Raw genomic sequence first — 72089 nt, 5'->3', positions numbered from 1 at the left:
AGTAGTCCAAGAGAAAAACAGATCGTTAAAGCCCAGAAGCCACTGGCCAGGGGGAGACAAAACTCAAACATGAATTATACACACACACACACACACACACACACACACACACACACACACACACATACCACATTGCCATGCATACATAATACACGCAGACACACACACACACACATACACACACACACACACACACACACACACACCACACAAAAATGTAGGTCTTTTGTGTTATGTAAATAAATTAATAGCTCATGTGGGCCAGAGTACTATTTTACTCAATGTGTGATTCACAAAGGAAAACATTCTGAGTTACACAGACACATGGGTAAATGTGGTAAGGGTTTTAGTGAAGGCTGCATTTTGCATGGAAATTAAATATAGACACTGGGAAAGTCCTTACTGTGCACACATGGGCGGCCTCCATCGTGAGCATATGGAACTCATTCTGCCTTCTGTAAACTGCACAGAACTTGCTTTCTGCCTCATCTCTCATGCAGCTAGTCAGCACAAGGGGTGTGTGGATGTCACCCAGCCTTTCAGCATATTCTCCAGCTTTACACCTAAAACTGTCAAAGGCTAGCAACATGTCAATGGGCATGTAACAGCCAGAATGTCAGGAAATATAGAAGGCACAGTGTAGCAGGAAAGGGCTGCATGTGTAGAGAGTGCTGATTGGACCCACTTGAAGCCTTCCCCTGACTCCTTCACCATGAGTTTCTGAGACAGGCAATGTCACTCAGCTTCTACTCCTCATCAGTAGCCTGAGGAGAACGTTTCCCATTATAGCTGCTTCATGGCAATGCCAGTAAAGATACTTTAGGTTTCCATTTAAAATATTCTTGGCAATTTAGGGATAAAACATAACTGTATTGGGATTTATAAAGTTAGATAATCTGATTAAACAGAATTCTTGCTGAAATCATTAAGCAAAGATACTGAAAAAAATTATCCATTTGAAGAGAACTGAAATAAATGTTTTGGGTATTATTGCATCCAGTGGAGTTAACTACCTCATAAACATTAGTTTTTCTCCCTCTTTATAAAAAAACAAAGAAAAAGAACTTAAGTATCTTGGAAGGAATAATACAATATACAACTAAATCCTCAAATTAACATGAAACCAGTAATTACTAAAATGTGGTAAGTTCTCTGCTCAGCTTAACCCCACTTCCCACCAACAAATCAGTTTCCTTTTGATTAATTCAGTACAAGGGCCAAGAACTGCATGGGTCTATTCCCTCTGGGGCAGTGTGAAGGTACATCATTTCCAAATAGCAGTATGTGCTTATGCAATCCAATCCATTCTTATAACAACATTCTAACCACAAAAACATACTACTCCATAGATATGTCAATTCAGCATTCTTTCCCAAAAACACACAAGTAGTCAAAAGAAAAAGAAAGATGTCTACCTCTAGATTTATCAAAGACTTTACCAAAGCTTAACAAAGTGGAATAAAGCATGGAAGTAAGATACATGGTGCTTTGACTAAAGCCTTGGTCACAGGGGACTGAATTGAGTATCTGGGTTTAATATGGATATGCTAAGAGCATTGGCTGCTCTTCCAGAGGACCCAGGTTCAATTTCCAGCACCCACATGGCAGCTCACAACTATCTGTTATTCCTGTTCCAGGGGATCTGACACAGACACACATGCAGGCAAAACACCAGTGTGCAAAAAATATACATTTTATACAACTTTATACAACTTAATTAACCTATGTGCATCCCTTTCTTTATCTACCACATGGAATTAATAATCAAACCTGTATGATTATTTTGTGACAAATAAATATTCACATATTATGGATATTTGTGTGTGGCCATAAGACAGACTCTGTACTCTTGCACATTGAGTACTCTAAAGGAATGAAGACAGGGTCCAAATTTGCCCTTCTTCTCTGATAGAGAGTATATATAAAAATGATAGCACTTTTATGTACTGCATTTACAATCTTTTACAGTGATATGACTATTTTTGCTTAGTTCATTGTGTGTGCATGCATAAGACAAGTGAATGCTTAATATATGAATATAAAAGTGTTATAAATTTTGACTCTTTTTAAAAAGTGTTTCAAATTTGAGCTTGTAGCATGTGAAAGGGAAGAGTTACTGGTGTTTGGGGGAAGTCAGGAGCCAGCTGTGAAACATGCCAATATAAAGACCAGTGTAGATAGGTACAGATTTCTGTGGGCCTCTCTAGCACTTTGCTTCTTCCTATTCTCATGTGGTCTTTATTTACCATGGTCTCCTATTCCTTGTTCTCCCTCTCTGTTGTTGATCCAGCTGGGATCTCCCGCTCCCCCAAGCTCTCTTTCCCTCAACCCTCGCCTTTCATTACCCCCACTCATGTCCAGGCTGTTCATGTAGATCTCATTCCATTTCTCTGTCATTGGGTGATCCCTGTGTCTTTCTTGGGGTCCTGTTTTCCAGGTAGCCTCCCTGGTGATGTGAGTAGCAGACAAGTCATCCTTGTTTCATGTCTAGTATCCTGCTATGAGTGAGTACATACCATGTTTGTCTTTCTGAGTCTGGGTTACCTCACTCAGGATGATACCCACACAACAGACTGCTGGCAGTGGTCGAGAGACAGCCCGAACTGACCTACTCTGGTGATGGGATGGCCAAACACCCTAATTGTTGTGCTAGAAACCTCATCCAACTACTGAGGGATCTGGATGCAGAGATCCATGACTAGGCCCCGGGTGGAGCTCTGGGAGTCCAATTAGCAAGAATGAGGAGGGTTTATATGAGCGAGAATTGTTGAGACCAAGGTTGGATAAAGCACAGGGACAAATAGCCAAATGAATGGAAACACATGAACTATGAACCAATGGCTGAGGGGTCCCCACTGGATCAGGCCCTCTGAATGGATGAGACAGTTGATTGGCTTGATCTGTTTGGGAGGCATCCAGGCAGTGGGACCAGATCTTGTGCTCATTGCATGAGTTGGCTGTTTGAAACCTGGGGCCTATGCAGGATTGTTTGGCTCGGCCTGGGAGGAGGGGACTAGACCTACCTGGACTGAGTCTACCAGGTTGACCTCAGTCTGTGGGGAAGGCTTTGCCCTGGAGGAGATGGGAATGGGGGGGGGTTGGGGGGAAGGTGAGGGGGACGGGAGGGGGGAGAACAAGGGAATCCGTGGCTGATATGTAGAACTGAATTGTATTGCAAAATAAATTAATAAAAAAAAAAAGATAGGTGCAGATAGGCCAATATCACTATCTTAAAAGATTAAGGGTGAGGTTCAGTTAAGTTTCTACCTAACACATGGCCTACACTTGTATTCCAGTTCATCATTGTGAGCCTATTTCTAAGATGAATGTACTGATACTCTTACCTCTTGAGATTAAGAAATGTCAATGGGACCACAGCAGTGATAAGATATTAACAAAACCTCTTATGATACAGAAATCAGGAGAGTATCAGCAAAGATGGTTATGAAGAGATGGAAATCAGAGAAAAAATAAGGAGAAATATGGTTTCCCAGAGAATGTGGGATGCTAAAAATTAAACCCCAGTCCTTTAAGACATTAAAGCATAATTATTTAAATTCTACAGCTGGAGGCTTAAACTCCTGGCAACCTAAGTTTGAGGCCCCAAAACAATGGTAGAAAGAGAGGAACAATTCATCAAGTGATCCTCTGATCACCAGGATGGGACATACACCCACACACACACTCCTACACACAAACACACATACACACACACACACACACACACACACACACACACACACACACACACACTGAACAAATGTTAAAAGCAACAGATTTTAAACAAACAATTAAACTCAAACTAATAGAGGGCTTGAGAACTTCATCAGATCATGTGTTCCCTGGTACCTTTGGACTAGGAAATGCAGGATTATGGAAGCCAACATTTAATAATATTTAACACCAAAGATTAATGAAACTCTTTCAAATGACTGTCTGATGCTTAGGGAAGATGTAGATAGGAATAATTATGATTATTTATACAATTAGAATTAATTATGAGTGATTAAGATAAAAAAGCTGAAAGTCTAAGTGTTAGAGCTATGCCATAATGCTTCAGCTATGAGTTGTAGCGATACACAGACTTCTTCAGAAGTCAAGGGTTGTTTCCTTCAAACTCAGCTCTTCATGGCTCTTTAGAAATACACATTCATTCTTCAGGAGGCAAGGACATTTCCTGCAGTCTCATCTTTGCACAGCTCTCCTCTGTGTGTGTGTCCTCTATCTGTAATTATGATTCTTTTTCCTTCAGTTGTTGTTCTTTTCTCCTCAGTTTGGTCCCACAGAAGTTATCTCACTGAGCAGCAATGGTTACAATAAAATTGTTGATAATGGTCATGAATGTCGCCATCATTTCCACCATCATGGTCGGTGCGTTAGCCATAATCCTGAGTAAGAAAACCATAAAGACCTCTCTTAAGTACCAGAAACTGGAGAGCTCAAATACCTATGTAATATTGAGGTTGGCATTTCCAGTAGAAGATAGCAATACTAAACAGAGCTAGTGAGGGATATCAGATATGTTGTTATATGGTTGAACTTGGTAGTGCTTTTCCAGGTGACAATACCAGTGCAAATTCTAAGTGAAGTGAATAGTGTTGTGTGTCTCTCATAGGGAACAGGATACGGATGTGAGAAAATAACAGCCTTTGGTCTCACAGTCTAGTTGAGAGAAAGAAACATAAAATTAATTAGAAGCCCATTTAGAAAAGACAAAATAAAACAAAAACTAAGCATGCAAGGCTGATAGAAAGGCACAAGTGTTTATGGGGATTACTCTGCCAGTAAAGATGAACGAAGGTTATTCTGAGTATTAGCCCTTATCAATATTTATCTGGGAGATAAAATCTTCCTTGACCACAGAAAAGATTCCATGGCTCGTCTATTTGTGTTGGTAGGCGATTATTGTGCAGTTATCAATGTTCTTCTCTTTCTTCTTCACTCTGTCCTCTCTTCTCTCTTCTAAGCGTTCCTCCAGCACTGACATCTTCTGACTTCTCTCTAGAGGAAACAAGCAACCAACTGGCCAGGGGTACATTTGCACTTTGCGTGTGGAATGATCTTGAAATAGCGAAATTTGTGATCTAGGTGTAGCTTTTCATTGTGAAATTATAAAAGTAAAATCATAAGTGAAACTATTTGTCAATACAGAAGTGACGTGGACTTTCTAAACCAGTAGCACAAATATCATGGGGGAATTAGTGCCGAGAGTGTTATTAGAGCATAATCACAAAAGTGAGTCATTTTAAACCACACAGAGCTGCCTAAATTCTGCCCAGCTTAGGCCCATGAACTTCACAAATTTCTTAAATGTTAGTGGCTAATTTTCCATCACAATAAAATAATTATTTTCCAACAATATTTCTTTATACCTGTATGGAGGTTGTATTCATAAACATCATCAAGCTCACATTCACTTCATATAATATGCTGAATACAGTGTACTGCTGTTGTTCAAAGAATAAAATAGAAAAGGTAATTGTCCTCCTGAGTTTAAAGTCATCAAAACAATATTAAGTGTAATAAACTTGCTTAAAATATGGAAATACTCTAAGAATTCTAAGATATGGAATAAGGCAAAGCATTTCTTTATTCTTTTTGACTCCATCATTTTCTCTTACTATTTCACATGAATTCATTTAATCAGGTTCTTTACTTAATTAATTATAGGGTGTGTGTGTGTGTGTGTGTGTGTGTGTGTGTGTGTGTGTGTGTGTGTCTTTTCCATGTATGGACAAAATCATCCCTTCTCTAATATGTGTAATTTGTAAGAATGTAGTAAATGCCTCAAACAGACTGAACCATCACCACAAAATAAAAGCATTGTAGCTAACTATGCACAGAACCCACTAAACTAAAAGCAGCCCTTGCAAAACAAACCATTCTCTTAAGCAATCAGTGCAAATTGCAAAGGCAACAAACATTTAAACCCCAGAAGAAGAAGCCACAGACTGTCCACAAAAGCCTCATATGAAATCTGCCACATATTGCAGAATTAGACGAAACCATTTGGTGGTGTTAAAAGGTGACTCCTCCAAAATGTACTAAAAGATTCTGAGAACATTCAAATGTATAAACTGTAGACATCAGTCATCATTTTAGTGGCACTGTAATGCATTCACTACAGGGTGGAGCATTGAAAGCATCTTTATTTAATTATAAAATGCAATCATTAGGAAATTATGAATTTTATTTTAAAATGTATATTATGAAATAATAAAAATATTGACAAGGAATTTACTACAATTTGGAATTTAAGATGTGTTTATATAAGAATTATTTGAAAATATCTGCTCTAAGTCTAATGTAACAATGGGCCTAGAGGTCCCCAAACAATATTATCTATTTTTAAAACTAATACTATCTGTTAGAAAGACCATATCAGAATTCATGGGGTTTTTTGATAATATAGAAAGGATATCTATGCAAATCATTTGAGAATTTTGAATAAGGAGGCAGTGACATCAATATTTGGAGTTTAAGCAACTATTTTCTTCAAAGCATTAAATATTAAAAATAAAAATCCAAGGTTATTGTTCAAGTTATTATAGGTTAATAAATACACTATATTCATAAAATGTGAATATTTTAAAAAATAAGCAGAGCCTTTTAAAATTCTGAGTCTTCTCAATTTTTTAGCTTTTACTGAATATTCAATTTTATTTTAATGTGAAAAATATGGTCTTAGTTAGAGTTACTATTGCTATGATGGGATACAATGACCAAAAGCAACTTGGGTAGGAAAGGGTTTATTTGGCTTGTCCTTCCACATCATTGTTCATTATTGAAGGAAGTCAGGATAGTAATTCAAGCAGGGCAGGAACCTAGGGCAGGGGCTGATGCAAAGGTCATGTAGGAGAGCTGCTTACTGGCTTGCTCCTCATGGCTTAATCAGCCTACTTTCTTGTAGAACCCAGGAACCACCAGCCCAGGGATAGCACCACTCACAATGGACTTGGCCCTCCCCATCAATCACTAATTAAGAAAATACCCTACAGGCTTTCACATAGCCCCATGTTTTGGAAATCTTTTCTCATTTGAGGCTCCCCACACTCTGATGACTCTAACTTGTTTCAAGTTGACATTAAACTAGACAGCACAGCTCTTTTCTTTGGTTCTCATGTGATCTCTCTGTCTCTGTCTCTGTCTCTCTGTCTGTGTGTGTGTGTGTGTGTGTGTGTGTGTGTGTGTGTGTGTCTGTCTTGTGTGTCTGTCTGTCTGTCTGTGTTCATATGTATTTGAATATGTGCATATTTGTGTGTGAGCACACTTGTGCATGGAGCTACATGTCCTTATGCATGAGTTTGGATAGTACAAGTCAGTGTTACTTTCTTTCTTTATCACTCTCAATCTTATTTTTTAATACAAGTTCTCTGACTGAACTTGAAATTCACTGATTTGACCAGACTAGCTAGCCAGTGAGATGCAGGCCTTTTCCTGTCTTTGTCTCTTAACACTAAGATTAATAGCCTATGCAACCATGCAGGCTTTCACAAGTGTTATGGAGATCTGATCTTTGTCCTTGTGCAGAAAGCACTTTAATAACTAACCCATCTCCCTAGCTCCAAATTATCACCTCCATTAATTGATTTCTTTTGAAAATTTTCTTGGTACTTGCTTATGTAACTCATGCTATAGACTCTGGAAGAAAGACAGAGGTAGAGAAAAACAGATAACTAAAAGTATTAAAATCCTAAAATCCTAAGATAACTCACTCAAAAACCATTGACTATTGTATTACCTAGAAGCTTCTATTTATACAAGGTGGAGCACTATGCTTTAGAGCCTTGAAAATTGACTTGAACTTTGGACAAGGTATAGGCCAGATGGATGATATCATTTCAATGATTTATGAACACATAATCTGTTACTGTAAGCCTTGTAGCATAAAATAAGACAATGGTAGTTGAGCACTATGCAAAAGAGAACAGTCCTATAAACTCTCAGGCCCAGGGCTGAGCATCTTCTTAAGAATGTTGAATCTTCAGGATTTTCTCATTTAACTTAATCATTTCTCAAAGCATTTTTGTAGGTTGATTTGTTTCAGTCCCTTTAGAAATCAAAGAGGACTGTATGCATTAATAAACAGTCTAGAATGCTCTGCTATTGTGGTTCAGGTGCTTCATTTTCTAAGTTGTCAAGTATTAGAAATGTGGGGCTGTGGAGGTGCACTTAGTAAGCAAAAGCAAGCAGATCTCTGTGAGTTTGAGGCCATGATAGTCCATGGAGTGAGTTCCAAGAGAGCCAGGGCTACACAGACACTGTCTTGAAACCTTCCTCCTTGCCAATAATAATAATAATAATAATAATAATAATAATAATAATAGGTGCTGGAAAGATGGCTTTTAGAGGTTGAGAGCACTGGCTGCTTTTCCAGAGGATCAAGGTTCAATTCTCAGCACCCACATGGTGGCTCATAGCTGTCTGTAACTCCAGTTTCAAGATATCTGACACTTTCACATAGACATACATGTATATAAAACATGAATGCAAATGAAGTAAAAATAAATAAATTATAAAAAAGAAATATATACAGCTGGTATGTTGCATTTTGATGTTTTTCTGAATTCGGTCAGAACAACAACAACAAAAGGATGTGAAATCTTTTTCCTCCAAGATTCTCTTCTCAGTTTTTTTCTAGAATAAATATAGGAATAAAGTGACTCCATGGAAAAAGGATAAACAAACTCAAAACTCATGGAGGGAAGACTATACTTTAGGATGTTTAGTTACTTGTGTAAGATACAACATGAAAATCCAAAAAAAAAAAAAAAACATAAAAGGAATGATGGCAAGAACATGAAATTATGTACAAAAGCATAAAACAATGTCAGAGAAGATGGAAAAATACAAGATGAGAAAAATATGGAATGAAATTGCATGTAAATTTACCTGCTGTTACATATGACATACTAATATTATGAGCTCACTTTAATTGATATTTATGTTGAAGAGAGAGAAAGGAGAATAACGTAAATTTACACTAAAATGTAGTGGGAAGTTTAACTAAATAAGTGGAAGGAAAGTGGGAAAAATATGTAGAAATAGTACAAAAGAAACATAATAATGCATGGGAGACATTACAGAAATCTCTGAAAAATGATGGAAGAAGAATCCAGAAACTTTTTTCATTCTGAGTTGCATATGATCATGACAAAGGTTATCTCAACACACAGGAGCACTCACAAGCATGCACACACACACACACACACACACACACACAAACTATTGAATATATTTTAAATAACTCTGTCAGTAGATAAGAGTGAGGTTCATTAACTAAAAATAATATCTACCTCCTGTTACTTGCCCTGGTGTTATTTTCTTCAAAGCTCCTTTGGAGGATATGGGCATGTCCATATGAGTCCATAGCTACTGTCAAAGAAGAACAGCAGAAAGGAGTGGGAAGAGAAATCTATCCCACACACCATGTATAGAATGGCCAAGTTTGAGCCTACTGTCAATATATACATAAATATCCAATTTTTCATCTTAAATTACCCAAGGCAACTGTAAAATTATATGTTCCTCACAGCATTACGAGTATGATTTGCATAATATTTTAGATTATGATTGCATAAAAATTTTAGAATTTTAGCTCGGTAAAAGTTGAAAGGAGCAGGATGATCTTTCAGAAAAACCTAATTACAATGAGATGATTATCCAAGTACTTCTATCTGCTTATGGGACTTTATCATTAAAAAATAGGCAGTGGTTAAGTGCCTGTTCCTTAAATATGAAGGAGTGATGAAAAACTGAATATTTAGTAGCATTAGTAACACTCATAGACTATCAGACTGCTCTCCTAGAGAAAACACAAGTTAGTAGAAATGAATGTGGTTGGAAACTGAGACTAGGATAACAAGCACTTTCTTTAGATCCACCCAAGATTTATACAGTGGTCATTCCAATTAGCATAATAGTTCAGTGTTCGTGGGATCTGAGGCATTTTCTTTGGGATGTCTCCTAATTAAAAAAGCCTGTTTGAAGTGGGATTTAATTTTAACTTTGCAATGCCAACCTATGACTGGAAGAGTCTGCTTTCACTTCAGGAATTGTTGGTTTTGCATGTCCAAGTTGAGATAGTTGTCATCAGCTGTCTATAAGGCACGTACTTAGGACAAGAAAATGGAGTGGCAGGATACGAACTAACGGACGTAAACTGCTCTCTACTCAGGTTAATTTTATTGATCATTTATTATATCATTAGTCCTCATATTTACAAAGGAAGTACATGCACTTACAGGAACTCCAGACCTCAATATAAAAGTTACAGGGAAATCAAAAATGTACTACCAGTAAATTACTAAAATGTTACAAGGCATTTCTGAAGTCCTATTGAAAATGAAGCTCGTGGTTCTATTGTGGAAAAATTGCTAGTGTCAGGAAGAAATGTTGGTTTACTCAGGAAAGCATTTACAGTGCAAGTATGAGGTCCTGACATTGGGTTACCAGCACCCAGGTGAAAAGGCAGGCATGGTACCAAAGAATGTGATCCCAGTTCTGGGAAGGTGGAGGCAGGATAATCACTAGGCTTGCTGGTCAACTAGTCTTGCCAAACAGGTAATCTCCACAGCCAGTGAGAGACCTTGTCCCAAAGAGGTAGTCATAGCCATGAGCATGCACACACAAAGAAACACAAAGACATACATGCACCACACACACACACACACACACACACACACAATTACTGGTGTTAAAACCATTTACATGATTCCTAACCCTGTTTTTTGAAGTTGACTTCTAATTGTTATTCACCATGCCATTACTTGTTACTTATAGTAAGCTGCATTTTCAATGTAAATCAGAATGTAAAAAAAAAATAAGAAATGACTGAAAGATTGTAAAAGGATTTTACATTTTAAAAAGACACCAGAGAACAGAAAAAGACACCATTAGAAAAATGTGGTGAGGATTCATGTAAATATAAAAAGGTAAATATTTCTGTTAAATATGGAAAATACACATATTGTGAATTCTATCTTATTAATATGGTCTATTGAAATTTACAAAGAGAAATGAATGAAACAATACACTAAAATCTCTTCTGGGACTGCCATTTTCCACACCACCAGGTAGGCCAGCACCTTCCTCTTGCAAAGGCTTGCCGTGTTCCCTAGGGCCTTCTCAGACAGGCCCATTTTTTCCCTACAGGATAGTGTCCCAACCCTCCTGTTCTGCTATTAACCCTCCCACCCCCCATTAGGTAGGCTCTGCTCCTTCCCATCACTTTGGTACTGCATCATCACTGCTATTCAGCTTCTCTGACTCATTGGTTGGGCATCATCCCCCACCCCCCAATAGGCATCCTAATTCCTTGGAACTTACCTCTAACTGCTACAGATCACCCAGATCATCTAGGATATCCTGTCCTTCTGATACAAGCTTGTTCCACTCTTTCCTATTTTATAATCTACCCAGACCTCTAGGATCTCAACAACTAGTGCAACCCTAAAACTCCTAACCCCACAGTCCTTACAACTAAAATCTCAACTGTCCAAGATCTCCTGCCCCCAACCATCAGTCTACCAAGATTTTCACAAGGTATAAAAACTAGACAATATCTAGTTTATATGAGAACAATATCAGGAGGCAACAGACAAGAGGACCATCAAGAAGTGTGCTGACAGTTGGATGGTGTCTGTTTGTGGAAACAGAAGTGGATACTAGGAGACTAGTGATAGTCTCATTTTGATTACAAAAGGACCTATAGTTCTACTTGATGCAAATTCAACAAAAAAAAAATGAAACAACATTATATGTCTATTGCAATAAATCTTCTACTGAAGGCTGTACACACCCACACTGAAAGAAGAAAGATACAAATAACAAGCTACTTTAGATGCACCAGTCCCAGCAGAAAATTAAAAGTAACATGGGTGAAAAAAAACACAAAGATTCCCACTATAACTTACTAATCCTGTAGTAAGGAATCCCAATGAGAATGACCTGGAAGATATGCCAGACAAGGAATTCAAAAGAATGATTATAACTATGTTGAAGTAACTCAACAGGATATGGTTATTCTTTAAGATAACAAAAATAAATTGCTGACTTAAATGAGGAAGTCAGTTTAAGTTATGAAAACAAAAATCAATAAAGAGAATTTCTGAAGAAAAGCCAAACTAAAATGTAATAATCCATATAAAAAGCTCAGTGAAAAGCCTCACCAAGAGAACGGATCATGTGCAAAACAAGATCATAGCTGGAAGACAAAAAAGAAGTATTGGATAACTCAGTAAAAGTCAATTACAATTTTTAAAACTATATAAATGGAACATGGAGGAGCTTTCCCATTCCAGTAATTAAGAATGGGGTCACAATGGGGGTAAGATGTAGATCTAACCAAAAAAAAAAAAAAAAAAAAAAAAAAAAAAAAACAGATCCTATAATTCCATGTCCAGTGTCTGTAATTTTAATTTCAAAGGGTTTAGATAGCCATATCACACCAGCCTTGTATGCAGCAACATAATCTCTTAGTCAAAATATCACACAAATGTCTGACCCTTACCATTTGCATTATTCTCAGTACTATCCTTCCTGGTTTCTACTATAATGGCTCATTAAATTCAGTTAAAGCATCAGCCACTCTTCTAAACAAAATTTCCAAAGTTTCAAAATTTCTCTAAAGAATAAATTTTAAAAAAATCACACACTTAATATGGTCATCTTCTTCACAGCAATACTCCATTCCTTATTTAAAAATGACGGTACTAGTTACTTTTCTGCTGTGATAAAATTTTACACCAGAAGCAAGTTCAAGAAAAGGTTAAATTTTCCTTATAGTTGCAGAGGGAGAATCATAATGGAGCAGGAGGCTAGGAAGGGGCTAGCAGCAGGTGGCCAGAACAGGAAGGTAAGTGATCACATCTGTACCACAACACAGGAATCAAAGACAAGACAGGAAGCGATGGACTCTGAAAGACCACCCCCAGAGACATCGTTCTTCTGGTAATGCTATTAAACCTAAAGGACATACTCTTTCCAAACATGTCTCCAGTATAGGACCAAATATTGAGATACATGAGCCTATGGAGAATGCTTCTCATTCAAACTACAATAGATAGTAATAGATAATAAAAATCACACCTGATGTTAATGAAATAGAATACAACAAACCAGCAAAAGAAAAATACAAAAAAAAAGTTGACTCTTTTATATTATCAAGACTGACAGCCAAATTAATCAAATGACAGAGGAAAATGACACAAATTAATAAAATCAGAGATGAAAAAGAAGAAACTACAAAAACACGGAAGAAATTTGGAGAAACCAAAGATACACTTTTAAAAGATTTTCCACTGACTTGGAAAATCTAAAAAAAACAAAATCATGAATTTATACTTGTCAAACTTAAACCAAGATAAAGTAAATAACTTAAGCAACCATGACAACAAACCAGATACAAACAGTAATTGAAAGTATCAAAGCCCACAACAAGCGGGATGTGGCATAGGCTTCAATCATAACTTCCAAGAAAATCTAATGCCAATGCTTCTCAAATGCCATAGATTAGGAAAAGACAAATATCCAGATTCAAACCCAAATAATGATGAAACAGCAAAAAATGGAATTATAGGCCAATCTCTTTGATGAAAATAAACACACAATTCACAGTAAGATACCTCCCAACATAACTCAAGAACATATCAAAAATATTATCCACCACAGTGAAGCCAGCTTCATTCTACAGATGCCAAGATGACTCAACATATGGTATATCAATAAATAAGCCACAACATGGATAGACTTAAGGACTGAAAAACACTGCATGATCACCTCATTGGACAAAGAGAAGGCCTTTGAAAACACCAATCATACTTTCATTAATCTAGGGATTCTGGGGCCATATCTCAATTTGATCTCAATATAATAAGGGCAATATGTAGACGGATTTCTAAATGGTCTTATTAAAAAGAACACGGAGCCAAATATAGGGGTGAAAAACCTTAAGTCAGGAAATAGGAAAAGCCACAGCTAACTTTACCTCACCAACTCTCAGCTTCCAAATGCGAGTTACTTCTTGTCTATCCACGCCTTTATTGCCTTGCTGTTCTGCCCTCTCATTGGCTATCTTAGCCCAGCTACCTCACTTCCTCTTCCTACACAGCTCTGTCACTTTCTGTCTGTCTGTACAGACCTCCAGGCCTCTATGTTTGGTACCGGGATTAAAGGTGTGTGTCACCATGCTTGGCTCTGTTTCCTAGTGTGGTCTTGAACACACAGAGATCCTGCCTGCTAAGGGATTAAGGGCATGTGCTGCCTGACTTCTTGTTTACTTAAAATGACTGGCCTTTCTCCCCTGATCTCCAGGCAAGCTTTATTTATTAATATACAAATAAAATATCATCACATTTCAGCACAAATAAAATATCACCACAGCGACAAGCAACAAATATGCAACTAATGACATGCTAATACAGAAACACTAAAAGCATTTCTACTACAACTAGGAAAAATAAAAATTAAAAAAAAAATGTCCATGTTCTCCCCTCCTGTTCAATACAGTGCTTGGAGTCGTGAGAGAAGACAAATAAGAAATACAAACAAGAAGGAAAAAGTCAACATATCCTTATTTAGAGATGGTGTTATTCTATATTTAAATGACTTTATAGACTCCTACATCTGATAAGTACATTCAGCAAAGCAGCAGTAAACAAATTAACACACAAAAAAATACTCAGTATGTCAACGACAAAATAACAAAGTAGAAATCAGGGGAGCAATGCTGTTCATGATAGTCTCAAAAATAAATATATAAATAAGTATATCTTGGATTAAATCTAACCAAGGAGATGAAAATTTGTACAATGAAAATATGAATACCCTGAAGAAAAAAATAAGGAAGATATCAAAAGATGGGAAGACCTTTCATTGCTCATTTCTTTATAGGTTTAATATTGAAAAAAAAATAGCCATCTTACCAAAAGTCATCTACAGATCCAATGCAATCACCATCAAAAGTTTAATGAAGATGAGGAGAAAAGAATCTGGTTTTATTCTTCTTCTACATGTGGCTCTTCTGTTTGGCCAGCACAACATCTCACCCAACTGAGAACTTTACAAGCTACAATTATTACTTCCCTGGCAAGAGATGCTCAGTGATGTAAGCATGAAATGAATGTTATAAGAGTAGATAAGAGCTTTCTTTTTGGATTTAAGGCCAACTACATAAGATGGAACTGATGTTTAGTACTGTTAGCAGAAATAAACAAAATAAACCAAAATAAAAATGTGGCTGAATAGGTTATAGTCCCTATAGGAAAACCTTATACAGTTTGATATCCTACTAAATGGATATAGTGTAAACTCCACTTGTTACTTTCTTTATGTACATAGGGTAGTGCATCTCTCAGGCCTCACAAGACTACTCTTTTTTTTTCTACAGTAGATAGCAGATAACATAGAGACCCACAACTGATTAGTGTGCAATGAATAGGGGACTTCGAATTGCCCATCTATAAATGGGGTGGCTCTATCACTTTCCCTTCCTCCCCACCGCCGAAGGCTCAAGCATCATCGCAGAAGAGGGAACAGAGATATTTTAAAAGCCAGGCATTGTAGATGGCTGCAGGAAAACACTATTTGCTGCACAGGACAGCCTAATTGCAGACATAAAGTTATAGTGGTTGTAACTTCATGCTCAAAAGCTGAGTAAGATCAAGTGTGCCAAAATTCCATGATGGATGGAAAAGGGACTCATGATTCCCTATCCCTAGCTGATAATGACTACTAGGCAGTCATTTGGCAGTTAATGACTACTAGGGGAGGGAGAGCCAGTTTTCTTCAAGGATGTGGTCAGTTAGAGTCTCCCTTTGCTCCAGTAGATGGTGTTATACTCATTCCCTTGCAGGCAGCACCAAATGGACACGGGGTGGAGGGTGGGGGGTAAAAACAGCACATGAACAGTACAGAACACTGTAAAGGTGCTAGGGGATGACCCAGAGGGGAGGTAATAGAGGATGGATTGGGTCAAAATACGCATGCACATGTATGAAATTCTAAAACAGTTAAGTTTTTTAAATAACAACAAGACAAAATCGATAAGCTAGAATCATTGCTTTATATTTATAAATGAGACAGCTCTTTCAAAACCAAGCTTAAGTCAACAGTAAGTAGATGATGCAGCCTTGATGAAAACAAACAAGGTCTCATTTCCCTGATCACATCAGGAGTGATTTTCTTCAGACAACTTTTAAAATGCTAAATTTTGATCAAGTTTAAACACAATTATCACGAAAAAATGTCTTCCAGAAATTTAATCTCTTAAGAAGCATCATTGTACTTACCATGTTACAAAGAGTACAAGCATGTCTGCTGTGGTGGGCACCCTCAGGTAACCCCAATGACCTAGACGTATGGCATCCACTTCCTTTGTAATAATATCCTCAATCCTAGTGAAGACTAGACTTAATGACTTGTTTCAATTGCATCACCAATTTACTGAAATTCAGACATCATTTTCAATCTCTGAGTTGTAACTTTCAATATGTAATTTTTATCATCTCTCCTGTGGTATGAAACAGGAGTTGAAGATAAATTTTCCTCACATATCCTAAACAGATATTCACCTGGGACCTAATATAAATAAGACACTGTAAGAGATGCCTTGGTGTTGATATTGGCCTGGAGTGAGCTTGAAATGAAGTTTAAGTAAATAGTTGAAGGTTATTTTTAATTTGGTCAAGCTTATAAATTCTGAAAAGTTCTCTGGAGGAAAAAAAATGTAGAAATTCCTGAGAACTTGTAATGAAATTCTCTAGAGTTGAAGAATAGCAGCTCAGGAAGAGACACACTTGAATGACTAGATGATGTGAAAAGGGAATTAGACACATTGATTTTGGATGTCATGACCTCCTTGTGTCCAGAGGAAGGCACTTACCACTTCAAAAGCAAAGGCATCCAGAGTGAAACATGGCAACTCTACCATGAAGCTACCATGACATCAACCTTGGCCTGAATTCTTTAGAAGCAGTTTATTCCCATGGCTCATTTGGAAGTGCTCGTGGCAGTTACACTGGATAGGAAATAGGAAAAGCAGCATCTGAGGAAACAAGCAAGAGGTTGACCCTAGATAGATATGGTAAACTGATGTGAGGCCTCAATCAATTATAGAAACTGATGGCTCTTCAAAAACATCCCAATTCTAGGCAATTGATATCTGTATCCTACTGTCAGTCAATGAAGGTACATCCCCTGTGGACAATCCAATACTGCGCTGATGCAGTCTTGTCCAGAGTGAGAGGTAGCTCTCAGACATAAGAAATTTAGTGATCCAGCAACTGGTAAAAGGCAAAGTCAGTCCTTACGGAAGACATTTGGACAGATCATTATGTCCTCTACAATCTTTCCAAGAGCTAAGGAAAGTTTCTGATGAGAAGGGGGAAAAGAAGTGGGTTTTTTAAAAAAAGGTTGAAATAGAAGAAAAGGTGAGAAAGAATCCTGCTCAGTCACTTTGATACTCAATGCTGCAAACTGTCCTTGCTGAACTGTGTTGTCAGTACTATGGAACCACCATTGCCTAATGCACCATCCATTCTTTTTAACTGGACCACCATCACTGATAATTTATTTAATCAAAGAGACTACTGTTGGTCCTGTAAATATGGCTCACCAGTTAAGACCACTGGATACTCTTCCAGAGGACCCAGATTCAATTCCCAACACTCACATGGAGACTCACACAATCTAAGTCTAGTTCTGGACTCTGAGGGTGATATACATGCACTTGGTGTCTAGATATCTATGAAAAAACCCACACATAAAAAACATGATCCAATAATTTAAAAACATTAGAAACTACTAGTGTCACCTTGTTTCTCCTTCTCTACCTTAAATATTCATCATCATCCAAGCATTGTTTAACTTCAGGGAACTCACAAACAAAGCTTGATTTTCTACCTTACTCAATGCTTCATCTTCCCTTTTTACTTGTTGAAAACTTGTCTCATTTACCTGCAAATCAAAAAAAAGCATGATTATAGATTATGACCATCAAAGCTACAAGGAGTGATAGAACTTCATCCCACCTGATTTTATAGTCTACTGTTTTACATTAAAGATGGGACACAAGGCCATAAAAAAATTAAAGTGGCACAGCCATATCTGCCTGCATACTTGTCTAAAGGTTGTATTTGTCAAATTTTAAAATCTATTTTATGTACTATATATGAGTAATAAACATACATGCTTTGGGATAAGTGGTAAGAATAATCCTATGACTTCCACTGAATTCGATACAAAAAAAAAATCATGGAATTTCTCTAGACTGGGTACATTTTCTTTATAGGAATATGCCAGAAAAACATTACAAAGTTTTATTCTTTAGTTCCCATAGTGACATGAAAGGAACTATTTTCATTTAATCCTCTATCACAACATTTTAACTTCAAAACAACTATGTAATGAATTCTTAGTTTGTTGTGTCAAACTGAGGACAAATGAAATAAATTGTGTTCATCAGGTCATACAACAACATAGTGTAGACCATCTGCTTAATGAAAGTGCTTCATTTGGGGCAATTACTCTGCTTTAAAAGTTGGTTGCCTTACCAATATTGGAAGTTATAAATGCTTTTTCTGTATGAGAGCTTAACAGTTAATTTTAATGAGAACAGTAAACATTAAATATAAATATAGTTTGCTTAACTTACTCTTTTGAAAGATTCTGCATTAAAACTCATGGTAGGCCTTGAAATTACATTAAGTATAAATAGTTTGCTTAACTTACTTTTTTGAAAGATTCTGCATTAAAACTGATGGAACACTTAAAAATTAACTAAGAAGGAAAATATTTACTTACTATGTGTTGGGTTATGGGCTCAATCCCCAACACTGGGGGATAAAATATTGAAGAAAAATACAGTGAACACTTTCTTCTCACTCTATCCTTATTCTCTAATCTCATCTATTACAAATTTTTATAAAAGCATGATTTATTAATTTATAGGTGTTTGTATGTTTGCATAAGTGTATGTATAGCATACTGAGTGCACACAAGTATTCAAGGAGGTCAGCAGCAAGCACTGGAACTTCTGGAACTGCATTTACAGGCAGGTATAAACTGTCCAATGTGTGTTCTAGGAGTTGAACCTGGGTGCTCGGAACTGCACCCACATCTGGAAAAGTAGAATGTACTCTTAACTACTGAGCAGTCTCTCTGCCTCAGCAGTTCTCAACCCATGGACCAAGACCTCTTTGGGGCTTGAACGACCCTTTCACAGGGGTTGCACATCAGATATCCTTCATATCAGATATCTACATTATGATTCATAAAATAGCAAAACTAGAGTTATGAAGTAGCGATGAAAATAATTTTATGGCTGGGGGTCACCACAACATGAGGAACTATATTAAAGGGTCACAGCATTAGGAAAGTTGAGAACCACTGATCTTTCTCACAAAATAATCATTTTTATTGAACTTTTAGTGTGCCTTTATATTATATTTTATACTAATATTTATAAATCTCTTCTAAAGATATCCAAACAATATAAAGTCATGCTCATGGCTATTTTTATATAGCTTCCCAATGGACTTTGGCACATTACATATTCTGAGGAGGCTCTTTTGATTTTTTTAATTAATCATTTTTACTTAAAATACATATTTTTCATAGTCTTTACCCTCACCCAAATCCTCCCAGATCATTTCCACTTTAGCACTCACCAAAAATCGATAAGCCAAAAACTAACAAAACTGAAAAAGCAGATAAAAACCTTATAGTTCTTTTCTGTGTGGCCAACCACTCCTCTCCGTGGAGTGTGGTTGATATACCTAGAGGCGCTATATTTGATAAAACAGATTTTCCCTTTGCCAGAAAAGATATCAACTGCAAATACCTTGTTGGTTAGAGGTCAGACTCTGTGTGCACTTCACCTTCTCAGTGTTGGGATTTTTGTCTAGTTTGAACTAGTGAAGGTCTTTGGGCATGCATTCACAGTCTCCTTGAGTTCAGATGTGTATTGGTCCTGATGTATCTAGAAGATGATATTTTCTTGGAGTCATCCCCCGCCCCTGTCTCCTACAGTCTTCCTGTCTCTTCTTCTGCAGAGAACCTTAGTCTTGAGTGAAAAGATTTGGTAACCACCTCCCATTTAGGGTTGAGTGCTCCAGTCTCTCACTCTCTGCATATTGCCAATTTGTGCATCTCTGTGTTAATTACCATGCACTGAAAGAAGAAGCCTCTCTGATGAGGGTTGTATTATGTTGTGCTCTATGGTTAATATGTGTCTTAGTTAGGGTTTCTATTGCTGTGAAGAGACACCATGACCATAACAACTCTTATAAAAGAAAGACATTTAATTGGGGTGGCTTGCGATTTCAGAGGTTTAGTATATTGTCATCACGGCTGGGAGCATGGCGGTGTGCAGGCAGATGTAGTGCTGACTACATCTTGATACACAGGCACCAGGAAGTAGACTCAGTGTCACACTGAAGGAAGCATGAGCAAAAAAAGACAGCAAAGCCCACCTTCACAGTGACACACTTCCTCCAAGATGGCCACACCTCCTAATAGTGCCACTCCTTTTAAGGACCATTGTCTTTCGAACCACCACATTCCTCCACTCCCTGGCCCCCAAAGTCTTGTAACCATATCATAATGCAAAAATGCATGCAAACTTCAAAACACCCTATACTCTATCACAGTCTCAAAAATGTCTTAAAGTCCAAAGTTTGAAGTCTCTTCTGAGATTCATGTGATCTCTTAGCTGTAATTCACTATAAAATCAAAATACAAAAACAGTACACATACTTCCAACATATAATGGCACAATATTTACATTGCCATTCTAAGACACAGGGAAGGGAACATAACAAGGAAATACTGGACTAAAGCAAGACCAAACACCTGCTGGGCAAACTCCAAACTCTGCATCTCCATTTCTGATGTTAAAGTGCTCGTCAGATCTCCAACTCCTTTCAACTTTGTTGACTACAACTCATTTCTTTCTCCTTGGCTGATTCTACTCCCTGTTAACAGCTTTCCTAGGCAGGTATCCCATAACTCTGACATCTCCAACATCTTGGGGCCTCCAAGATAATCCAGACTTCAACTTCACAAATTCACACAATGACCTCTCTAGGCTTTCATTCAGGGACACCACTGACACATGCCTGGCCTCAGCAACTTTCCTTATTCACAAAGGCAAATTCCAGGGCCCCTTTCTTCTATACTTAACTCCCAAACCAGACAGCCAAAGCTGTCAAGTTCTGTTGCTTATTGGTGCTGGAACATGTCCCCCTTGTTCAATTACATCTTCACCAGCTTTCTGTCCTTCTCTGCATGAGCTTGGCTATTCTGCAACTGGATTTCTAGACCAGGCTGGCCTCAAACTTAGAGATCTACCAGCCTTGGCCTTCCTTCCTATTGTTGGAATTGAAGGCATGCACCACCACACCTGGCTCTAAGTTTTTCTTTAATTCCTTTTCACAAGTTGGAAACTTAGCTGGGTGGGATCTTGCCCTAAGATCACCACTACTTTTATTTTATTTCTTTTTTCTTTAAAAAAATTTCTTTCCTTTTGCATACCAACCCCTGTTCCACCTCCCACTCCTCCTCACATCCCCCCATCCCACTCCCATCCCCTCCTCATAAACGTTAAGGCCCCTTTCATTTCTTAATCTGTTTATCTCCTTGAACATAGGATTTAGCACTGCTCTACTTCCTGATGCACCTTTTCTCAATCTGTACATTTTATATTTTTATTTGCTAAGCTTTCTCCTTTTCACTATAAATCTTCATTAGAGTTACTACTAATAACCACACAATAAAGTCTATACTAGGCTGTTTTGAGATTTCCTCTGCCAACAGAATTCATCTAAAACTTTTCACCAATATTATCTTGAGAACTAGCTCTAGGTAGCATACTAGCATTCTTATACTCTGAAACATCTTGAGCCAGCCCCCAACAGTTAAAGTAACTCTTAGTACCACTGTCTTACATGCTCCTACTAGTACGGACCATTGAACAGTAATTAAAGCATTCCACTTCTTTCCAAACCCAAAGTATCAAAGTCCAAATTCCTCCAAATAAAAACGTGGTCAGTCTTATCACAACAATACCCCAGTCCTTGGTACCAAGTTCTGTATTAGTTAGGGATTCCATTGCTGTGATAAGAGAACATGACCATGACAACTCTTACAAAGGAAAAACATTTAATTGGGGTGGCTTACATTTTTATAGGTTTAATTCATGATCATCATGGCAGTGTGCAAGCAAATGTGGTGCTGGCTATATTTTGATATTCAGACAGCACAAATGAACTCAATGTCAAACTGAGGGAAACGTGAGCAAAAGAGACCACAAATAATAGGTCAAATAATAGTAGTAGAGCCCTACTACTATGTTTTTAACCACTTTAATAGGGCCAGTTTTGAGTTCCAGCTCATGAAGTAGGGACTAAATCTAACTCAACAGTGGTTGATTACTCACATAGTATTTTCGAACTATTGCACCAGTATGTCTTACAAGTAGGTTGCTGCTGTAGGATGCTGGATGATACTGATAATTATTTTTCTCCTCTCATAGCGTATTAAGTGCCTTTCAGAACCATGAACACTTGCCAATAGGGTAAACCTTCTAGTTAGGCACTAGCTTGATTTTCCATGTTTGATAACATAATTAAGGAGTGTCTTCAGCAATATGGTTAAACTGTCAGTTTGTGGAGGGCAACCAATAGCCTGCAATGTTTTAGAAGTCTATGAGATACTTTTGTCTGTTGATTCAATAAGATATAATCCATTCTTGGCATTGGAGGTTTTACTTGGTACCATAAGATGTATAGTTGGGGAATTGTATCCATTCACTATTATAAGGTGACTCCAATTAAATTCCTTTCATAAATGTATATATTTCAGGATGTTTTTACTGTAGTGGGTTTCCATGTGTAACTTGTCAAAAAGCCTTTAGTGTTAGATGAATATGAGAAGGACCAACCAACATCATTCTCCTGTTGTAACTTAGTATGTTCTGGAAATTTTTCCATTTTAGTATATATAAGTTATATTTAATGAATATATCATCACTTAATAATAATTTATTAATCAAATTTCTTATTATTTCCAACCTTTCCATGTGATCAATCTTGCCTCTGTGATTTTCATGTTACCTATACACAGGGGTAATTGGATCATGGGTTTACAGCTTTCTGGATTGATAAGCAAGTCACTAAAGTTAATTACCTATTTGGTGGATGCAAAAGGAAAAAAAAACTTAAAGTGGGGATTTTTCAGTTTCCCTTAGTTCTAAGCTGTTGACATTTATGTGTCTTGAGAATGAATTCCCTATAAAAATCTCATTTAATCCACACAGAAAATACTTTTGGAACTGAGAGCTGATAATTCAGATGGTGGTCACAGGCTTATCTTGCTGCCTATGGATATAATCTTTTGGATGGAAATACGGAATAAAGTCAGAATTTATGTAGTCCTATGTCCTGATCAAATGCCATCATTAAATATCACTTGAGGAGAGATCCTTTTAAATTGAAATGAACTTCTATTTAAAGATACATATGATAACTGGCCACATGTAGTTTTCATGGTTGTCACATGACCATTGTCATTCATGGATAATCTCAGCTACAATGATCTACAAGGAAGTGTGGCTGTAACATAAGAAATAATCTTCCCACTAATCCTCTAGTGCTGGACACCATGTCTGAAATTAGGAAATATTTGCTTATCTTAATTGAACCCAAACTGAAGTTTCTGTTGGAATAGGCTGCAGTGCTTCCTGCAGTATCCCTCCAGGTAAAGCAGCTAGCTGAGCAGAACAGGGTCTTCCCAAGTTCCCTAATCTATTGCTTTCACAACAGTGTGTGGGGAGTAAAATAGCGTTCACTGTGGCATTTACCAGGGGATAAGCATCACCCAGCTTCTTTGACATTAGTATTGAAATGTGTGTATTGAGACAGGGATTGCTGTACCAACATAATTAACAAGGAAAGTCGGGGTTCTATGTGAAAGTTAGAGATCAGAAAGCAATCCTCCAAAGCTTGGATAAATATGAATTACTTTTTTCCTGATGTATTTATCAAAGGAAAATATGACAGTTTAATATTTATATTTACACAGCCCATACACGACAGAGCAGCGTCAAGCATAAAACCCAGGTTTTCCCTTTGGAGACCAGCACTAGGAGTTAGTTGCCAACTTCTAACGTGACTGAAGAGTGTTGATCGACCAAGGGATAAGATCCAATCACAAAGAATTCTGTCTTATCTGGATTCAATTTTAGAAAAATTTGGCAATTGCCCTATATCAAGTCAGCCAGCCAAATAAACAGATCCACTGAAAAGAGCTTGTATAACATTTCTTGCAGCAGAGCGAGTGATCTGCATGTCATCTGTGTGTATGTGGCTGAGCAGAGCATGTCCTCCAGAGCTGCGCACATGTGGGTGTATAAATCTCTGTAGCATGCAGACCCAAGCCACAGGGCCCTGAAGATGCAAGGGACGCAATCTGTTGACAACTCCCAGCTGAAGGAAACTGGAATTAAGTAAGAACAAAACAAACAATGCCAGATAGACTTTTGTAGGGTTGAAAGGCATTTTAATGAATTTCCTGTTGCAAGGCAGAGGAAAGACCCTGCAGGAGCAGGACTAGAGAGAGCCAGAAAGTGTCCGCTAGACAGCCAGACAGATCCTAATACTGAGAAAGGCAATTTATGTACTATGAAAGGACAAAAATCCTGACTGAAATTCATTCGAGATCTGATGACAGTTAAGATATTCCTAGAGCCGCCTAGCATTGACTCCCTTCCTCTGCTCTTAGCTAAATTAAAAAATAAGGTGATATATGTTAGGCATTTTGTCCTTTGTGAGCAAGACTTTTTTTTTCCCCAAGGAGAGTTACAATTGCAGATTCCAAATATGATGGCAATTTAACAGAAGCCAGAGATTAACCACGAGGGTTAAGCTAAACCAAGAAAACCGAGACAGCCTTTTGCCAGTGAGGAAGGCCACGGATTAGGGACTGGAGGTGCTTGGCTAAAGCTTTGGGATAATATCATTTAAATCCTCAACAGAAAGCAAATTAAACTGCAAGAAATCTTGATTGCTAGATTTATGTGGACTAAAGGATACCAAGTGAATTCAAAACTTCTAAGAATTCCGTGTTGAGAATCAAAAAATGTCATCAGAGTAAATATTGAAATCTCTCAGAATAAGCAGTTTCAGAGACTTTGGGGTGACAGATACAAAACTAATTGACAGAATTCCAGAAAAGAGGATCAGGCCATCTTATGAGCCAGAGAGACTGGAGAAGCTGCCCAGGAGAGAGCTCTTAAAGGGGCCTCATTACATTTATCTCCCAAACCTATGCTGATTTTTGTTACAGTTTGTAGGCTATTTTACATTCAAATGAAAACAATTATCCATGTGCTCCCTGCTTCTGCATCTGGAATAAAGCAGGTCTGTCCAGTGTTCCATGTGATTTCACCTACAATTCTGGAAGAAGGAACTGCAGTAGCTCCATGTGTATCTTACTTGTTCTTATTTTCCCATAGAAGATGTCTGACGTTACGTCTCTGGCACCCAACCTTTTCTCAAGCTCCGTCCAAGTGGACTACAGAGCATCCTAAGTGTGGCAAATAATGGTCATTATTTTAAAGGCACAGAATTCGAGTGACAGAAGACTGGATGTTTTAAATGGGTGTCTCCTATGTAGAATCTAATCACCACCATCTGACGTCCGTAGATAGGATATATTTGGTGAGCAAAATTCTTGACAGATTTTCTTTTAAGTGTGAAATAAAAGCCTGGTGTTCAAAAGAGCCATGAGGACTAATGGAAATCTGACTGATTTTTTTTTTACACTGGAACAAAAGAGATCAGTAAGGCTGTCACCTTTACCAGCACTTCAAGGGACACAGGAAAAAAAAAAAAAACACGCTTAGGACAAGCTTTGGGACAAGCTAAACATATCATGCCAGTTATCAGAATTTCCGTCAATGTTAAGAAGTACCCTCTGAGGTTGGGTTGGATATGGTATGCCATTCTATGCAGAAGCTCAGAACACTTCATTCAACAGAGCTGAGCTAAGCATACATTTGTCTCCATTTATCAGGGTGTATTTACATATAATTTAACATTTACAGAAAAGACTTGGAGATAGTGATTTAAAACTACAAATGTTTGGATGTTATTCCTGGGTGGAAATACTAGAATGCACGAAAAAGAAGACAGGTAACGAGGGATGTGTGGATTGTTAGCTCAGGTGGCCTTATATAAATCGGATCTTTGAAACTGTGCAAGAGTCCATAACAAACTGAGGCAGTTATGAGTGCTTAACTGATCTTATATAGAACTCTTATGTGAAAAGAAATGTGTTTTTTGTGACACGTAAATGCCAACCAGAAGCTAATGGTGAGAGTCCAATTTATTCTGTCACATGGTTTGCAAAAATTACCCAATAGAACAAAATGTTGGAATATGTGTTGTTATGCAAACACATACTTTAACAACATGGTACAGATACTGAATATTTCAGACGACGTGACAGGCTTCAAAGCCAGCACTTCCTGTCACTCCATGGAAGAGAGTAGGAGAGTGGCAAGGAAAAAAACATGTCTGCAACACTCTGATGCCCACCCCTGCCCCACAAGGCTCCTAGAAAAAGGGAGAAACAAAGAGTCAGCAGCTCTTCTTCATATTCATCCTAAATCTAGAAAACAGCATGAGTAAAAGTCCAACCAAGGGTTAAACAGAAACCCCAGCTACTTGGCCAGAGAGCAGTAAATCCACTAAATCTCAGTCTAGCAGGGAGGGCTAACCCAGTAGCTGCAGGTTCGTAAAGTCTGAGCTCCCGAGACATGTTCTTCCAGAGCACACTAGACACTCTAACCCTAATGGGAGGGACATAGGGGATTTTGTTGAGACAATTAAAACTAAAATTACCCAGCGCTTTTCATTTCATTTGTCTTATACAAAATTTATCATGGATGAAATGTTTGTTTTATTTTCATTGTGTCCTCTGGGGTTGTCTCCTAACATCAGTTTCCCAAGCCCCCGGGGTATTTCGGTTGATTCCAGTGACACCTACTGGTAGAAGCGGAGATTCTCCCTAGCCGGCTCAGGAAAAAAAAAAAAATCATACTAAATAGGTTGCATTTGGACCTAAGGGAAACCTCCTATTTCATACCACACACATACCCTTTAGCTGATATAATGCATACTGCCACATTAGAGGAGTCATATAAGATTTCTTATAAATATCACAGAATTGGTTAATTTTGCACCATTTCTCCTTGTCATTATAATCTTTGCCAGAAGAATGGCTATATTCTGAGAAATGTTCTGTCCTCAGTGCAGTAGTCATTGTCATATGAATGAGCTATCATTCAATCCTAAAGCCTGCGATGTTTTATTCTTACTTCTGCGACGTTTGTATTACAGGGACAAAGGCTAAGGCAAGAAAGGAAAATGATACAAATTCCTTTCAGCCTTTATCATTGCAAATTCTCATTTTTGAGCTTCTTTCACACCGAGTACTAAAAAGTAGTTTTTCACATAGTGAAAAAAATTATAAAAGACTGAATGAAGAAAGGAAAAGAAATGGAAAAATAACGAGTTTATGAAACCAAACCTCTGCTGTGCCCTCTTTTAATGGCTTACCGTCACGTTTAACACAGGGTGCATTGCCACTGAAGACATCAGAGCAAGAAAGGGACCCAGAGCCATTTCTGCCCACTGATCTACAACAGAAGTGATGCTTTGTTAAAGCTGAGCTGTGATGCAGGGCATGAGTAGTACACCACTGCAGAGTGGATTACAGAGTATAACAGACCTCACATCCAACACAGTGTGAGAGGATCCACACACTCAGTGTAACTATCACTGACCCACATCTTCTCAGAAGTCTTCAACATTCAAGGAAATATATTAAATGATGAAAATGCTCAGATGTTCCACTACATTGTCTTTCTTCTCCTTTTTTTTTCCAAAAGTATTTTCATAGTTCCAGTAAGTTGGGGGTTAGTATAGAAGCAAGTAGCAAAGCCTGAAACAGCATTTTTTAAAAAAAGAAACTAAAACTTAAAACACTTTGTATATGTGGCACACTTCTGAGTTAATTTAAATGTATTGTATAGGTATTTTTAATAAAACTCTATATTTTCAATATAACTACCTAAATGTTTTATTTCTTAAGATTTGTTCCCATATACTTACATGACTGAAGTGTAGCTAATGTTCAGGATATATAGTGTCTCTGAAGCTTTCTAACACTTTCAAATAGAAACATATCTAATAGATAATATAGGAGAAAGCAATTGTTATTAAAATATAAAATCTAAATATAGGGCTGATACTTTAGGAAAACAGATAGCCTACAATGTTAGAAATATGTTACTATAGAATTGATCTGAAGAAAAGAAATGGACACAAAGGCATTAAGTATTGATCAATTCTTGACCTTCAGTTTTAGTATTTATCCTAAAAGAGAAATATTTAAGAATTAAAAATTCTATTTCACAACATTTCTAAAAAATGGAAACCTCAAATACATACATACATATGAGAGACAGATGAAAATTTTGCATCCTACTTGTATATTTATCAGAGAAAAGTATATTATTATATAACGTATTAGGAGACTGTCATTATTCTCAACCCCTGGAGAAAATGACAGACAGAATTTTTTAAGACTGAAGATATTTCTGTACCTAAAAGTTCTTTGCTCATTTCTTTCTTTTTTTTTTTTTTTTTTTTTTTTTTTTTCGAGACAGGGTTTCTCTGTGTAGCTTTGCGCCTTTCCTGGGACTCGCTTGGTAGCCCAGGCTGGTCTCGAACTCACAGAGATCCACCTGGCTCTGCCTCCCGAGTGCTGGGATTAAAGGCGTGCGCCACCACCGCCCGGCGCTCATTTCTTTCAAAGCTGTTAAGCTTTAATGTCAACAGATGATCACTGAGAGCAATATTCACAGGCCTGGAGTACTTTCATTGATCAAATGAAGAACATTGCTTAATTTAAAAATCCTATGTTGTAAAAATTGCATCTTTTTTTCTATACATTACACAATGTCTGTTATCCACCGCCTTTTCTTGGGGGATGTGTGCAGATGTGTAAGTGTGTGTGTGTGTGTGTGTGTGTGTGTGTGTGTGTGTGCATGTTAGTGTGTGTGTGTGTGTGTGTGTGTGTGTGTGTGTGTGTGTGTGTGTGTGTGTATGCTTTCTTAATGTCAGGACAGAATGCTTTCAGTCTCAGAAAAATACAACTAGACAAGTAGATAGAGATGCAGTTAGATTCAGCCATTGAAAGATACCAAAATGCTTTAAACTCTCACTGCAATCCCCTAAGAATTAATTTTGATTTTGCAAAATTAAAAAACAAATATCCATCCAGTTACTTATTTGTTTACCTAAATAACTGACTTTACAAAAATGCAAACAGAACTGTAACAATGTACATATAGTCCAATTTAGGTATGGTGCTTCTTAATACAATTTAGTTTAAAAAAAAGGAAGATCTGTCTCATTTATGCACTAGTACTCAAGCCAAAACTTTAAACTATATTCTGACCAAAGACTTAGAATTCTGTCCCCATGCTTTGTAATTGTTTGCTCAGCATTTTGGACATACAGCATTTTCAGTCTTGTCTATTGTGAATACATTATAGATCAGCAGTGGATCCCCAGAAAATATTCTGGTATCTATTTGGCTCATCACTCAAAACAAAATGCTTAACTCGATGACAAAGGTGGGATTAATGTGCTGCTCCAATTTGCAGAAGCCGTGCCGCCCCCCCTCCCGTTTGCAATAGTTTCTCAGGTAATTCTCCATCAGCAAGTGTAAAGTAGTATCACAGGTAGGAAGGAGCAAGATCAGCATCCACGTTCCCCCCATCCATCCTAAGACAGGCAGAGCACCCACTGAGAAAGAGAAAGCCTTCTGGTATGCACACAGCAAACATGTGGCTTGTGTTAAGATTTCTCTGAATCAAATGGACAAAACAGACCAAAAAAAGTGAATGAATTCCATCAAAGAACAGTCTGAAATCAGGGTCTGACTTTGTCACTAATGTAATTTTTATCTCTTAAGCAAAGAATTAATCTCCTTAAGATAGCTATTGAAGACAAACATCACATATAATTGTCACAAAGCCCCTGAATTTCTCAATAAGCAGAAAGAGTATTTGGGTGCATATATTGCATTTTATCAGCTAAAAGTAATACAGCAGAAATGTATGCTCTGTGTTTCAGCATTATATTTAAAATATAATGAGAATTATATTTTATATATTTATTGTATTTTCACTATGATTTACTGACTGGATGATACTAACATATAGCAAATAAATGGTAAAAAAAAAATCTGGACAGAAAAATGTAGAACACATCATTAAAGTCAATAAGGGAATTAAAAATTTTAAATTAGGGAAAGCTGAGAAATAAATCAAAGCTGTGAAAAAATATATATCCATAAGATTCAGTTTGACAAGACTATAGAATAAAAGAAACAAAGAAAGCAACATACATTTTAAGAAAAGAAATAAAAATTCAAATATGAAAAGACCCCGCTGAAGAAGCACATAAACTGAGAAGCAAATACTTAAGAATGAAAGAGACAGCAGGCATATTAAGCAGACTGCTGGGGGGTGGGGGGAGACAAGGAAGAGCACAGAGTGCCATGGGCCTGGGGGATGCTCAGAGAAAAAAGAGAACAAGAAAGTTAAAGAAACAAAAAGAAAGGAAGGAAGGAAAAACTGTGGAACTGTGGCAAGAGACAAAAAGAAAAGACACACGGGGAACAGGACACAGGAAGACAGTTAAGAACAAATGAGAAGTAGAAACAAAGAAGTTAAGTAAAAAAAAAAAAACACCCACAAACTGTTTATTTAGTCATTACAGAAAAGGACTCATTTGTATGTGTGTGGCTTTTATGCTATAGTAGCAATTGTTCTGGGTTCTGTAAAGCTATTTAGAAATATGCTCTCAGTTCATATGTGGGATATAAAAAATATGAGCCATCTAAGGATTGACTACATCAACTTTATGTCTTTCATTTTAATGGGTGTTTTTATGGAAATAGCAGGTTTTGTAAAGGTATTTGAAATGTCAAGATTAAGTTGAATAATTTCATGAACATTATACAGAGTTAAATGTAGGTGCTATTGTTTATCGTTATTGTGGCTTCTCTTGATTCCATTGTTGACAAGGAATGGGCTGATCTCAGATGCTAAAATAACATCAGACACTATAAATTTTAAGGAAATATCAACAAGTAAGTAATCCTATATTGACATTATATGGACAATTTTCTCCATATAAATGATTAAGAATATTTTGTGAATAATTTGCCATGTATTTTAAATAGAGATTTTCTTGGTATGTACTGATTAAATCCATAATATGCCTACATACGTGCATATGCATATATGTAAAATATAGATTCCTTAAACACAAATCATTACATTTTGGATAATGTGTATTATATTTTATTTGTGTCATCCTTCGCATCTACATTTTTATGATGGAAACTAGTCTTTTATTTTTCAAAATATCTTTAATTATATAGGCAAAACAGTCATAATTATACAGTTCTATTACATATTTGTAGAAAAGAAAGGAAGATATTGCCAGAGTAATAGTAATTGGATGGATGTTCAGTTGTAGCAAAGGGAGAGTTGATCACTCATACAGTAGTATTTTTGTCCAGTAGAAAGGTATTGCAGGGGAGTAGATAAATGAAATATTCTGATCACGTCTTCAAAATCCGTCATGAAATTGGTTACTATAGCTTTTCAAATAGTTTCTTACTTACTGTTTTCTTTTCTGACTTCATTCAGTATGTTCAGCTACATAAAACAGTCTAAATGCTGGAATCCAATGCGAGTTTCACAGGAACTTGACCATGACTTCATTATCTTACAACTTCTATCTTTAGAGGGTTGTCTAGACTGCATTTGGCACAGTAAGCATTCAATTCATGTAGTTAATTAAAAATGAACTATAATAGAAAGCATGTAAAGCATTCTTTCTTTCAGTAATTGTACAAATGAAATACGAGAAAGAACCATCTTAGAGAGATTCATATAAAAAATAATAAAGTCTGTCGTGGGCACAGAATTCAAAATGGGTCAGCAGAGTAGTTTAAATTTTCTTTAAAAAATGCCTCCCCTCCAAAGAGACCCACCCATACACCTAATGACCAGAATATACATGCGACCACCTGAGTTTTCTGAGCACAAATCAGAGATAGTTTTCAGTATGTGACATGCTCAAATTTCTGTCCCACACATGTGAGCCGTGTCTGGTGAAGAAATGTTTTACAGGTTTTTGAGGAAACTTCCCAGGACTTCAGGAAGTTTAGTCTGAAGAGGGGCTCTTATAAACATCAATAATTTATAGATAGATTATGGAATACATTTTTTCTCTGTCTGACATTGTGGAGCTGAGCTAAATAACAAAAAGCTGAGTGTCTGCTATAGTCAAGCCCTGCCAAGCAAATTAAAGAGAAAACCATAGCACTCCTTCAATACATGCCTGAAATTGTCACCTACTTGGTATCATTTAATCTTTATACTGCCCTGAAAACAAATTAGAATCATCTTCTGGGGAAAATAAGGTTTGATGAGAGTATCTTAAAAGTAAGTATTTATTGGGTGATATTATCTGCCATCAGGAATTTTGAATTGAAAGGAGTGGAGTATCTGGTATGAGAAAATGAACGGCAGCTTGACAAAAACAGAAAGAAAACACAGCTATTTTCTCATAAGATTAACTAACGTGCAAGGACAGTCACTCAGGTCTCTGTCATTTATTTCTAGAAATGTAAACTTTAAAGGTACAAAAAAAATTAATAAAATTGAAATCTAACACAATAGTTCCTAAAAAAAAGTTGAATACAAGACCCCAACACACACACACACACACACACACACACACACACACACACACACACACACACACCCACAAAGACAGAGACAGAGACAGACAGACAGAAACACACACACACACACAAACACACTGGAAAGAGATAAAAAAATATAAATTCTGCAAGTTGGCCTCATACTTTACTGTTATATAGTAAAGACCTACAATAGTTCTCACACATTTGATGTACTTAATCTATATTTGTTAAATTAATATTTTTAAAATATGTGATACTCTTTAAAATGATGATAATATAAAGAGCACAAGCTTGTAGAAAATCTAAAAATATCATGCAAGATCACAAAATTCTTCAGGTATTTGATAATTTTACTTAAAATCATATCTATTGAATATGATACATGGTAAAACATGAGCAATAAACAGTTTCAAGTTGTGTGTGTGACTGTGTGCATGTGTGAGTGTGTGTGTTTCCCACTGGCTATAGGGGTCTGTATCAGGAACTAAGCTGCCAAAATAGCACAATGATAGTGCATGGGCAAGAATCTTTGCATAACACTTTCATAAATACATTGTAGGAGAGAACTGGGTGGTAACTTTTAGAAAGCTTGTGTGAATTCGGCTACTTAATCCTTAGTCAATCATGTGTAGCAGACATACATTTTCCGTCTAATTCTTGGTTGTTTTCAAAATAGAAAAAAAGGACAAACAGCAGTGTGGATGTTCAAGATCTAAAGGGTTATAAATATTCTATATGACATTTCCATATCACAAAACATGAAGAAACATATTAAATTATATATATGCATATAATATTACTACTTATAAATTATTGCATTTCCAACAAATAATATTCTGATTAATTATTTTAGTTATCAAGGCACATAACTTCTCAATACATAAGAATGAGTATAAACACATTTCATAAACACACTTGCAAGTCATTAGAAATCAGAGTTGGCATAGAGTCCCTAAGCTGTATAGTGCATGAAGGGAATTTCAAACAGAGAGTCAAATGAAGACATACAAATAGAGGTTCCATGAGCATATAGCAAAGAAAGTCATTTCATGATCAGGCATCAGCTTCTGACTGTTTTGTAGAAACCTATTTTTTCTGTCTCTTTTTTTCCAGTACAAGGAATAGAAATTAGTAGCAGAAAGTGTTGAGGTACAGAAAGGATGCTATTACTGATATGTGGATGCAGCATGATGTGTATAAGCAAAGGAAAATGTTCTCTAAGGATAACATAATTTTAGGTTTGGTGAACTAAGAAAATTTGTCACAATTTGAATTGCAGCTTGGGTAGTTTCTCCTGTCACACTAGCAGAATCAGAACATGCTTAAGCATCACTGAGTTATTACAAATGAATGGACATGGTCCACGGCAGAAAGCAATATTGGAGCACTGTAATTATGCAGTGAAAAGATTTTATTTCTGAAACTATAGTCACTGTCTATTCAAACATTCACTAAACTTATTCTTAAACACTATTAAGAAAAGTCCTGAAGAAAATAACATGAAACTTTAATTTTCATGATTAACATCAAGATTATCAAAGCTACCACTATCAGTAGCAAGGAGAAAATTTAAAAATGGATTCTTGTTCATTTCCAACAATGTTGGAAATAACAAGAGTCTCGAGGGGGGGCGGTTTAAAGAAAATTAACTTCATGTGAATTTATTTTGCCCTGAAATCTGTAACCGGTAACAGACCTGAAATTCTTTAAAGTAAGTGAAAGGAATTCAAAATGGCACCTCAAAGATAAGTATTCAAAGCTCATACAGTCCCTAAAATAGTTAAGCCTCCAGGCTGTATCTGTATTACATTAAAATCTAATAAGCCTTTGCTTTTCATATTTCTTTGTTTGACTCAAAATATTTTATTAAAAGTAGACAGAATAGGTGGAAGTGAGCTCTTTTGTCTATTTACTAGTGAGGAACACTTTCTGAAATATCTTAATGAATTGTCTGTCTACTCAAACACAAGCCGTCTGCTACGAGAGAAAGCCAGTAGAACTCAAGAACTCCTAAGACGTTCAGATGCTCATGGAAGATTGAATTATAGGGCTCTGTTCTAAACACTCTGAAAAGTGGAGCTCTGTGTGAGTAAATGGAAAATGAGATATCATTCCTGAGACTAATTGTGCAATCTCTCTCTCCAGTACATCTTTTTCCTATCTTTGTGACAAGTCAGCTCACAGTGTAACACTGCCCTCTACTTTACTGGAACCGAACTTTTTCCCTTGTTCTTCACTGTAATTCTCAGACCCGTAGACAGTAACATCGAATTCACATGAGATTCATTAGAAATCTTCTTTATTAAAAAAATTAAAACAAACAAATACAGACCCAAACTGGAAACTTTTCTGTACTCTTTTGCTTCCAGAGAAACAAAGCAGACTAGAATATTAGGCTGAATGCCACAATGGAACTTAAGAGCAGCAGGCATTTTTCACCTGGAATTCTCTTTAGCTAGCTTAACTATATAACAGAAAGAACAGAGGATATTTTATATTTTAGTGACTGTCACTGTTACATTCCTCAATTTGATGTGTAGCTATTATTTTTCTTCAAAGCCTAATAAATTTTCTAAGAATAATACATTTTTTAACCAACAGTTCTGGGCAGATACAGGTAAAGCTCCCTCTGTTTTTATGACTGAAGCATTAGATACAGCGGATCCAATGAGAATTAAGTTGACCCATCTCTGCTGTGACCAATTTAAAATTAGGTAATAACAAATTTACAATGTCCCATTAAACACAACTAGCTCCCAGTTTCAATCACTAACTGTCCCTAGCTAAATCTTCTATTCAAACCAAACACAAATTATCATATCTGATAATCTCATATGAAGAAAATGATTCATATATTTCTAATCATCAAAATATATATTTATTATTTACATTAATATATGCATTTTTAAGAGGCGAAGCTAAGATAAACAGCATATACTACCTCCTCAAATTGCCACTTTGCCATAAAAGCACTTAGAAAAACCTGACAGCGACTTCAAAAACACAGTACATTGCTATTATTTCTAACTGCCATGTTACATAGCAGATTTTTGAATCATGTTTTTCCTAATTCTATTTTGCATCCTCTTTTTCAATATCTCCCTCTAACTATCCTGTCCTATGGTAACCACTATTCTAGTCTTTCTGTTTGTGACTATAATCTGCATATGGGACCATGTAGAATTTGTCTTTATATGTCTAGTTTATTTAATTTAATTAATATTTATTACAATATTTAATTTATTTAATGATTTAATTTGACATGATATTCTTCATGAGGGTTCATGCTTCTGGAAATGACAGCATTTTCTTATTTTTAGGGTTGGAGATATCCTGTCATGCATATATGCCCGGTTTTCTTTATCATGTTCTTTTCCTTGCCTTGATTCTATGTTTTGGTTATTGAGAATAGTCCTACAGTGAAGGTGCAGATGCAAACATTTATCCTGTCATGATTCTACTTTCATTTCCTCTAGATATGTATGCTATCATGGGATTGCTGAATCAGGTCATAGTTCAATATTTAATTTGTTGAGGAACCGCTGTACTATCTCACATAATAGCCCCACATTCCATTCCTAAGCATTCCCTTTTCCCAGATACTTGCAGGAACTTACTGATAGTCATCCAGTAGTCAGATTTTATGCAATCACAGAATCTGCTTCTCTACATATTGCTTTTATCCATTCATTTAACATGCTTATTTTCTGCTATGCAAAGAACACGCATAGAAAATGATTCAAAACAAAGCAGTTTTACTCTCTAGAATTATGTAATAGTTACTACCACTTGTAGGGGTTTGAATTTCAATCACTTAAAGTTAAGTAACATTAAATCCAGTTTCTCAGCTGCACCTGAGTGATCTGTGGCTAATGCAGATTAGAGAATACTTTTATTATGACAGAGTTTCATTGGGAACCCCTGGTCTAGAGGGAGAAACAATCATGCTAACGAAATACAGAAATACCCCTTTTAAATAAATCCCAAGGTCATGTTCCAAATATTAGGGTAGGTAGTGCACATACTAAATGTCTATGGTCTCTGGATAAATACAGTTCTGACAATATTGAACATGGACTCCTTATATCCTGATGTGCCATAAGGTCCTATCATTTTAAGCTAATATCAGCATTTGATGAATGATAACCTAATATTCTTAGGAGCTTTAGAATAAACCTATAAATAAAAAGAGGTTATGGATTTCTGTATAATGTTCAGCCATTTCATCAAGATATGTATGTAATACATGGAAATAAGATCTTGGGAACATACTTTTAATATAATTACTCTCTTCCCATTGGATGGGTGAATTTGTTGAGTACGCAAGTGTGACTAGATGGGTGGCAGGCGTTGTGGCCAAAGGAGCGTGGGCCTTGGATTTAGTCAGATCTATGTAAGGTATAAAATTAAAAATACATAGAGGGCTACTAAGACGAATCAGCAGGTAATAGTTCTCAGCGCCAAGCTTGACATCCCCAATTTACCTCCAGGACCCGTGTGGTAGAAGAACGGAACAAGGTAAGCCTGAGCAGGAATTTGAAGAGGTTTATGAGACATATCATCCATCTCTCTCTGTGCAGATCCTAGATAGTTACCTTTTAACTCTTGAATCAATCACACCAGTTCTGGGTTGGCTCTTGTAAAAATCAGTACAATCTAAGCAGATGGCAGTGGACGAAGTGGCGCTCACATAAGACAAAGCAGGGTGCAGCTGGGATCTTGGCAAGTAGCATCCGACACTGGAGTGTCATGCTGAGGGCATAGGCCTGTGGTTCTGTGGCCTCTTGGAAAGAACACAGACCGTCACCTACTGGAAGCAGGTCTTGTGTTAGAGATTCTGAGTATTTAAAAAGAACCTGAAAATCCCTGTGAATATCACTTTTTTGTTTTCATTTTTGTTTTTTTCGAGACAGAATTTCTCTGTGTAGTTTTGGTGCCTCTCCTGGATCTCGCTCTGTAGACCAGGTTGGCTTCGAACTCACAGAGATCTGCCTGTCTCTGCCTCCCGAGTGCTGGGATTAAACGCATGCACTACCACCTGGCTGTGAACATCATTTTTCCTCCAAAATAACCTTTTATTTAGTGTGTATGCACTAGTGCGTGCCATAGCATGTGTGTAGAGGTAAGGAATCTGTAGGAACTTGTTTTCTCCTTGTATCATGTGGCTCTTGGGGGTGGGTGGGCAGGATGAACTTGGGTTATCAGTTTTGGTAGCAAGCACTTTTATCCACTGAGCCATTTCACTTGCCCTCCATGTATGTCCTCTAATGTTATATGTGTGCAACTACTTCAGTGTTCAAAGTAACCTTGCATACCTACCCACCATCCTCCATGTGAGTGATGTCTCTATCTTTCAATGTGCACAGTAGTGTTAAGAATTTCAGACTCTTCTTAACCATTGATTGCAGCCTCAACAGCAGTAGAGCTAATTTAAAAACAAAAAAAGAATAAATATTAAGAAGGCTTATAAACCCTGCCAAGTTTCCAATCTAGGTAAAATTTATGTCACTTCAAGTAAGCCTACTGATATGCAAAAATTGTGGAGGCTTTCTCTGGAAAAATGAGGAGGCATGGAAACACTCACTGGGGAATGCTCTTTTAAGAAGTGTCCAACATGGCAGTACTGTCTTAGGCAGCACGAAGCACAACTGCCAAGGTCAAGTCCATGGCCAGTTTATTATTAAAGACATGTAGTAACACAAGCAATGTTTCTCACAGTATAAGACAGCATCTGTGTGCACATACGTCTCTTACCTAGATGGATTGGATTGTCCTTTCTTTGTTTTGATTCACTTTTTATTATTTCTAAATTATGCACATATGTGTGTGTCTGTGCGTGCATATACATATGTGAGTGCAGGTTTCCATGGAGTCCAGAAGAGGGTGTCAAATACTCAGGAGCTAGAATTACACCTGATGTGGGTAGTGTGAACTTAACTTGGGTCCTCTGCAAAAACAACAATGTGCTCTAAACCCCTGAGCCGTCACTCCAGTCCCTTTTTTCTCTTTTAAGGATGTTTAATGTTTCCATTTAAGTTCAGTAAGTATGTAAATGATGTCAACCTAATTTTTAATAAATATGTCTATCCTCTGAGAAATATAAAAGAGTCCAGTTAAACAATTTTATTACAAATGTGAATCCAAAAGATGTTTTAAATTTTAAAATCTTACAAGGAAAAATCATGGTATCCCTCCAGTTGCTTATCAACATGGAAGACTTTAGTGTCTGAAATTATAAACAAAGGGCATTATATACTTAATGTTTCAGCTACATTTATTTCCCTATGGTCTGAGTGTATGACCAATACAGTATTTCAAGCTAAAAAGATTCTATTTCTATTTTCTGTCGCCATTACTTGTCTCCTGTTGTGAATGTTTATCATTTTTATAGTTGCGAATGCATTAATAAAAAAGACCATATTTTGTTGATGCCACAGCTATTTCCCCCTCCAGGAAACACAAAAAGGAAGAGGTTAAAATGATTTAATTTTCTCAGAATCCCCAGAATGATAACTTTATATGTTTTTATGTTTCTAGCAAGGAGATGTTATGGAGAAGATATAAGTGGAATATTTTGACTAGTAACTTCCTATGCATAATGAGCACATGACTCTATACACAGACTCTTACCCACTGAATTCTAATGAGAAACTTTGATCATATCTAACAGACACGATAGAACAGAAATAAGTCAGATATGTGCTGTTCTGATGATGAGCATGTGGGCATAGCTTAGATATGTTCTCTGGTTTTACAAGGGAATGAGGAAGAAAAGGTTTGAAAAGAGAGAACAATGAAGAGAGATTTTCCACAGCTAATTTTCGAGCCATCAGTCACTTTATCATTCCTTATAAAAGCTGCTGAGAAAGACAATGGGGCAGTTTCTATAATAAATATAGAGTATTTTTAGATGGGAGAAATTGTATATGAGGTTCACGGAGAGGATCACAGAGAAGGATGATGATCAGAGTTGAAAGGTGAGCAGAAATCACAGGGTCAGAGTTTTGAAGGGAGCGTGGATGTCACTGTGCCCAGAACTGAAATAAATATGTTGTGCGGTATATTAAAATATGCAGGCTTTTAAAAAATATATTTTACATTATATTTTAATCCTACAATTTTAATAATTATGACTATGTTTTAAAGCATGCATGTGTGGGTGCATAAATCATAAAACAGAAATCAGATTTAGAATTTAGTGTAAGTACAATAAACAGCTAGTTGCTTTAGAAGGACAATTTTCCCTTTTTAGTGTATTTTATTCAGATATGAACTAAGCCGACATAAAGAATCACAGAGTCCTGGTCATGGTCACTGGTGTCTTTCTTGTGTATTTTCTCCACCCAGCAGTCCAGAATATGTCCATAAGGATACTATGGGACTGGACTGTGCCTGTCAAAGTCATTGGTTTTGCTTCCTGCATTGATTGCCAACAGCTGCAGAATAGGTAACATGGGAACAGAAACACAAACAGTCTTCTAGAAGACCACTTCTCCTGTCCATCAAGTGCTTAAGGACAGGTTTTGTATCAGCAATTATACCATGGCAGAGTCCTCCACTAAATTAAAAATTAAAAATCAAGTAAAGTAGTCCCTGAATAGGTGAGGACTTTATGGGGTTTAATGGAAAATAAAGAATGTGTAAAATTTTATAAAGAACAATTATTTCTAAACAAAGGTAAAATGGGGAAAAAGTTGAAACATTAAAAAAAACTTTAAAATTTTATGGCTACTGAAAACACACATACAAGTAATATCGCTTATATTTACTGAATGAGTTACATTTCCATATATATATATGAAATAGCATATATGTATGAAATAACAATTAGTGAAAAAGAGGCTATAATTCTGAAGGAAAGTGAAGAGTATATATTTGAGGGTCTGCAGGGTGGAATTATACTATAATCTCAAAAATAAAATTAAAATGTAAAATATTAAAAAGTCACTTTAAAACAACATTACATTTCTCATTTTTCAACTATTTTGTTCTTTTTATTTTAATTTTACTATTGAAAATAGATTCTTTTTCATATAGTATATTCTGATGATGGGGTCTCCTCCAGGTTCTTCCTGCCCACCCTCCCATCCTGTACGCACACACTTTTTGTTTCTTATTAGAGAATAAACAGGCATCTAAGGAATAATATAACATAAATAAAGAACAAACACATTGGAATTGGAATGTGACAACAACCAAACAAGAAAGCGAGCCAAAAAAAATCACAAGAAACATACAGATACAGAGACAAATGCATTTAACACTCACGAATCCCATAAAACCCCAAACAAGAAGCCATGATACAGACACAAAGAAAACAAAGCACTCTGACTTAACATTATAAGACAAAAAACTCCAAAGATGGCATTGAATTTATTCTGGACTGATCCCTACATACCTGTAAATACCACAAATACCACAGCTTGGGAAGCATCAGAGAGTTAGCCATACTTCAAAACTTATTAAAACATATCTCATGTGAATTTTACACAGTGCACTTGGAAAATCAAAGTCAATAGTAGTTGTTCAATCCATCTGGTGTAATAAAGGAAATTTAAATGGAGAAGAAAATGGTGGGGACTGCACACTTCTCGACATTTGATTTCGTAGATGGGTGTGCCAGTTCTGCCTTTTGACCCACTAGATTGCGGTTTCTCTCTTCCAAAGGATGGAGCAGGAACATTTCTATTTGCATTCTTTAACCATGAAGAAAACAGGTTTGATTTCAAGACTATACCTAAGCATAAAGGAATTTTTAAAAATTCCAAGGACCTTAACAGATTTATATTTCATATTTATTAAATACCTACACCCGTATTTCAACCATGATTGGTATTCCTGTCATGTACTTTCTTATGAGACTGAGGTAGAATTTATACTCAAAACCTTAATTGTTATCTCTTGCTGCCCAAATGCTCAAATCCAATATCTGCACCATCTTTGATAAAACTTATATTGTGTCCACTGGGAATTCATAAAATGTTCAAATTAAATCACTGTTTCAGATTTTAGACAAAAATCAGTCCTTCTATTTTAAAAGAGAGTGAAATTCATAGGCACAAATGTCAGATCTGGATATCATTCATATATTTCTCTAAATATACACTTCAATAAAGATTGTATTCAGCTGAGATACCATGGATCAAGTTAGAAATACAGCAGAATCAATACTTGAGATAGAGAGGAAAATATGTAATAGCCGGGAAACATATTTAATATTGATATATTTGGACTCACTTGAGAATTCTAAAGTATTGCTCAGTCCATAAGAAATCTAAATTAATTTCAACTACATGCGTGCTTACTTAGCATGAATTATGGTATAGACACTGTAAGAGGGTCTTCTAACCTAATAGTGACACAGCAGTCTGTTTAGGATAGCCCTGTGGAATAACACTAAAGTACATGAGAAAGAACTAATGAGACCTAAGAAACATCCTGCCCCTAAAAAACTAGAAGAACAGTTGATGCATTTGGCACACTCAACTTCAGTGGATAGATCTCACAGAGATTTTCTATATGTATGAGAAATACATATATATTTTTCTCAACATGCACTCAAATTTTCCTGCCTCAGTAAGTCTAATTGCTTGTGGGATAAATTTTGTCTTCCATCAAAACCTTTACAGGTAAGTGCTATTTTTTCATGTCAAGTGCAAAGTCACCACTTCCTTGGGAGGTGTGCTTCTCCCAAGTGTTTCCTGTCTTTATTCTCCTCAACTTCTTTACAGAATTCTGTATGTCCATAAGTTTTGAATGCTTGGTGTCTGAATTTGATACCTTGACTTTAATGCTTATCCAGTGCTTAGATATCTTTTGAGTTACTGGCTTAATTAATGGCTTGTATTTGAATTTGTCATTAATAAATTTTATCCAACAAGGACAATCTCTCTTAGCATGTATAGAGAGCTTTGAAAGTACGGTATGACATTGGCCTAATTTCTTTTCCTTCACATGGTTTCTGACTGAACATGTTGCTTTTCTCCCTCATTCTGTCACATGTGTCTCAAGGGCAGTTAAATTGCATGTTAGTTTGTATAATTTTGTTAGACTTGAGTATATATAGTAAGCGCTCAATCAACATTTGTCCATTGGTTGACCTGGGCGACTGAAGAAGGTTTAAATGAAAAAAAATATTTCTTTCACAGAATGATAATAGCAGAAATAATAGACTTTAACTGAAATTCTGAAACTATTGTTCACTAACTTGGAAATATCTTAACCTCATTAAGATTCTTCTTTTTATAAATAAGTAACTCCCAGGGAAATACTGGCTCCATCCCACTGGCGGGATGATTCATAAGTGATCACCAAGACAAGGGACATTTTTCACAGTCACTCATATTTTAGGTGCTCTTCTGCTCATATTTCAGTGTTCTAAACATTGGGCAGTACACAAAGAGAAGCTGAAAACATTACCATGTTGAAGAGAAAATAACAACAACAAAAATAATATAAGGAACATTTAAGTAGACAGAGGATATTCATTTCCATGTCTTTCTGTCACAGTCAAAGGACCAGATCAGCAGCAGCCTGTAGGGCATGGTGTGACATCAAAGGGAAATGTGTGTGAAGCCTCTTGATGAGGAATGAGTGGGGAAAGCCACCTCTTGGAGGGAAGATCAAGTACACAAACCCTGTATTGTAACAAACGAGACAAGATTTTTCATATGCTCTATTTTGTCTCTAAATTTTGTGCATATATATAATATGCATATATTTGTATTACATGTATTTCTAAGTCCTTTGCTTTATTTTTTCCTACTGCCCTTTGGACCCAAACTGCAACAAATTTTCATGGTCACATCTACTACACAATGAGATATTAATCAGGTAGCTGAAAGTTATTAGTAAAATATCCAAAACCTTGAAGTTGAGCAATTACCAAATGTGAGACTTATATGAAGCCAACTGAAATAACCATTTCCAGACTCAGGTCTTTTTGATGACCTACTTGCCCTGAAAGTTTTGTGATGGTGGTAGCTAATAGCTCTGGTCTTCATTATGGTTGTCTCAGCTTACTGCCCTGAAGAGATGAAGGATACAAGAGGTGCTAATCCATGAAGTGAAAATTCCTGATGATTTACACCAGAACTAAAAGAGTAGCTTTTCCCTCTCCTACTAGTTTCTCTGTAAGTAATTTCCTTGATAAAGTACAGCCCATATGGAGACAGAAACATTGTAGCAGATACAAGGCAATGCCATAGTCCCTTCTTAAGTTCTGATAGGAGCTAAGGTAGAACTCTGCCTCTATTCATTCACTCATTCATTCATTTACACATTGATATTGAGCTCAGTGTTTCAGAAAGCTCCAAAAAAGGATGAATAAATGTTAATACCACAATTTTTTAGTCAAGCATAATCATAAACCATCTCAATGTGATACCAATTGGAAAATCTATACTTGGTCTTGATGGAATTTTACAATGCCAGGTTTCAGAGGAGAAGCCATGAGAAATTTATTTCTATGACTTCTCAGGAAGGTAAACATAACTAGAAATACTTATGGATGCCTGACTTTATATGCTAATGTGAAGAGTGCTGACCAAAACAGTCTTCCTTCCTCACAAACCCAGGACAGTGCTTCTGACTTGGAGGAGGAAGAAACTGGGTTCAGATGTCATTTTTTCTATCGTGGTCTTTTTCCTTCTCTTCTTAGTGAAAACGGAGTATCAGTGTTCACAAGGCTCCTCGATCCACACTGTTCTTATGCAGCTGAGCACAAAGCAGTTCTCTTTGTTCCCTGGACAACAGCACAACCTAGCGGAAGAAAGAGCCCTGCCCTTCAGGGCCAAGTGAAGCCAGTCATGAGAATTCTTTGGTAAATTTTATCAGTTGAAAGTCAGCTCATACTTGATCCGTGCACCTCATTTTCTATAGCAGCAAAAGGTGAAGAAGACTTGTCCCATGACTTTCGAACAGCTGTTATATAAAGGGTCCACAATTTATTTTGAAAATAATAGATTTTTAAAGGCTAGTAACCAAATACTCCAATGAATGTCTCTGAAGTATATTTTTCTGTGACCTTAATTTAAAAATGATGAGTAAATAACATGAAGGAAGCACAATTCACATACCATTTACTCAGGGTAGCTTTATGTTGAACATCACCTCTTGTAATTTTGTCAAAATTGGATGCCTATGAAAGTCAATCCAAATCCCCAAAGCATCCTGTGTGAATGAATTTCAAATTCTCTCTCTCTCTCTCTCTCTCTCTCTCTCTCTCTCTCTCTCTCTCTCTCTCTCTCTCTCTCTCTCTCTGTGTGTGTGTGTGTGTGTGTGTGTGTGTGTGTGTGTGTGTGTGTGTGTGTAGAGAAAGAGAGAGATGGATGTGTAGAGAGGAGAGAAAAACATAAACAGAAAACAGTGGAAAGAAATGCATCTAGGAACCGAGGAAGAGAAACTGCACATACATACATATATATGTGTGTATAACACAAACATGTAATATAGTGTGCACATTAAGTAACAATTTGGAACTGAAAGACTATTTTAGTGCCTACATATGTTAAAATCAATGCCCCTGAATAATAAGTCCAGATCTTCCCGAAGCTCCACCTAAGTTCTCCCTCAAAGACTCGATTTCAGGATAATTCTCACCAGCTAAAGACTTAATAGCTGTAATAGTTGTTCTTTGTGTTAATCTGACTGCTTTTACTGCTTCTGTTAATACATTGAACAAGATCATTACACCAGTGAACTCCTCATGCCTACAAAGTTTTAAAATACACATTTTAAATAAAAACATGTAAACATAGAAGTCTCAACTCTCTAGAGCAAGGGAAAAAATGAGCTCTTCAGAAGCCATGCATAAAAATCTAACAGTTTTTCTTCCAAAGAAGAGGGTGGAGGGTACACGATTCACTCTTCTTCTTTATAGGATATGCTATGGTAAGAATTAAATGTAATTTAGTGAGACAATAATATCATCTCCACACTGTGCTGTTGTGTTCGGGATGGATTTGGGGATGATTAAACGTGTAAATCACACCAATCTAAAACATTTTTTCTCTCCTTTTTTAACACCTCTTTAGATGGCATCTTGATCGTGTGTGCCCTGTGAACACAGAAGGCCTATAGGTCAGCCCTGAAATTATAGCTAAACCTCAACTCCTGAGGTCCACAGGCTGTTTATATCGATGAGAATTTATGATGTCTACACCCCGAGTCCCTGGCCTCTCTTTTACATTGACTTCTTTACAATTTGCTGCTTTATTTTATGGTGGTCCCTTGCCCTCTATAAATATATCACAGTTACTTAACCCCAGATCCCACCTCCGACTCCAGGACTTCAGAAAGGATCTATTTGTTACTTATTCTGCTACTGGGTGTTTCATAATCCTCCACATTAGCAGCTATTATTTTATAGCAGTTAACATTTTCCAAATTCTCATCACCACCTGATGGCTGGTGCTCTAACTACTTAATAAGACTACTCTTAGAACTGCTGTTTAGAGATACACTAAAGTAGAATTTTCTCTTTAAACTCACACAAAGATTAAAGTATTATCTATTGAATATCTATTTGTGGAAAAAATGAATACACTTAACTGCAAAAATTACATTCAGGCAAGCTTAATTGCCTTGTGCTACCTTAAATATAAAAACTTATAAAAACATGACCTAATCTTAACAACATGCCACTGAGTAATTAAAGTTTTCTGTGGGTTAGATTCCAATAATTATCTTGTTTTGACTGAAGTACTTATTCCAGTTCCTCAAAATAGAGCTGGAAAATAATAAAGGATTACAGTTTTGCAAAAGCTATTGTCTGATATTAAAATTGTTAAGAAAATATGAGTAGGTATTATGCAAATTCTGACCTAATCCCAGCAGCATTCTGGTAGGTAATTGTGTTTTTTCTTTAAAGGAGGACAGACCCTACAATAATCATGCCTTGTTAGTGTCTGCCTTGCTACATTTTTGATTTATGTATTTTTCTGGGAGTTGACAGATAAGCAAGAAAAATTGACATATTATAAACTAATAAAAATAAATAATATCAGAATGTGCCTAGCAGCAGTCTGCATTGGGAGGTTAAATCAAGGCATTAATCACACAAATTTTTGAGCAAAATATATTTTGCACTAAAATTTTAAATGGCATATATCAAACACAGCTCAATATTTAAATTGCTATGCATGTTACAAAGACGGTGATTGCTAAGCTACGCTGTTATACAGAGTAGAAAAAAGGCCATTATTTGTCTTTTATCTTCCTTGATATTTTTAGGAAGTCACGTTCTTGGACTCTTCCCTACAGCTGGCAAGATGTAGCATTTCCGTCAGATTTAGCATTTCTAGTTTTTCTCCAAAGAATATTCCTTAATGGAAAACTTGGCTAGTAGACTCTTTCCAATGTTTTTATACAAATTCTTATTCCTTAAAATGCTGCCACTTGAAAGCTTTCTGTTATCTTGTATTCAATATCAGGTAAAAATAAAAGTGTGAAGCTCATGCAGTCACTCATACTAAAAAGATGCATGCCCCACTGCCCCTCAGGCTGGACAGAGGGACAAAGGAAAGCTGCACCTGTGAGCATAGCCTTTGGTGAAAGGTACTGTTGGTGCTGCAAAGTAAGAAAAAGCAAGATGGACAGATGGTGCTGTCTGACCTCACACTATATTATTTCCATCCGTTCCTTTAACTCTGACCAGAGTTTTGCAAGCAAATGCTTCACAAGTAATCAGTCCAATAATATGAGTGATGGATTAATGTTGTTTCTTTTCTGATTGAAACAAAGTCAGCATTTGGCTTTGGATTAAAATTCCAGTTGTTATCAACTGACCTGAGCTCCTGGGAGCGCATGGTCTCTGAACCAACAACAGTTAGGGAGCCTCCATGGGACTAACCTAGGCCATTTCCTTGTGTGTGACAGTTGTGTAGCTTGGTCTCTTTGTAAGGCTCCTAACAGTGAGATCAGGAGCTGTCCCTGGCACTCAGGTGGCTTTTGGAAACCTGTTCCCCATGCTATACTACTTTTCCCAGCCTTGAAGCAAGGGGAGCAGGTGGGGGGAGCTCAGTCCTGCCTCAACTTCATGTGCCCTGCTTTGTTTAACCCCTTGGGAGGCCAGTCCTTTCTGAATGGAGATGGAGGAGGAGTAGAAGGGGAGGGGAGTAGATGGGAAGCTGGGAGGAGGTGAGGGGGGAGAACAAGGAGGAGAGGAGGGAGAGGAAACTTCAGTCAGTATATAAAATAAATTTTTTAAAAGTTATTTAAATAAAATAAAAATCTTTGATTTAAAAAAGTTTCAATTATTTCTACTCTTGAAGTAGATAGAATTTCAAAATCAAACTAAATAATCAAATTTTAAAAATAAAGGAGAGTTATTTTAAAAGTGTATATGGATGTAATCAACAAAACTCTTTGTTCCATAAGAATGGAGAACGTAGGTATCAATATTTTATGATAATTTAGTCATCAACTTAAAAAACTGAATCTTTTCCAACATGTACAAATCACCAAACTCAGCCGAGTCACCATTCAGTTAAAAGGACTGATAAGCACATGAGTATAGCTGATTACAACATATGAACCCCTTCCATCAGAACAAACTATTTTACACTGCTGTTGTGTCGAAGGTAATATTTCAGTATCCATAGCTGCCTTAGACCACAGCAACTACTTCCATATGACATTGCATCTTCATGGTCAGGCGTGTTCAAAACACTAATTTTGTTATTTCACGTATGTACTAACATCTCTTTTTCAAATATACAGGCAAAAATGGTATATAAAATCAAGAAAAATCAAGAGTGGCATTTAAAGAATATTATGACAAAAGCTATATATTAGAAATCATATAAAAGTTAGATATAGAGAAATAACCAGCAGATCCAAGAAATTTAGCTAAAAGTAAAAGAGGAGCCTATAGCTCATCTGTTATCTTATGCAGCACCCAGTGACTAGGATAAGCATAGTAAAAGTGCTAAAATCTCTATCATCAGCTTTCACATCCGGCAATGATGTTGCAACACCCAAGTGTCCCAAATAGAGACAAACAACATTGTGATACTCACTGCACATAAACACATACATGCACATGCTCACAATATACAAACAAGAGTATACATATATGTATGTATTTTTATGTGTATGAGTATATACAATCAATATATGATAGGTTTCAATAAGTATATTTTCATACATGTATATCACATCAATAGTATGTTATATATGTGCATATGTATTGTAGGTCTGAAGATATATACATTTATTTAAGGCATGCAATGTGGTAGATAAGACTCTTACTAGAAAAAATAGAGCATATTTCTAGAAGAAATATACACATTTTCTCTTAAAGCCTCAAATATTATTTAACATCAAATAAAAGTTCTTGTAGAATGAATTTTATTCTTTAGGTATAAGCTAAGCACTATCCACATTCTAAACTCAAGCATATAAATCTAGCTGTTGATAGATGAGGTATACTCTGATTCAAGGATTTTATGAGATCATGAGTTTTAAAGTATGTGTTCAATGTACAATATTGAAAATGTAAACACAGGAACTGAGGTTTGGAGTAGTCATTTTTATATGCATAGTCACCACCAGCTCTCAGCAGCTACTCCAGCCTGAAGACTTAATAGTCCCAAATAATTTGGGCTAAAATACCCATATTGTAAGAGATAAACATTAATAACATGCAGTTACTTTTCAGAAGTCAAGAGAATTCCAATATATTTCTGTTAATTTCATCAATCATAGGTCTTTAGATTGAGAGCACAAGATATTATTTGTTCCTATGCTAAGCAAAATTTGACTTTTAAGAAGATAGTAAGTGTTCAGGTTAATTTAGTAAAACTTGGAGTTTAAAGGAACAGAGGGAAAGACATAGAAGCAGAAACTGTCACTTTGGAGAGAACAGAGACCACACGCCACCATTGGGAAAGATCACAAACATTTTGATTCTCTCAGTTTCTCTGAACAGTTTTTAAATTCTTCAAGAGACAGACACCATTGGCCTGGATTAGCGTTCATGATTTCTCCTCACAGTCTTCTTGAGTGATGGGCTGGCCGCAATGTGCCAAACTGGGAAGAGATCTTTCCAACAGGAAAAATGATTGGCAGAGCAATGCAAGTAGCACAGGGCGGCTAAAACGAAGAAAGGAAAACTGAGATGAAAGCATTAGCCAGGCCACAAGAAGTCAGAAAAAATTAAAAAATGTCTGTGTTCTGTGAGGTCTGGCTTCCGTACAACAAGATGGCTCTGATTTACTAAGTGTCGTCATCCCGAGAACTGCTTACAAGTAACTCCCTAACTGCGAAACCAATTGAATAAAACATACTATGAATGGGAAGTCTTACCATTTTGTCCTTTCTTTTCTGTTGCTTTAGAAAGATTTGTTACATAAAATGAACACAAGCAACACAAATAATAATTTTAAAAACAAAACGATGAAAATGAATGCAGACTGGATATGGGATATGTGTTTAGTTTGGCTCCTAAATTTATCTTCTGGACCCATGTGATAAGATTTAGTCCCAAGAGTAGCACAACTAGGAAGTTGCTGAACCTTTAGAACGTGGTGTCTAGTGAAAAGAGTTGGGTCATTGGGAGTGTGCTCTGAAGAAGAGCCCACCCCTTACTCAGTTTCTTTGATTCCTGGCCACTGTGCTGTGCTGTGAGCACTTTCTGTGAACACTCCGTCCTGCACTGATGGACTCAAGCATTATGATCAAGCAGCCATGGCCTGACTCTGAAACAAGGAGTCAAAATGACCTCCCAATTAAGTTGTTTTCAGTGTTTTGCCATGGTGATAGAAAGATACCTGATACTATGTGTCTCTCAATTACAAATGCCAATCAAGCATAGCATAAAGATCTAAACCTTCAAAGGTAGATCAAAATCTTCAGTCCACTGTACCTAAACAGAGTACAGAACTGAGCTGATTCCTTGCTAAGTGTCTCCTGGTGCTCTTTCCACATCCACTCCTTGACATTTCCAAAGGGCCCTTAGGTTTCTGTCTCAACATTCATTTGCACCTTACTACAATTCCCTTAATATTCTTGCCCAGCCCTGGTCTTACTGAGATTTAGTCCCCCGGATACATTGCCTGTGCCATTTGTATTAACCTCCTGAAAAACCAAGTGGCTCCATTGCTTCTGAACACCTTGCTTCTGCTACAGGATAAGCCTTTTAGAAATGTTGAAATGGAATTTCCTAGGAGAACCCACAGTAACCATACATGCTGGGGCTGACAATGAAATCCCCTTAATATGTCTAAGTCTCCCTTGATGAAGGTTGGCACATATTCTCTTATTAGATTTTTATTAAGTATATTTCATTTCATAATCAGTCTTTGGATCTAATCACTTAGAGATGAGGACAGGTCTCAAGCTAATAATTCCAAGTCACCACCCAAGTAATAGAAACAATGAAATTGTAAAGAGTTCCTGAGAGCAAAGAAGTATCCTTTCATAATCTGAAAAACCACAAAACAAGCTTATGTCTTTAACATAGTTCCAGGAAAAGTCATATCCACAAAGGGATAATTTCAATTACATGCCATTTGCACTTTGAAATGGAACAAATCAGTAGCCAATAACAGTTATGGGATAGAGATTTTTCAGGGTTCTCTACTTTTGAAACTATTTTGGGAGATGAAATAACCCCTCTCTTTTAAATGATAAGTTCTAGGAAATAATATGTAATTTGAGATCTATTTATCTGAAAGTCCAAATTCCAAAGTCCTTAATTTTATAGGAAAGAATCAATATGGTAAAAAAATCTCTCTATTGACAGTGATATATTGGATTCACATTTATTTTATCATTTTTGTTGTTCTACAATGTCTCTTATAAAACATGTACCTTCTAGATATGACATGGAACCTATATTCATGAAATCTCAACTATATGTCTTGCTAAGCAAGACCTGAACAATATCAGTGCAAGGAAACATGCCAAGATCAACAGGGGGTATTTCAAACAGCCCCACCCCAGATGCTGTTTGTTGTATTTTTCTCTTTCTTTGGGGGGTTGCTCTTTTTTGCTCCTTTGGGGGGCCTGCCACCCAGCTTCCCAATAAATCACACACATAGGCTTATTCTTAATTACCAATGCCCAGCCTTAGCTTGGCTTGGTTTCAGCTTTCTGTAACTTAACTTATCCCATCTACCTTTTTGCCTCTAGGCTTTTCCCGTTCTCTTACTTCTGTATCTTCCTCTGACTCTGTGGCTTGCTGTGTGTAGCTGGGTGGCTGGCCCCTGGAGTCCTCCTCCTTCTCCAGCTCCTCGCTCTTTCTCCCTTTTCAGATTTCTCCCTCTATACATTCTCTCTGCCTGTTAGCCCTGCCTATACTTTCTCCTGCCGAGCTATTGGCCAGTTCATTATTAGACCATCAGGTGTTTTACACAGGCACAGTAACACAGCTTCACAGAGTTAAACAAATGCAACATAAACAAAAGTAACCCCTTAAAATGATATTCTACTACATTTTCCCCTTTTTGTCTAAATAAAAATGAAAGTATTTAAACTTAAACATAGTAAGACAATATATAAAATAACAATTATCAAGTAAGGATTGCATTCACAATATTCTGTCCATTTGTAGTCAGCATATTCAGAGGAAATAATGTATTATCTATCCTATCTTAGTGAATCCAAAATTTTATACCTAATTTACTTTCTATCATAACGAAGGAAAACTGCAATAATAACTATTTAGTCTTCAATTCCTTCAAAGACCCAGAAGGATGTAATATTACCTAACAACAGAGACATTTGGCTGCCTGGACAGTCACCTAAAGTTCCTCTTCAATGTTGAGGCATCCATCTTCAGCCTGCAGGTCTAGAGTATCTGGCAAACTTTCCTATGAAGCAGGAATTTTGAACTGCCATGCCTTGTTTTGGCAAAGTTCGTCAGTCAGTTTTGTGTCCTGCAGAATGTATGGCAGTTCTGTGAAGCAGGAATTTTGAAAGATAGTCTTGCCTTGTTTTGGCAAATTTCAGCAGGTTTTTTTTTGTGTGTGTATGTCCTACATGTCCAGTCTACACAAGACATTGTCATCAGTCAAAGGCAAGAACAGTTTCTTTGCCTAGTGGCTAACATTGCCACAATGAAAACAAACTCCATAAGGAGTCCCTTCAATGCCCATCATCTTCTCTGAAGCAAATTGTTGCTGCCAGGATAAAATATGTCTCATTGTCATGAAAAGCCCTAAGTTAACAAAACATTTTTACAGGGTGTTTAACAATGTGCATAGGCTAAAGAAAAGGAAAAGGGTATAGTCATAGAAAAAAATGAATAGTTTATAAAATGAAGTCTTTAAAATGAGATTTAAAAAAAATAAGCCACAAACAGATGGGAAATACACAGGTAGTTTGGATACTATATGTGTTGATTTTGGATTTTCTGACTGTTGAGATGCAGAAGACAACTGCTAGGACACATGGGATTGTGAACAGGACTGCTAAATTGAACCAATCTAGATATTTTAGAAATGCCTTAACTTTAAAAAAAGAAGTTAAAAAATAGATTTGTTGAATGGGAAAAAAAAGTGCTTTGGAATTTTGTTCCCACAGGAGATGAGAAGCTATGGATTCCTTCAGGGTTAATATGGATCAGGTTTAATCAGACGAGACCTCCTGAAACTTGACAGGTGATATCTACCAGCTTGGTCTTCCCTGGACTTGGTCATTGTCTCAAATTTTCTCTCTGCGACCCTAAAGATACTTTTTCTACAGACGTCAGGAAAAAGTATGGAGAAAACTATGTCCACATTCCCAAGAGCTGGGGGGTGTGGGTGGCCTTTGGTTATTTGGTGAGTTATGGATATTTATTATCATTTAGAGGAATATAGAATATTGATACAAATTTAAAGTTAGTTTTGTTATACTGTGTGTATATTTCTACTTTTATTTAGGGCATTATGCTTATTCAGCTCATTTAAAAATGTAATATATAATTAAGAAATATGTACTAATAGTCATCTATAATTGCAAACTTATGGTCATGTTAGGCATGTTTTCAGGGTCATACAGAGATATATTTCAAACAGATAGGCAATCTTCAAACACTTCAAAGACCTACAGAATATGGCATTTAAAATGTTTTAAGAATTTAGACTTTTCTCAACAATGAGATATGTCTGCTCCTGGCAACACCAATTACTTCAGAGGATGATGGGCATCAAAGAAACTCTATATGGAGTTTGTTTTCTTTGTGGCAAAAGCCAGCCATGTGGGAAACAAAAGTGTTCTTGCCTTGACTGCTGATAGTATGCTGTACAAATTGGACAAGCAGGACACAAAAGAAAGTGACTGCAGAACTTTGCAAAGACAAGGTGGTACAGTCATTCAAAAATCCTGCTTCACAGATCAGTCTGTCAGATATGCTAGGACTATAGGCTGAAGACAGATGCCCCAACGTTGCAGAGGAACTTTGGGTGACAGTCCAGGCAGCTTGATGTCCCTGTCATCAGGTAACACTAAATCCTTCTATAGTCTTTGATGGAGCTGAAGACTAGATAGTTATAGTATTCTTTAGTTATAATAAAAGATAAATTAGACATAAAGTTTTAGACTCACCAAGATAAGATAGATAATTAAGTATTTTCCCTAATTTTGTCAAATGCAAAGGATTGGATATTGTTACTGTAATTCTTACTTAAATTTTTTGTTTAACTATATTAAGGTTAAAACCTTCTTTTTTAATTAAACAAAAAGGAGGAAATGCTGTGGGATAATGCTCTTGTACACTGTAAAGATTTGTCACTCAAATTGGTTTAATAAAACACTGATTGGCCAGTAGCCAAACAGGAAGTATAAACAGGGCAAGCAGACTAGGAGAATGCTGGGAAAAAGAAGGACGTATTCAGGAGTCACCAGCCAGCAGAGGAATCAAAATGAGAATGCCGAACTGAAAAAAGGTACCAAGCCACTTGGCTAAGGGTTAATTTAATTGTAAGAGCTAGTCAGTAATAAGCCTGAGCTAATAGCCAAGCAGTTATAATTAATATAAGCTTCTGTGTAGTAGTTTGAGAAGCAGTTGCTGGGTATTTGGGAGTTGTTGGTGGAACAGAAACTTCCACCTACACCTAGATGAACATCTGCATGCATTTAATGGCCACCAAGAAAGGGAGAATCGGTCTTCTAAAGAGATAGGCCCCATCATAGGTGAATAGATCCCAAGTGATCAGCCGTAAACACACATATACAGAAGCAACACTAATGGTATTCAGCATTTCGTATGTATGTGTGTGTGTATGTGTGTGTGTCTGTGTGTGTGTGTGTATGCATATGTGTTGGTGTGTGTAACCATAATGATTAAAGAACAAGAGGCCATTAATTTGAGAGGAAATGGATGGAGATATGGAAGGGATTGTCATGAGGGGAAAGAGCTAGAAAATTATGTTCATACTGGACTCATATATAAAGTTCTCAAAAAATAAATATTTTATAAATATACATAATATATTTAATAATGTATAATATATTATAATAAATACATAGAATAAATATTAGACCATCACTGCCAAGTAGTGTAGTCATTTCCCACTAAAAGCTTTTGAGTACTTGAAATCAGATGTAGTATGTGAAGTTTATATTAGACTTCAAAGACAACATGAAAAACAAAAAAATTTAAATGACAAAAAATATTTCATTAACCAAATATATGCTGAAATGCTAATAAATTGACATATATTATTAAAATTTATTTCATCTTTCTCATTTGTAGTTTTTCAGTGTGACCATGAAAAAACATCGTGTCTGTGAATCACATTGTAATTCTAATATGTATCATCAGTCTCAAGAAATGTCTGCTAAATTTTAAGCATTTAATAACAGTTTGATATCAGTAATTTCCACAGTTGTAACAAATTATATTTTTTAATATTTTAATTCTTTATTCTGGTTTCTATGAACACCACTGAAAAGTTCTCTCCTGTTAATGAAATTGGGAAAAAAAATGAACTTTGAAAGAATTACCTCCATTTCAATAAAAATGTCCAATTTTTCTATTTTAACAATATTTGGAGAATAGAGAGAAAATGAAAAAATAAAATTGCAGCACAAATAAATCCAGTCAGAGTTAAAACTCCATGGCTTATTGAAGCCATTTTTGGATTAGAAGATTTTGAGTCACAATCGCTGATTGGAAATTGCCGATGTCGTATGACATATAATAATACTTTAGGGAATTATTTTTGCATGTTCTAAAAATAAAAACAGAATAAGAAACCTTTTATATATTAAAAAAGCACGTATTTGGGGATATGAACATGGGTAACAGAGATTCTAAATTGAAGTCACAATTATTGATGGAATGCATCAAAATATGAAAACCTTCAATCATGCTTTATTTTAGATGGATCAGATTGCTTCAAGTTGGTACTTCCTACAAGACAGACAGAACCCCATATCTGTGGGTCTCTGGCAGCCCCCTTTACTTCTAGATAGTTATAATAAGTGACACCTTTTTTCAACTTCCACTTGAGTCTAGGTATCTTCAGGTTAAAACATGTGTTTATTGTACATTTTACCTACAACCATGCCTAACATAAAACCATAGGCATTAGGGAAAATCTTTCAAAAACCTCTTAGTTGAGTGCATAATTATTTTTAATTCTAAACTAAAATAAGCTTTCTATAATTGATCAGTTATTAATTCTGAGACTGACATCTGGCCCAAATGCTATAAATGTGACACAATTCCATGACACACATGATATATCATATCCATTAAATATAAATTTCCGAAATATCAGGATCGAGTGATGCAAAAATAATTACATTACTCCATTGTGCTATGGTTTCTTTCTTTTTTTTCTTTTTCTATTCCCTTACCTTCCAAAGAAGTTGACCTGTGTCTCATTTGGGTCATATGATCTTTCCCGATTTTTCTCAACTGGGTTTCCCATTTCCAACATCTTATCATATATGGCCTGATTTTCAAAAGGCATTTCATTATGTTATATTTTTGATGTGCATTGTGCAAGCATAGTGTTTGTACTGTAGTATTCACTCTAAAATACATATTCACGTGACAGCCCATAATATCCTTGAAACAGCCATTACAGTCTGTCAAATAAATAATGCGCATTTTAAAGATGGTCTTTATGTGGGATGGCTCTCCTGCATTTTCATGAGGCAGATTTTTCTTTTATTCTCTAGGAAAGAAAAGCACACAAAGGAAATGAACATGCAGAAAAATATGTTAAGGTAGAAGTGACACAAAGCAGGAACTCTGAACATCCTTCAACGTCTTGCTCTTTTTACTGCTCCGCCATTTTACCGTGAACATTTTATGAAAAGACGGGGAGATTAGATTTTTCTTCTCTGACCTTCTCTATGTGGACACTTGAAAATAAATGTCTTAGTTTTCTTATTTTTGTAATATCATTCAAACTTTGCATTTGACGGTGATGAATTATTATTTAAAAATTGTCACTGATTTGACAAATTCAGCGACTACAAGAAGTGGCATCTCAGCAGCCAGCTAGTAAATTTTTCTTTCCTTATCTGAAAGTGAAGATTCTTCTGTGTGTTCTTGACAAGCACAGTTCTGGATGTGCTGTCCTCCGTGTGTTCTTGACAAGCATGGTTCTGCATGTGCTTTCTCTGTGTGTTCTCCTTAACAAGCATGGGTACCAGTGTGCTGTCTTCTGTGTGTTCTTGCTAAGTACAGTTCTGAGTGTGCTGACCTCTGTGTGTTCTCCTTGGCAAGCGTAGTTCTGGGTGCACTGACCTCCCAGCAATGTTACCTGAGTTTATAGGAAGCAAATGCTTAAGTCCCTTTCCTGCAATGGCACCTTACCCTTTACTATAATAGCTATGAAAACAAGAATTCAAATATTTATTGGTGCCTTCTATGGGCCAGCTCCCATACCGCATGCTTTTAGTATATCCCAATTTGATCTCTAAGACAGTTGGGGAATATGAATGTAATTTTTGTAGTACTATATTCAATGTTTTTCACAAAATACTTTTACATTATATTATTATTTTATTTTATTTCATAGTTACTGTATTTTAATTTATAATACAGTAATGTCTTGAGTAAGAGTTCTGAGATAAATAAGAACCTACTGTTTAAGCCAGAGCAGATTGACTTAGGCCTCTTATACTATACATAGACCGATAACATGTCAGAACTAAGTTTCTTTGTGCAGCCGAATACTCCCAAATAATCAGAGAAGAGATTGCAAAGTATTCCCTTTTAAAGATCGGAAATATGCTATTAGCTTTCAAACAATCAAAGAGTGTTACATTTGAAAGAACTTAACCATGACATATAATCTTTAAAAGAAATGTGCCTTTGTGGAATGTGCCATAGTGCCTCAGAGGTCCTACCAATGTACAAAGCTTGAAGATTTAGATTGAAGTCAAGGATGTTTACATGCAGAGTGTCCTGAATACAGGAAAACTCTGTAAACAGAGAATACCTACCCTGCTCCAGGTCTGTCTGGAGCAATAAGCTTTGTAACAGCTAAACAATGGCTAGAAGACATGATTAGCCATTTATATACAAAGCTAGTAGTACTAATAAGTTAAAAATCAGTTTCTCTTTCACAATAAGTAAATTCCAATACTATAGGGCCACAGGTGACTAGTGGCTACCATGAGTGTAGCAGGGATTACTAAACATTCCATTCTTATGTCTGGAATGTCCTCTTGGTTAAGCTTGTTCTTTTAGGGTAATACAACCAATGATAATTACCTTAGAGTTTCATAAATGGATCCATAAGAATTAAAAAACTTAGCCGGGCGGTGGTGGCGCACGCCTTTAATCCCAGCACTCGGGAGGCAGAGCCAGGCGGATCTCTGTGAGTTCGAGGCCAGTCTGGGCTACCAAGTGAGTTCCAGGAGAGGCGCAAAGCTACACAGAGAAACCCTGTCTCGAAAAACCAAAAAAAAAAAAAAAAAAAAAAAAAAAAAAGAATTAAAAAACTTTATGTTATCTTTAAGAGCAGATAGTGATGATCTTCATATCACATGAAAAGATATGTAAATGCAAAACTTGACAGTTTTTTTAAAATTTGAATAGGTAGGGCAATTACATCACTCTAATTTATTTATCTACTCCAATGTCTTTTATTTATGATGCTTAAAAATCACCACATTTGGTTCATAGTTCATGTGTTTCCATTCATTTGGCTATTTGTCCCTGTGCTTTATCCAACCTTGGTCTCAACAATTCTCGCTCATATAAACCCTCCTCATTCTCGCTAATTGGACTCCCAGAGATCCACCCGGGGCCTAGTCATGGATCTCTGCATCCAGATCCCTCAGTAGTTGGATGGGGTTTCTAGCACAACAATTAGGGTGTTTGGCCATCCCATCACCAGAGTAGGTCAGTTCGGGCTGTCTCTCGACCACTGCCAGCAGTCTGTTGTGTGGGTATCTTTGTGGATTTCTGTGGGTCAGTCTGTGGGGAAGGCTTTGCCCTGGAGGAGATGGGAATGGGGGGGGGGTTGGGGGGAAGGTGAGGGGGACGGGAGGGGGGAGAACAAGGGAATCCGTGGTTGATAGGTAGAACTGAATTGTGTTGCAAAATAAATTAATAAAAAAAAAAAGAAAAAAAAATCACCACATTTTCTTTTCATACCCTAAATTAGCTACATCTTTTGTAATTTAATTATCTTCCTGTTCCACCATACAGATCATTGTATGTTTATGTATTAAATATTAAAAAGAAGTAAGATCATCCCATGATAATCCAGTTAGTTGTCTCCATTAGTAACTTTCTTTTTCTCTTAAAATTGCATTAGTATTTTCAAGATTGGGAGACTCCACTAGTCAGATCTGAAAACTCAGAGTGTTGGTGCTTTTACCTAGTGTGATGGAAATAATTAATACTATTATTCATTTTGGTTAGAGATTTTAACTTTAATAAAGATACAAAAAATTCAAATAATTTTTTGAAAATAGCAGTTAACAGGCTCATTGGACAGAAAGTTATTTGAGGCAACAGAATATGACTTAATTCCTTGGTGTTTCATTCATCCACCCATTCACTTATTCGGTAATATAGTTGACTGCCCAAAATATACTATCTATTAACATTCTAGGTGATACAAACAGATCAGAAAACAAAATGAAATTTCTCAAAGATGTCATTTTTAAAAGAGAAAGAAACATATTAAATAATCAAATAAAATAATGTTAGTTACTGGTAAGCCTTACTGGTATGGCTTAGATAGACTGGACAGACTGGACAGGGAAGGCAACATTGGAGATATAGAATTTCTCAAAAAGTAAAAGAAATTTTTGAGCAAAGAGGAAATGATAAGAAAAGTTTGTAGAGGAAGCAAGGGCCCATAGAGATTAGTCCCCACTGAAGAGCCTGAGAAACAGAAGCCAGTTTAACAAATCAGGAAATACGTAAGAACATTGTTAGAGAAACGTGGAGAGCTAGGGCTATAATTAACAGACATATTTCCCATGTTACAAATGTAATTCATCTCTAAATCAGTGTAAATGAAAATGTTATGTAATGTTCAACATATGAAAAATGTCAAGGTATATTGAAATTTTAAGTTAGTTTTATTTCAAAATGAAGTGGTAATTTGAAATTTGTTAATTTGATCATAATGTATTTTACTATACCTGTGTTATTCATTTGTATGCTTGTTTTGTGAGTGTATGTTCACAGCTATGTGGTAGCATACACTTCTTCTCACAAGGAGGCCAGGAGAAGGCATTTGCTATCTTAAAGTCGCAGACGTTCGCAGAATGCCACGTTTCTTACATGGGCACTGGGATCTAAACTCCAGCCCCCAGGATTGCACACAAAGTGCTCTTAACTGCTGAGACATTTCTCCAGTCCTGTTATATTTTATTATGAAGAGAGATTATGACATGCCAAATGAGAAGGAAGTTGTATTTCCACTCGGTACAAAGGAATCTTTGATGTGGCAGAACTATGACAAAGTTATCTATCAGAAAATCTCAGAGGAGTTGTGGCTAGCCTCCACCAACTCCACTTTTCTCTCTACATAAAACTGGAAGGTATGTCTAGGAGATGCTGAAGTTAATCAGTCCTATGCACAATAGTTCTCACAATATGAGACAAAGGGTAAATGACATTTACTGTCCTTTCCTGCCCTTTTCCTCCCTTCTGAACAGGATGTAAACATTAGCTGGGTGACACTGATGATGGAGGAAACAAATGTCCCCCATAAAACTACAGCACACATCCTGTTTCATTATGCATTTAGTTATATTATTCAAGATCATTTTCTTAATGATAGAAGGGGATATGTATATATGTATATACATATATAGTCTCATAATGCATTTTGCAAAAGTTTAATTAATGCTATTCTTGATGGATTTCCTATACAAAGTATCTTAATCCTCATGACAAAATGGAAATATTAGAGCTGATTTGATGTAATATATAAGAACCTAAGTCCACTTAAGACCCATCACAATCTTGTCCAAGACATTGTCGCATAATACACTTACAAGATCAAAGTCATGTGCACCATACAAAACTTCTATATTTCTTTATCCTGGAGCAGTGGTAAAAAAAAAATAATTGAGTGCACACCAAGCCTGTGTAAAGATGGGCAGATATGTGTAATGTGAGAAGTAACGATTCTTAAATATAATAAAACGATATGCATTGAAAACTCATAAGTTTTGTATACATAAAAATAAAATTATGACCAAAATTAAAAGTATTGGGGAAGTCGTGTAACTAATTTTTAGAAAAATCTTAGAATTTTTTTTATTTGCACAATTTTAAATTGAGACCAGCAAAAGGGAGTCAAGTGAATAAAATACACTGGGAAATTCTCAACCATATTTGTTACATCTAGATATTTAACTGTGTTGTTCCTAAAAGTTCAAATCCAAAGCTCTTGCTTTGAGAGAATCTAAGCATATGTCTACTCTAAATAAATGCTTTCTTGTAACGTTTCTTCTTACAGAATTACATTAAGTATTTTCGGCAATAAAGCCTCATGGCCCCACAGAAACAGGAACTAAGAAGTTGAGAACCTTGTTCAATAGAATGCTCCTTTATAGAACATTGAAATTCAGTGCATCTGGCTAGGTCATTCGAATATATTTTGCAAATCATAGTCTGGCTCCTGTTATGTTTACAGCAGCCCAAGAAGAGTTAATCAATAAATTAATATAATAGAATTATGTCTAGTCAGAGGTTTGTTCTGCATTTGTGCGATTGGCATCATTTTTCTCAGAATAGATTTAAATTCTAAGAAGTGATGCATTGTTTTTGTCCAAGGACTTTATTTTCTAGACAGAAAAGAGGATAATGGTTCTTTATTCAACTACTATAATTGATTTCAAATTAATAGTGACTGTTTCTCGAGTATATCCAAGAAATAAACATGGCAAGCTATTAAGTAATAATCAATTTTGTAATAAATAAAAAGTCTTTGGTATTAAATTAACCTATAACATCATTTAAATTATATAATAAAATAAGCTCTTCAAATTAGTTTATCTAGCATAGATGAGTAATATGTTTCCAATTCTGTATCTGGTTATTTACATGTATAATGTATAACATTTTAATGACCAAATATCATTATATTAGGATCAATAATATTTACCAATGTGGGAACAACATATTTCATAGTATTAAATCTTTAACCAATATATTCAGTAGATTTAGATTGTAAAAGATTATTCAAAATATATATCTTTAAGAAATGTTCATTTATCTTAGAAAGGACTTTGAACTGAATTCACAAATCCTGGTTTTTAATTTTTGGATCTGTTCCTCAGTAACTCTGTGAGCTTGAGGAATTAAGTTCAATTCAATTCGATATCACTTCATTAAATATTTATGGGGCAGCCTCCTTTGTGCACGGATGGGAAGAGAGAAACCTATTTGAAGGCAGAGGGGAGTGATCGAGGAGAGAACAAAAGATTAAAGAGGCTGGCAAGGAGAAGAATTGATGTAATAAGAGCCGGAGACAGGGGAGATGCCATAAAGAGCACACGTCTAGGGGTCAGTCTTTGGGAAGGAAAGGAACAGGTCTTCCTAAGAGATAAGACTAAAATAAAATGTAAACTAAAGATAAAGACAGATTTTGAGGAAGAAAGAAAGCAAACTAAGGCATCTAATTGAAGAGAGTTATTGTTGGTTTGGGTGGTGGTGGTAGTGGTGGTGGTGGTGGTGGTGGTGGTGTGAGTGTTCTGAGTAAGGAGGGTCATAAGTCATGAACTAGAGTCAAACTGCTTGAAATATTGAGATAGTGGAGAAGGCTGAAGATTGTTTCAGTGGAAAATAAGTTATGAAAACTTCCCATGATGCATCAGGGTTTAGAACCTATTAAGAAATTTCATTGTGTGATCTAGTCAGATTTAAGATGTATTCCTGGTGTGCTCCATCAGAACTGATGAAAGCAATGGGGAAAAAAAAAACAGGGTAGTCAAAACAAAATTCTTATTCTTGATATCGAAAAAAATAAAATGAAGAAATGCCAAGAATAGATGATGGTTTTCAACTAAATGATGAGAAATGATATTTTAGTTAGTAGTAGAATTTTTAAAATAGCAAATGATCAGAAAATACCCCAAAAGATATGAAAGCTTTTATCAAAATAACACTTACGTTTAAAAAAAAGTGAATGATATTCAATTAACAGGAAAGTTAAGTAATAATAGTACATCACAATGGGATTCCAAGTTTAACTGTTTTGCCTAAAACATCAATATCAATGTTATTGATATTAATATCAATAACAGAAGTATCAAGTATACCTTTCCATCTTCATAAGAGTCATTTTTCATATACTGTACTATAGCCAGTTAGACTGCTAAGGCAGAGAAATGAATGATTTCATAGACAACAAAGTGTTAATAGAAATTATAATGTGCACTCAAGCTGAGCATGACTGGTCTTAATATTTTACAAATATACTCTTCAAGTTTGTAATTTGAAAAATAAAAATGGAAGTTCTACTTCCAAATTACTGTAGTTAATGGGAACCTGAGCCAGTATCTATGCATTCTGCACATAAGTTTGGAACTGGGAAGGTTCCAAAATCACAGGATGACACTGTTGGCTCATTTTAACCTGTCCAAGTAATCTTAGTTCTCTAAGTACTGTCCTTGATTCAGCACAGTCCCTGGAAGCACAGAGTTTATGTAGTCACCCTCCGAATAGTAGGTAATGCCAACTTAAGACCCAGGGAGGACTCCTAAAGCATATACATGGTGTTCACTTAGATGGCATGCACTGTTCAAAAAACATTATGTCAGACTAAATACAAAACACAAAACTAGAAAAAAATCCGAATTATAGCATTTAAGATAATATTGATGATCATGAATAATGATGTTCTCCATAGAATGTCAAATACAATCCAGGAAAAAATGATGGTAAATTTGTATTAGATTACTGGAATCTTAATCTTTCCTATGCTACATGATGCTGGAATCTGATAAAGACACTGTTAAGAAAATGAAATTTTGGGAAAAAAATCTTTGTCAAATATGTATTTGACAAAGATAGGTTAAAACTAAAAAAAAAATGGACATCAAAATAACTCAACATATAAAGTGCAACATCAAACTCAGAAGAAGGAATGATGCATTATATTCTAGCACTGTGAGTGGAACGCAGACTTGTCTCTGCCAGGACTTTTGAGCAATTTGTCATGAAGTTAAATGTATTTTTGCTTTACAATCTGATAGACGATCACGTTAGCACTCATGAAAATGAGCTAAAAAGCTACATACATATGAAAGTCTGCTTCTGATAGCAGCTTCATTTATACCATGGAAATATATAAGATGTCATACTTAATGTATTTTTAAAAATCTGTAGAATATGCATACAGCAGAATGTTACATAGTAAGAAAACAGAGCCAACAACTATCTCAAAAGAGACATGGGGAACTTTAACTGCATGCTGCTAACTGAAAGAACAAGCTAAGTGCTCTATGATTTCAAATGGTATGATCCTCTGGATATGGTAGATCTATCGAGACAATCCAATGCTTGTTAGTTTCCAGAAGTGTGGGAAAGAGAAAGAAATTAGCAGAAATTTGTAGGTAAAGCAAACCTTTCTGTCTCCTACCTCAATGGTAGATACATAAAACTGCGCATTTGGTAAATCCCATAGAAGCCATAACTCAAAGTTATGTTAGTTATCTTACTATGGTTATCTTCAGTAACAAAGAAGTCAGCATTGTTCCATCATTTGTGAGAGCTGTCCCACCCCAATGCCAGCTGTTAAGGGTAGAGAACATTTTGCAAGGTGATTCATGTGCCTCTTAGTCTGTTTACGCTGCCCCTCAGCTTTCCTGTAAATATACATCTATTTGATGGACTTAATCATGAAACTGTTCATTTTATTGTGGGGTTGAAAAATGGCATAGTATCCTAACTTCTAGAAACAGGTCACATTTACATCTTGGGAAATTATTTTTTAAATGTTTCTGAAGTTGAAATTCAGATTACAATAAAAATATCAGTAACAGTGTGATTAAATCAGAGGTTTTTAAGAGAGTCAAATAATCATCTGTGAAAGCCTACTCTAAAAACTGAATTATAATAAATATATATTATTATTGTACACGCTGGATTTTTACATCTATCAAACCTAATATAATTTGTGTAGTTTAAATAAGTTACTCATTTTGAAGTATTAAAAAGTGAGCAAAGCACAGAGATCATACATTCTCAATTCCATCTCAATTATAAGGCTGAGGTCAAGCTAGAGCCTTTTGTTTGGAAAATTGTCAACTTAATTTAATACACTTTCTGCACCAATGTCCCCATCCTTCTGCATGGCATTGGTGCCATTTTTTACTGTGGTAGACTTTGTTATATATGTTCTTAGTATAACTGATGGGATCGGCATTAAATAAAATATATTATAAGCCTATGCTGAACAGTCTGTGTGAGAGACAGACACTTCACAAGGGTAGCCACACTGACCAGGATCAACTGTACATTGCTGATTTCAAGATTTCTTTAAGGGCAGGCTAGGTGATTGGTCAGGAATGAAGGAGAAGATAGAATTTTATCAAGGGATTGCACAGCCCTAAGTGGACTTGCAAGCACATTCTCATCAGTGCCTTTGGGAATCAGAATGAAATGTTCCACAAAAAAGCTCTCAGATTCCCTCTGACAAATATCCCTGACAATTTAAAAAAATGAATTATAAGAGCTAAAACTAACAGAAGTTTTTTTCTTTCTTTCCCCCTTTTTCCTTTCATTCCCTGCTTCACTCTCCCCTTAAAAGTCATTTATTAGTTGTTAGCTTTGTCACAGCCTTGTTAAGTGTTTGTCTTTAGTTTTGGTTCTTGTGGAGACACCAAAGAAATACCTAGTAAGTAATGGATAGAAAGCAACAGAGGAAAGTTACCAGGGCATGTGAGAGGAACATGATCCAGAGTTTCCAAAATGTGTAGGACATAATAACCTATGATGGAAGCAGGAAGAGGATGATAGAGGGGAAAAGGGAAAGAATGAAAAGAAGGATTTTTTAAATGCTACACACAAAATGTATGAATGATGCTCATGTGCCACACGCTCCAGTATGCTAGAGCACATGTGTACACAGCGTTTGAGAAAGGAGACCAAGGAAAGAGCAGGTTCAAAGAATAAAGTGCCCTTGTTAGCCAGAGCAGAGCACCAAATTTAATTACCATTTTCCCAGCCAGGGTGCTAGAGGAAGAAGTCTACAGTTCAAACACATGTTGAGAACAGAGAAAGGCAATGGAAGATTTGTCTCTGTGCAAATCAATACTTTTGGATGACATGTACACATATAACATCCAACATAATGGCACTACTAGCAGTAATCCTATTATTAGCCCTTTGGAAAATCATAAAAGCATTGTGGCATAGTGAGTTCAGACCTAAACATGCTAACTTCAGAGTCTGCCCTCTTGGTTACTTCATGAACAAGCCTGGGAAAACATATTGCTATACTTGGTTTCTCTTGTATAAAGAGGAAACGTGATGTAGTTAACTTATGTGCTTTATAAATGTGCAAATATCATTCAATTGAAGGTTCAAGCCAAGGTAGAATATAGTCTTACACTTTAAAATAGCAACACTATGTTGAGATGTTGATCAGTTCGACTGATTAAAAATTAAAGCAATTACAAAACACAAGAATGAATCATTAATAGTGAGAATTGGTAATTTTCATACTTGAATCTTAAAAAATCTTTCTAAAATTTTATTTATTCTTTTGTATTTTCTAGCTATATTCTAGTGTTTTTAATCTGTATTTTCTTCAAATCCTTCTACACAATGTTAGGAATAATTTTATCATTTCCTGGATACTCATTGCTAATGCCTATGCCCTACACCGTGCTCTAAATACTAACGAGTGATGTAGGATCCACGGCAGTATGCACTGCTGACCTCAGCAGCCAATGCAGCATGTGCAGACACAGGTGCTCCTGCACAAGCAGGGAGGTAGAACTTTGGAATCGTAATAGTTCAATGTGTAAGTCTTCACACACTTACATAAGACTTTCTTTACTCCACATGTTCTAGCTTCTTATTGTTGCTCTGATAAAACACTAACCAAAAGCAACTGGAGAGAAAAGGATGTATTTGGCTTGCATGTTACAGTCCATGATGCAGGAAAGGCAGAGCGGGAACTCAGGAAGGAACTGAAACAGAAACCAAGCCATGCTTCTCTTGCTTATACACTACATGCCAACCTTCTTAAGGATGGTACTGTTGACAGTGGGCTAGGATCTCCTCAATCATTTAACAATTAAGAAACTGTCCCCACAGACATGGCAGTGTGAAAACACAATTTTTCAGTTAAGGTTTCCTCTCCTCAGGTGTCAAATTGACAGCTGAAACTAACTATGACAGGAGACATTTTATGTTGACTCTGAGTCCCCCGCTATGAAAAAACGCTTTAAAAATGTTTGTGCATATACTTCTATGAATTTGAATGATTATTTCATTATAATATATTTTGTAAGCATAATTTTACATATAAGATATGAATTTCATATTTTGATTCAACCTTCACTGCCTTTTATAGAAACACTGTCAATTTGATTCATAATCTCAGTGAGCCAGAGTGAATATTCCTTAATCTTCCTCAACTCTGACATCATTAATCATTTTTGATATTATTATAAGTTAAAGCATTTAATATTGATTTAATTTTCATCCCATGACCAACAAACAGGCTGTATTTTTCAACATCTTTTTTGTCTATTTGTACTTCTTTGATGTAAATTTCTTTTTCTGAAATTTGTCAATTTTTCCTAGGTTATATTTTATATTAAATGCAATAATCATTTCTCTCCATATTTATTTTACTTTTACCACATTGCAATTTATTGTTTATTGTTTGGTGAGTAGTTATGATTTAAATAACACATATTTTCTAATTTTATTTATTATTATCATCATTATTGAGGTGTGTGTGTGTGTGTGTGTATGTGTATGTGTGTGTACCTGTGTGTGCATGAGGTAGACAAGGGCCTAGATGTAGAGGTCAGAGGGAAACTTTGTGGAGTGTATCTCTCCGTATACCTTATGTGTGTTCCACAGATGGAACTCAGTGTGTGGCAAGCACCTTTGCCTACTAAGCCATTACCCTGTACCCCATTTTTCTCTTCATATTCCATATCGTTTTCTTTTTTATTTATTTTCCTTTTTTTATTCTTTCCTCATACAATACATCCTGACCACAATTTCTCCTCTTTCCACTCCTTCTAGTCCTTCCCTCTCCCACCTCACCTCTCCTCCAGATCCCCACCTCCTCCATCTACCTTCAGAAAAGAGCAGGCCTGCCAGGGATGCCAACTGAACATGGCATAACATGATGCAACAAGACAAGGCACAAACCCTCCTATCAGGGCTGAGTGAGGCCACCAGTAGGAGAGAAAGGGTCCAAATGGGTAGCAAAAGAGTCAAAGACACCCCACTGCCACTGTTAAGATTCCCACAAGAACCCCAAGCTAACAACCACAGCATGTATTCAGAAGACCTAGCGCACACCCATGAAGGCTTTGTGGCTGCTGCATCCCAGTCTCTGTGATGCCCTATGAGGCCTGCTTAATTGATTCTGTGGGCTGTGTGTTCTCCTGGTGTCCTCCAGGTACCTCAGAAGAAGGGGAGGAACTGTAGGAGCCAAAAGAATTTTAAATGATGTAATCCACAATTAACATTGTTCTTGGTGTTTTTCAATGAGATGTTAATTAATTTCAATATTAACAGACCAGGTCAGACCCTCTCCGTTGTCGTTTGAACACAGGCTCAGATGGTGCACAGTGGTGTTTGGTTTCTTATGTAAGTTCAGTTGTTCACTGGCTGCTTCAGCATTTTACCACTGCCCATTAAAGTCTCTGACAATTTTAGGAATGCTTAGATGATGAGTGGTACAATAGGTAGTATAAAACGCCTCTGTGTGATTTCTTTCTGGGGACTATGGATCATTGGCAACCCTCATAAAATATCACATATTAATCAGGTAATCAAGTGCCATTCATAACTGAGTTAACCTTTGCGTCACTGCTGGAGGAAGGCCGGAACTGTGTTGGACTGGTCCCACCCACTATGAGGATACTTTATTAGCAGTGATTCCCATTTTCTTGCAGTTTTTGATTTCACTAAACCCAGACAAAAGGCAGGCATCAAGGAAGGTCTTGTGTTAGTATGTTTCCTAGTGTTGTTCCAAGAAACTACTGCAAGCAGTGCTACAACATGAGGATTTCATGTCTTTCAGTATGGAAGACAGAGGACTGTTTGGGCACACTAGCTTTGGTGAGGGTCACATTTCTTCTGGAGACTGCACAGGAGAACATGTGTTCTAGGCTCTTCATTTGTTAGAGAATGTTAGCTGTCCTCAGGCTCCTGACCAGGGATGAGCTAGTCATGGATTCTTTCTCACAACAAATCACTCTGACTCATGCCTTCCTTTTCTATTTTAAAGTCTTTTATTGCATTGTACACAGGCAAATAATCTTAGACAAACTCTCTAATTTAAGGTCTGCTGGTTAAGTTATGATAATTAAAATACTAATCCCCTTTGTCATATAACTTATCTAATTCAGGCATTTGGAAATGGCTCCCAACTTTTGATCATGTACCTATTTAAGGATTCTTATTCTTTCTGCCACAGTCCCCTACCATTGAATTAGAAGACAGATGAAACCTCCAGAATCTTGTCCTCCTGACACTCTGGTTTTCATGGGCCATCACATAAAATACAGTAGAAATAAGGTACCATTGTCAAGAGCTGAAAACAACCCAATATTGTATACATTTTTGTTGTTGTTTCTTTCCTTCTTTTATTTTATTTTCTCTCCTTTTCCTCTCTTTTGGTTTTTTTCTTGTCTTTGAACTATACGAGTCTATCTCTTTGTTATTCCTGTGAAAGAACTTGTGAGTGAACTTAAAACTTGTAAATTTGTCAAGCTTTACTCCTTAACATACACAACTAAAGCAACTGTTTTCATGAGTGCTTCTAGATGGTAGTCTCGGGGAATGGGGTGTGGAACATGGCTCATCTTTGATCAAAGAAAACACTGAATCCCAGGTGACAATACTACCTGGATAAAAGTTAGCATGCAGTATCTAGGTACATATGAAATGCACTATTTAATCTGCATAAATAATGTTAACAAATATCTACCTCGTGAGCAAGGGGAGGTTAGCAGTTCATCATGCATGTTAACTCTGTCTATCTATCTACCTATCTATCTGTCTGTCTGTCTATCTATCGTCTATCATCTATCTCTTGTTCTCTATCTCTGTGTGTGTCTCTTTCTGCATATAGCCTGATATTGACTGGATTAATATTCTGTAGAAGATCTGATATTCTGATATTCTATATTCTATATTCTGATATCGTCATGGATTCCATCATTATAATTTTACCTAACAAACATTTTGTGGAAAGTAACCTACATGTTCTAGCAAGAAATAATTTTCTACTGAATAGTAAGCTCTCAAAAGATTTAGCACATGCTACAAGACCACACACTAAGTTACAGTGCTATAAGACATGCTTGTATATCTCATTTGATGGGGATGCAGCTCACTTTGTAGAGTACTTACTTAACTTGCATGATTCTATGAGTTGAATCATCAGCACCATATAAACCAGGGGGATAGAGATTGTGAGTCATGCCTGTCATTATTGAACTCAGTAAGTGGAGGTAGGAGATCAGAGGTTCAAGATCATGAAACTGGATAGACGACTCAGCAGTTAAGAACATATTCTTCTCTTTCAGAGGACCTGAGTTATGTTCTTAGCACCCACCTATGGTAGATAACAATTGCTGTAATTCCAGTTCCAAGGGAGTCAGATGTCCAAGGCCTTCATGGGAACCTGTACTCACCTGCACATATCCACACACAGAGATATATACATACAAGTAATTAAAAATCAGATAGAAGAAAAATCTCCTTTAAAATGAACTTCAAAGCCATGAAACGGAGGCCTAGCTTATGTGAGAACCTGTCCTCTCACCTAAAAAATACAATAATAATGACAATTTAGGGAAAACTGAATGATGTGGTTTATTCCTGTGATCCCAGCATTCCAGAAGTAAAAGCAGAATTTCTATGAATTAGAAACCAGTCTGAGCTTCACAATAAGACCTTGACTCAAAATAATAGCAAAAGCTCCTGACATGTAATTAAGCATATGTATTGTATCTCTATCAATGTGAAAGAGGAATAGTGGTTGGTGCCATTCTGTGAGTGTTGGAGTCAGAATATAGTGCACCACTGAAATTCTGCTGCAGTCCAATTATGTTTTTGAAGCTGCTTGTTTTAATCTATGATTCAAATGCAGTTTGTGGCTCACCTCATTGCCTCTGTCTATGAAGATTCACTGTTGCAAATATTTTATTGCTTAAAAAGAATCACCTCAGAAGTCCCAACCCGTTAAAATTCCAAGGTTGTTAAATAAGATATTCTTTCAAAGTTAGTGCAATGTTCTTCATTTGAAAAATAGCTTTTTATGAATTTATGAAGTCCTTGCTGAAGACGAGTATTTGAACACTGGTCATAAAGTTACTATGGGAATGAAGTGCCTAGCAAGTGCTGGGTATATAACAATGCTTTACGAGAACAAATTTTCAGTAACTTACTGACTGGCAGATTAATCTACTTGAGATTAAATACCGCATTGCTTTAGAGTAAAACACAGTTTGCTTCAAAAACAGTGAGCCAAAAATGGTCAGTCTACCCCAGAAATAGCTAAACCTATTTCACATAGCAGGAAACACCTCACCTAAAAATAGACCATCTTTAGAAATATGTGAACAGTGTTTTAAAAATCTCTCTTATGAATGACTTGGGAACAAAG

This window comes from Peromyscus californicus, unplaced genomic scaffold (genome assembly GCF_007827085.1).
Source record: "Peromyscus californicus insignis strain IS unplaced genomic scaffold, ASM782708v3 Scaffold_5__1_contigs__length_169319896, whole genome shotgun sequence".
Taxonomy (NCBI): domain Eukaryota; kingdom Metazoa; phylum Chordata; class Mammalia; order Rodentia; family Cricetidae; genus Peromyscus; species Peromyscus californicus.
The sequence above is the reverse complement of the archived record's forward strand: the minus strand, read 5'-3'. Positions refer to the sequence as shown.